The sequence below is a fragment of the Diabrotica virgifera genome, chromosome 9 (assembly GCF_917563875.1).
Source record: "Diabrotica virgifera virgifera chromosome 9, PGI_DIABVI_V3a".
In the NCBI taxonomy this organism is placed as follows: domain Eukaryota; kingdom Metazoa; phylum Arthropoda; class Insecta; order Coleoptera; family Chrysomelidae; genus Diabrotica; species Diabrotica virgifera.
The window spans coordinates 101657936-101730024 of NC_065451.1; the positions used below are offsets into that span (position 1 = coordinate 101657936).

General features: G+C 31.7%; 1 protein-coding gene and 2 long non-coding RNA genes across 4 annotated transcripts; 2 read left to right on the plus strand and 1 right to left on the minus strand.

The window, feature by feature from the left end:
• The first annotated feature begins 1175 nt into the window (after positions 1 to 1175).
• On the plus strand, positions 1176 to 1640 carry LOC126892723 (uncharacterized). The gene is made up of 2 exons (XR_007700981.1): positions 1176 to 1245; positions 1304 to 1640. It is a non-coding gene; the product is annotated as an uncharacterized LOC126892723 (long non-coding RNA).
• Positions 1641 to 3597: 1957 nt separating this feature from the next.
• LOC126892721 (uncharacterized) lies at positions 3598 to 52199 on the minus strand. Of its 2 annotated transcripts, XM_050662359.1 has the most exons (4): positions 51945 to 52199; positions 17908 to 18096; positions 7729 to 8238; positions 3598 to 7263 (listed from the first exon to the last, which is right to left on the minus strand). In XM_050662359.1, the coding sequence occupies exon 4, from the start codon at positions 7134 to 7136 to the stop codon at positions 5232 to 5234; it is 1905 nt and encodes a 634-aa protein (XP_050518316.1). In that variant the 5' UTR covers positions 7137 to 7263; positions 7729 to 8238; positions 17908 to 18096; positions 51945 to 52199; the 3' UTR covers positions 3598 to 5231. The 2 variants fall into 2 exon arrangements, with proteins under 2 accessions (XP_050518316.1, XP_050518315.1); XM_050662358.1 differs by lacking the exon at positions 7729 to 8238.
• Positions 52200 to 52367: 168 nt separating this feature from the next.
• Positions 52368 to 56903, plus strand: LOC126892722 (uncharacterized). The gene is made up of 2 exons (XR_007700980.1): positions 52368 to 52509; positions 52613 to 56903. It is a non-coding gene; the product is annotated as an uncharacterized LOC126892722 (long non-coding RNA).
• The last annotated feature ends 15186 nt before the right edge of the window (positions 56904 to 72089 follow it).

Sequence of the window (72089 nt, forward strand, 5' to 3'; positions counted from 1 at the left end):
CAAAATTTTACAGTTTACAGGTAGTGATGAATGGACAGGCGCCACTGAAGATCTTGGTTTATTTCAATTTTATAAAAACATCAACGAATTGTTGAAACAGAACAAAGAAAACCTGCCACAACCTGTAGACTTAACTAACTTAAATAACCCGATGCTAGAACACAAGCCAGCATTTCCGAAATGACAATTGACAATCCATTATCATACCACAACGACGATCCTAATATTACATTAGAGGTTTTCACTACTCCGAATAAAAATGCTTCGCAAAATCTTCCGTCTACATCAACACATTACTTATCTTCAACCCCTCAAACTGAACACAGAACACCCGAAAAAAACAGCTCACAAAACCTTCAGGAAAGTCTGAGTATAAGTTCAAAGACATTGCCACAGACATCAAGACAATCACCACTAGAAAGCCCTCCAAAGGAACCATCTAATATGTTAATACCTAGTCCCTTTAAAAGGGCTCTATTTTGGCCAACGCCTAAAGAGAATTCAAAAAAACGGAAGAAAGAAAAAGTCCCCTCTGTCATAACTTCTCTCGCATGGCAAAAATACCATGAGAACAAAGAGAAAAAAAAAGACTGAATTAGAAGAAGCGAAAAAGAGACGAGCTGAGGAAAGGGAAAAGAAGAAAAAAGAAACTGAAGAAGCATGAAAACTTAAAGGCCGCGTCTCACCATCAAATAATTTGATCAAACAGTTTGAGCAAACTTGACGTACTTGAGGAAGTACGTCAAAGTGACGTCACAATTGCAGTTTGTTGAAATTCTAAAAATCGGTGTTCTCACGATCAGTCTAGTTTGATCAAATTTTCTGTATTAAGAGTTGTCTAACTTGTTTGAACTTAATCTAATCCACAATGAAAATTGAAAATGAAATGAAAAGGCTGGAGTGAGGAGTGCTGAAGGGAGTTGGGAGTTGTGACTTTACTTTGTTGTCAAGTACTAAGTAGGGCACCTATTACCACTGTTCGGGCATATCAGGCAGAAAAAATAGAAAAGAAAGAATGTAGGCTAGACCTGGACTTTTTCCATGAAATGAAAGCCCTAATAAAAACTAAATTGTGTACAAGAAGACATTGGGAAAAAATACATCTATGAGTGAAAGCATCAACAGTGTGAACAGGTACGAATCAAAGATTGAATTAACAGTATGTATTTATATGTAAACAATATTGTTCTTTACAGATTAATTGTTGCTTTACGCTATGTAGGCACAGGGCTCACATTAAAAAGGGTAAGCTTTTCCACGACAATTGCATATAATTTTTCTAAATTAGCAATAAATTTAATAGCAAATGGCAGTTTTCACATTGTCTAGAAGCTATGGATGGAAACATGGTGAACTTTCAACCTCTCAGAAGGGATACTATAGAAATTATAAAGGAACTGACGGCCATTACTTTTTGCTGTATTATATTATGCAGATGGTCAATTTCTTATTGCAGATATAAGAAGAAATGATCCAAATATATCAGATTTGAATTTCAGATTTTTTAATAGCTATTGGTGCAGTTAGCAACATTCGGCTGTGAATAAGTTTAAAATGTAAATTATTTTAGTGCGTTTTTAGTTAAACCTTATTGTATATTTGAAGATTTACAATTATTATTACACTGATAATTAATATAATTAGTTTTATTAATATTATGAGTGGCCAAAATAAATAAAAATAAAACAAGTGTTTTATTTCGACTAACAAACCAGGAACAATCCTACTACTAGTGCAATGATGTTAAAAAGGGATTTAAAAATGGTGTGCTGTATTTTTAAACTGGATATCAAGTAAATGATATATGTCATATCAACAAAGTTATTTCCTAGTGCTAATGGCACAGCTCAAGATGGACTACCAAGATCAAAATCAACAGATGCCAGGTTTATCCACACAAATGCAATCAATTATCCCACAATATTTATCACAACCAAATCCTTAGCCTTTCAACCCAAACCTAGTAGGTAGTTGGTACATATATATCAAAACCCACAAGCATTCCAACACTTGGACGAATAATAAGCCCCAAACTCTGTCTCTGAATTGTAGAAGGTAGAAAGTAACAAACCAAAAAGCAATCAGAAGTCCTGATGAGAAAAAATCTAGAAAACAAACAAGAGTAACCATTGGCTACAAAAGCTGCTGTACATAAATAACTTGTTTAGTATGCACGCTAAAGAAAGCAAAGAAGGAAATCAAGGAAGGAAAGATCAACAAAATAATTTTAATATGTAGCGAAGCCACCACTGATATACAGTGTCTCACAGCTTAAATGATGCAGTCACTACTCAATAGGGCTTTTCATCAATTGTCATTTGTTTCGAGCTTCTGTCATATGTTGTATAATATTAATATACAGGGATTATTCAACATATGACAGATTCTCGAAACAAATGACTGTGAATGAAAAGCTCTATAAAACTAGCTTGTGTCAGTTGCTCAATATGTATTAGAAAAAAATTACATACTGAAAGTAAGTTAGTATAAGTCTTTTAAAATAGCATAAGCTGTTTTGGGTTTCAAGTATACCATACTTAAATATTAATAAACCTTTGAAATAAATTTAATTATTTAGGATATTACAAAAGAATAATCTACATGAACTGCAAGAAATAAATCTTCTATCAGCCAAAGAAATGGGCATATTACATTATTTGTGTTCACTAGGGAGCATATTAACAGAGATTGTAACTTTTGGAATTCAGTAATATTTGCTGATGAAAATAAACTTGTTTGGGTCCGATAGACTAAAGAACTAAGACTAAAAAAATGAAAGCACGTAGGAGGTGGAGTGATGATGTGGGGGTGTATGTTGTCTGCAGGAGTACGTAACATGCATTTTATTGACAGTAATATGAACCAATACATATATTTGGATATACTAACACATCATCTCACTGCTAGTGCTCAAAAATTATGTATCGATGATAATTACCCATTTTATCAGGTCATTGATCCAAAACATATATGTGAAATTTAATAAAAAATTTTCTTCTTGGTAAAAGGCATATTAGTTTAAAAAGCCCTAAAGGGCTACAAACATGTGAACAAAACGTTTTCGCTCTGTAACAAGAGCATCATCAGTGTTACAAGAACATGGTGAGCCAACCAAAAAAATACGAAGGTCAAAGCCTTTTAAAAAGGATACAAAAGTCTTATATAAATAACTACATTGAAAAATCCAAAGGATGGATAGAAATTCCTAAGGATACGGCCCTAAAGCAACCTATGACTCCCACACGTTGTAAGTGGGTCAAAAGGTAATTAGGTCATTATGTTATAAGAGGTGGCAGGCAACAATATAACATAATGACCTAATTACCTTTTGACCCACTTACAACGTGTGGGAGTCATATGTTGCTTTAGGGCCGTATCCTTAGGAATTTCTATCCATCCGTTGGATTTTTCAAATGTAGTTATTTATATAAGACTTTTGTCTCCTTTTTAAAAGGCTTTGACCTTTGTATTTTTTTTTTTGGTTGGCTCACCATGTTCTTGTAACACTGATGATGCTCTTGTTACAGAGCGAAAACGTTTTGTTCACATGTTTGTAGCCCTTCAGGGCTTTTTAAACTAATATACCATTTACCAAGAAGAAAATTTTTTATATATTTCACTTGTAATTAATGGTATACAGCCAACTACAGGAAGTTCTTCCTTGTGGATTTTCAAAACATATATGTTATATCGGGTTCATATTTGGTTGCTTTATAAGTGCTGAAATGTCATTAAAACACCAGCCCAGTCACCAGATTTGAATGTTATTGAAAATTTGTGACATTAAAAAATAACATAAATAGTACCCCAACTGTAACTGATAATAAAGAAGGACCTATAAAATATTAACAATCATAGTTCACTGCCTTGTGTTTATTTTCTCATTCTTATTTAAAAGTTTGCTTTATCATTTTAGCTGACATCAAAATCATACATAAAATAATTCAAGGTATTTAAGTATGGTATATTTAAAACCCAAAACATATAGCTTGTGCTATGTTAGAAGACGTATAGTAACTTACTTTCAGTATCAGTATGTAATTATTTTCTAATCAATATTGAGCTAGTGACACAAGTAGCGACTGCATCATTTCAGAATTTAAGCTGTGAGTCACTCTAGGTGTTGTAGTAATCAGAATCAGTAATATAATAATATTATTGTTCATAAAATAGGACTTTTTGAATATTAATTTATTTACTAAAAATTAAAATTTCATCATGTTACGTCTAACAGCTGATTGTCATTTGTCGAGTTTGAGCAAACTGACCTTGAATTATGCCTTGAATCAGATGTTCAGGATGTGACGTCACTAACTGTCACTTTGTGTCACTAACTCAAGTTTGAGCAAATTATTTGATGGTGAGACGGGGCCTTAAGACTATTGAAAAATTAACAAAGAGAAACCAAAAGTATTTGAATAAAAAATCTAAGACTGATTATAGCTCAAGTAGTGAAGAAGAGGAATGGGTAGAGTCTGGAAATAGTATGGATGATATATCTAATGAATTTAATGATGCTGAAGAAAATGAGTGCGTAGAGCGAGAGGACTACCAAAATGCAAGTACTGTTAAGCAGGGTGATTACGTAATTGTTAAGTTTCCTGGGAAGAAAAAATTTCACAAATATGTTTGTATAGTCCAGATGGTTACAAAAAAAGACAATATTGAAGTTATGCCGATGAAAGCTTGTGACCAGTCCAAAACCTTATTTAAAGAAAATGATCAGGATATTAGTACCATCAGTATTTCACAAATCATAATGGATCTTGACATACCCGAGATGATTATTATGGGTGATAGAATTAAGTATAAATTTGCAAAATCTTTAGATGTTGATGAGTAATAATTGAAGGGCTGAGTGGATGAAGGAGGTATGTAACAAAAAGTAAGTTTTGAGATATTTGACCCCAAAGTTTTCATTGTAGAACTTTTTTGTAGTTATTGGTTTTCAAATGCTTAAATAATCATACTGTTCTCATGAGTGGTGAAATTAATATGGAAGTTGAGAAAATGTTTAAATATCTGCTAACCAGACAAAAAAAAAGATGTTGTGTACATACCCCGTTCTTCCACAAATATTTTGTATATTTCATCTTTGTCTAAAGGATAAAACAGGTTATATGCATACAATTGAAAATACTGTTGTGTAGATATTCAAAATAATATTTATTTTTAATACGTATACATATTTTAATAACACCAAGGATATCGAAAATTGTCACCCCTTAAGTTTATTCATTATTTTCACGCAAAATAAGCTCATAGAACCACCTGTGTTGTTCTGGAACGAAGGGAAGTTGTTGTGTTAAGTTATCAATTTTCTCTTTTGATAGTGCACCGGTTTTCCTGAAAAGTCTTGGAATGTCAAAATCTTCGGAAAGTGTGGAGGGCTTTTTCAAATTTTTAAAAATATTGACTTTTTTAAAAGGAGTACCATAATCGAAACTTTCCTTGAAGAGGTAGGACCCATAGGTATCTACACGGATCCATTTAATGCCATCACGGAAATATACTTTTTCATTTAGAACATCTTTTTTTCTATTCATCAGTTGCATTTTATTTAGAAGGTTCTCGGTGTCTTTGAAATGATGTTGCATATCAATAACCATATTATTCTTTTTATTGGCAGATGCAATAATTTCACGGTATTGTTGTGGAGTACAAATAGTTTGATGTTTCCTTAATCTTTTTTCAATTCGGCCAAAATCCCGGTCTGAATCCAAGTAGGAATGACCTACTTCAGGAAACTTATGGTCGATTATTTGGAATATTCCTTTTTGTATAAGATACTCATAAACACACACAATTAGGAAATTTTTGTTCTGCCCTGCACACGAATCTGTCCAAATAATTAAATGATTTTTTTGTTTAAGTGCCAGCTCAACTTCAATGGTTCTTAAAAGACAACTAGCGATCTCACTACTACCCCTGCATGCTTGGTCTTCAGTCCATGTACAAAAAATGGTTTTATCAACTTCTTTAGTTATAATATGTATGCCTAAATTATAGAACCACATTTGGCGGAGGTAAAATGCTTTAGAAGTACTGAGTCTAGGCAACGGCATCGTTTGTTGGAGGTCGAATGTCATATATGCAACACCATCTGAATTTTTGGCTAGTTCCCTGTCGATATTCTGAGCCTCAAACGCTGCTTTATAATTTTCAATATGTTCCTCATTTGCAGCACCAGAATCGCAAGTGCTGCAAGTGTCACTTTTCGGGTGTCCAAACGATAAGTTGAATTCATTGTTAAAAATATTGCGGTACGTGCATTCTTTAACTTTAAATCGATTTTGGACTTTGTCTGCATTACATGTATCAATATAAAGTTTATGCATAATAGGAAGCGATAAAAGCGGAGACAGATATTTCTTATGGATATTGCAGTTTCTTGAATAATGAGATAATTCTGAAGGGAAACTTGAAATATGCTGGATTATATAAGCTACAACATCATCTTGAATTTTATTGGGTCTATTTGAGTGTTTTCCTCTTTTGTCTGGTAGAGGAGCAGCTAAACCCATCTTAATTTGCTTTTGGATTAAGTCAACCTTCTTCATGCTAATGTTGTATAACGAAATAAAAGCTCGTTTACATGTAATAGTTTGTTTTGCCCCGTATGTTACGTTATATTGGAATGAGGCGGTCTTGTGTTTTAAAGCTCCAGTTCTTTGTCGGTGTGTGGGGATTATTTTGATACTATTATACAGAAAAGAGTTTTTAGCATTTATATCCAGTTTGTACCACGATGACAAAATTTTTTCCCTGTCTTCAATTGTAAATACCTGGGAACACTGTCGGCGACACTTTTCGGGGCATAAATTAGTACCTTTGACAATATTCTTAGCAGGTTTCAACTCACTTTTATAATTTGTGTAGGCCTCTCCTCTTTGCCTGCAGAGTGTAGCATTTCGTTTCTTCCATTCATCAACATTTCGTTGCCTTTTTCTACTTACTTTTATTTTTGGTTGGAAATGTTTCTTTTTGCGATGGACTGTAGGCAATATATGCTCTTTTTCATTTTGTCCAACAATATTTTCATTAGATTTTGCCTGACTTACTAGTATGTTATTATCCTCCATTAGTATATCATTCTCTTCTTCCATCGGTTCATTATTACTCTGTGCATCTACCATCTCATTATCAATCTCTTGTCTGATGATGAGTTGATGTAATCTTCCGGATCTGGCACGTATTCATCACTAGAGTTGTCCCCGAATAAGGTATCGCAACTTGAATCGTAGTTATTGTCTTCTGCATCATCTGAAAAACAAAAGATATAGTCAATTTACTGAAGTAGTTATAAGGCCCTTAATCTACCCTTAGCACATTATAAGTCGTGTCTTGCTATGACAAATTACATAATAATCATAACAAAACAGTTGACCAAGTCATGACATAAAACTTTTGCCAAATTTGTTAATTTCCATATTCATAATAATAACAGTTGGAAATATTTTGTTAGATTTTTTAATTTTAATTAATGTCAGTTTTTACATAAGGAAAACTGTAGTATTACTTGTAATTTCGAATATCTGTTTGATTAAAAAAACAAAAGATATTAAACTATACATTTGAAGTCAGAGCAGAACTGTTTACCTCCAAGTTAACACTTGGACACATTGTGAAAGTATATGGCACTTTCCCTATAACAATAAAAAATAGGTACCATTGAATATAACAAAATATTCCTACGTGAATTTCATATTTTATAAAAAAGATACTTACATTCTTCTTGGCGAACTTCATTCTTGCCTGTAGAATAGTCACTACTTGTTGATGAAATTGGCATTTGTAGGTTAGAATTCTCATTTTTCATGGTTTGTATTATATTTTTGTCAATACTCTCGCTGGCAGTTAAAATATTATCATTTAAAGCTAACTGTAACATTATCTTTCCCCTTGAAGTCATTTCAATTATCAATGTGAGCAATATTACTTAACACAACTTAAATTCGCAAAACACGTGTTAATCACAACAATCGTTTTTGTCAAATGGTGAACAGCTCATTCACAGCTAGCTGTTACGTGCATGAAGGCGGTATGTTACAGAACTTGATCAGGACACTAGTGGAAGAAGGAGGTATGTGCTATTTATGTTTCATACCTCCTTCATCCACTACAAATATAAGTAGTTGTTGATACATACCTCCTTCTGGACATTAGTATTTCTCTTAATATGGCTCTTAGAGTGCTACTGTTAGTTCCACAAAACATATTAACACATACCTCCTTCATCTACGAGAATAACTAGATTTTTGTAAAAATGTTACATACCTCCTTCATCCACTCAGCCCTTCAATTGTATTAAAAGATATTAAACATTTTTAATTTGTTTTATTCAATGTTTATGTTATATTGAGGTATACCTACTCATATGTTAACTATTAGTAGAGATATTAATAGATAAGTGTCAACTAATGGTAACTGGTGATTTCGATTTTTTAATGTGTCATCTATTGGTTATTAGTAAGTGTCAACTAATGGTGCTTTCAATTTTTTGATGTGTCATCTTTTGGTTACTTAGACAATATTTTAAAAAACACAAATTTTAATTTCATTTTTATCGATTATGAGAGTTTTTGTCCCAAAATAAGAATTTAAAATTATCATCAATGCCCAATTTCTATGGACAATAACGTTAATATCCGGCCATTGTCGACAATGACTAATTCAACAGGCCATTGTCGATATTGACCGATTAACGTTTTTGGCCGGATTTACGTTATTGTCCATAACATATACATATGACTCAATATTGCAGCGTTTGGTAATTTTTTTTCACCCGTCGATATAGAGGTTACATAATTTATGTTTTAAAATATCATACATATACAATGAGAGTTTTGGTATTAATATTCAGAAAATATTTACCATGTCAGATTAATATGTTGAAGTTTATTCCTCATGATTTACTAGAGTACTTACAGGAGAATTTTACTGTCCTCATTGCATGTGGTTGTCTTTTTAAAAACAAAACACATGCTATGATTTCTTTCCAATAAGTATTCTAAGTTAAAGTTGATTTCATATATACGAATGAACTATTTTCCAATAAATCATCCCAGGAAGGCAACTCCAAACATATTGACAATATAATTTTAAAATCAACTAGTTTAAAATGTGTAATACAGTGATAAGCTTGCTAATATCCCGCAAAATAAAGCAAAAGATGGAAAACATAATGTTGTGGAATAAATAAATAGAGATGAAACTAATAGGTGTAAAATTATCGATAGGAACCTATAAATTTATATTACATTACATAGTATCCCACCTTTAGATTTATCGGAGGGGTATGACAACTGTCACTGTGACACGAGAATATTATAAAAATTTTCTGTCACAGATGTCTGAAGGTGGGAAAATATGTAATGTAATGTAAAGGACACCGCACACATCTTATGGAAAATAGAATGTCACTCAAATTAAATGAATGAGTTTTGTAGACTTCAGAAATGCGATTTCGATCAACTTTAAGGTACTAGTACACTTTAGAAGACCAAAAATAAGCACTTTCTCAAGAGTTTTTTCTCAGAAACTTTATTAAAAATGAACATAAAACATTTTACATATTAATATCTAACCCTTAGAGAATACAAAAAATATATCTTTTTTCATTCATGCATGTACACTAATATGGTAGACGGCGCCAAACTCGAGGCCTCGAAAAAAAGTAGTTCTGATGGCGGACAGTTAAGCTCGGGATTGGGATCTCTGAAAAAAACCGGTACGGCATTTGAAAAAGGAAAGTTTCCTTCACCAAAGGGTGACAATTTACCACCGTTAGTGAAAAATTCAACAAAAAAAAGATTTTACGGAAATTTGAAAAAATTTTGTGAAAAAATCGCCCGTTTTGTTTCAGTTTTTCATGGTTAAAAAATATTTATTTTTTATTTCTTGGTCAAATTGTGGTAAATTGTCACGTAAGAAACCTTCATTTATCACATAATGCATTACGATTTTTTTGTTTCAGATATCCCAATCCTGAGATTAACTGCCCGCCATTATTTTTCGATGCCTCGAATTTTGCGCCCTCTACAGTATTAGTGTACGTGCATAAATGAAAAAGATATATTTTTTGTACTCTCTAAGAGTTAGGTATTAATATGTAAAAAGTTTTATGTTAATTTTTAATGAAGGTTCTGAGAAAAAAATTCTTGAAAAAATTATTATTTTTGGTGTTCTAAAGTGTACTAGTACCTTAATTACAAATAACGCCCTAATTAAGTAAAATTCAGAGTTGGCTCAATGGTATGAAATGATTGAACTTTTGAAATGATGAAATGATTCATGTAACTTTTATTTGATTTGAGTGACATTATATTTTCCATAAGATGTGTATGGTGTCCTTTATAGGTTCCTATCGGTCATTTTACACCTTTACTAGTTTCATCATGTATTTCACAACATATATTATGTTTTCCATCTTTTGTGTTATTTTGCCGATTATTAACGCGCTCATCACTGTTTAATGTGAATAATATAATATGAATTGTCAATATATATGAATAAGTCAGATAAAATAAATTATAAGAATTTTTTACCAAGAAACAAAAAAACTGTTTAATATATTAATGTTTAGTGTTTTGAAAATGATTTCTAAAGTGGAAATTGAAACGTCGAAAATTGTGGCTTATTCCCAACAAAACTAGTCCATTCTTTCACGGTTTTTGCTCTAAATTTTAAAGAACCGCTTGGATTGACATGAAATTTGGCATACGTATAGCTTACATGTCAAAGAAAAAAAGTGATATTGTGCCGATGTGTGCTTTTGCCCTGGGGGTGACTTTCACCCCTTCTTTGGGGTGAAAAAATATATGTCCAAAATAAGTCCGGAAATGGGTAAACTGACTAATTTTAAGTAACTTTTGTTCTATAGAGCTTTTTTGCCAAGTCAACACTTTTCGAGTAATTTGCGAGTGAATATGTTCATTTTTCAACAAAATAACCACATTTTTAGACGGTTTTTCGCAAATAACTCAAAAAGTAAGTATTTTGTCGAAAAAACGATCTTACCAAAAATATAGCCTATAAAAAAGTAAAAAAAATGGTGTACGCGTTAGGTCTCTGGATCTCGTAGAACCAGAGTTATAGCCAATGAAAAATAGATTCATATTCACCAAATTTCAAATAGAATATTTCGACGAGAAATATCCAAATTGGGGAAAACCCATTATAACTTTTTTAAAGTGTTTAAAAAAAAGCTTTATTTCTGTTTTTACAAAAAGTTTCTAATATTAAATTTAAGCAAGTTAGGCTCAAAATAAAATTGGTCCCTTTTGTTTTTGCAAAAAAAATCGGGAAGACCACCCCCTAATTAGCAACTTAAATGAAATTAATCGTTACCGCTCCACAAATTATTTTATTTATGTTGTGTTTATATGATCTGTAAGTTTCATCGATTCCAAGTGCTTATTTTTGAAAAAAATTGGTTTCAAAGTAAAATTTTTAAAAATTTAAATTTTGAAAAATATGCTTTTTTTCAAAATAACTTAAAAATTGTTAGAGATACCAAAAATCTCGAAAAACAAAAATAGTCAGATTTGCTTTTTTGAATATCATGTATTTTTTTGTTTTTCTGTTAGACAAAAATTGATTAAGATTTGGTGTTTCTAAATTTGCATACATTAGTGATCAGTGACTCGTTCAACCCTTTTTAAGTACAACCCTTTCAATAATAAGGACTTTGAACCGATGAAACTTACAGATCAAATAAACTTATAAACAATATATACACGAGTCAAGAAACTTGTGAAGTTGTAACGATTAAGTTCATTTAAGATACTAATTAGGGGGTGATTTTCTCGATTTTTTTACCAAAACCAGAAAGGACTAACTTTATTTTGAGCGTAACTTGTTTAATTTTGATGCTAGAATTTTTTTTATAAAACAAAAATGAAGCTTTTTTTAAACACTAATGAGTTTTCCCCGAAATGTGCTTCATTTTTGGTTATTTCACGTTAAAGTATTCCATTTGGAAATTGACATATCGCTGCTTTTCATGAATAACCACACAATCCAAAATAGTTCATTTTCTAGTTAAGCACACAGCGATATCCAAAGCGGTCTCTACTATCTTGTAAATAAATCTCACATTCGTATCTCGAAAACTGGCAACGTGGCGCCACAAAATGTCATTATGTGATTGGTTGATTTTCGGCACCATCTTTCATGAACAATCGACGACTACCAGTTGCTTCAAGTCCTTACAGGCAATAACATTGTTTGTTTGCAGAATAACAACACATCTTGCAATAATCAATTTAAAATTAATGAATACTTTCTGCAATAGTATATCTTTTCGTTTTGTGTGTTTGTTCACGAAAAAACTTAATCTAGTTTTAATATTTGTTTTAAAGAAAAGTGCATCATCTAGTGATATTCTGTTCTTCGTCAAAAAGTAAGTAAAATGACTTCACTTATTCGGACTTACTTGTTTATCCACGAAAACAATAATAAAATATTCACCTATTATAATGAAATGAGATGCTATTCGTTAAAAATTCGCATCAAAAACTTATGACCTTAAACATAATACAGTACTATTCTCAATAATTGATTCTGAATTCTGAGTTTTGTAAAGGTTTTAAAAATCATTCGTTGCGTTTATTCTGTAAAATAAAAAATAGTCTTTATTAATTATTATTGGTTTGACTACATCGATTGTTCAATAAATAAAACTATCACCTCGTCTTGATAATCGTTTTTTGAGATTTTGATGTTGATTGATCATAATAATAAGTTGAGCATCCTTAAAATAAAAAAGTTATTTCGCTATTTCACTATTTTTATTGAAAACTTTTCTTGCAGTGTCGAATTGCCGTACTATTGAAATGTTCCAAAACATGAACATTAAACTGAATATCAACAAAAATGAAAATAGTAAACCGACTGTCTCATCAACTGACAAGCAAGTTACCAAAAGAAAACACCCTACCTTATCCCCCATAATATCTACAAACAACATAGAAAGTTTTGAGGATTTTTGTTCCGATGATAGTGTCAAAGACCCAGATTACGAGTATTCGAATGGTGATGCAAATAACCGTAGAAGTTCAAGCAGCTCAAGTGGTTCGAACAGCTGCTCCTGTAGTTCAAGCAGTTCGTCCAGTTCAGATTCTGAAGCAGATCAAGCTTGTTCAAAAGCAGTTGCGCCATCTAAAATAGAAAATATTCTGAGGTGTTTTTCGTCATCTAGCACCAACGAAGATGAAACTCCACGCGATTGTGTTGCTGAACCAGTAGCTGGAAGGTTTACAAATAACAATTTTAGTAACCCTTCTGATCCCGTAGCTTCACGGTCTACAATTTCTGCAGATATAGCTTCTCCATGTATTGAAGGTAATGAAAATGTTAATTCGAGAAAAGAACGGAAACGAAAAGCTACACCCAATAACTGGTTACGCGCCAAAGCGAAAATTTTGAGAAATTCTGGTAAGTCTTACTTGTCTAATTCAAAAAAAGAAATGACCATAGTCCCTGCAAAGTCTTTAAAAGCACCATGTTCTGAAAAATGCAAACAAAATTGTGTACAAAAGATTACAGAAACACAACGCCAGCAAATTTTTGATAACTATTGGACCATGGGAGACTTGCAGAGACAACGTGAATTTATTCTACGCCATCTTTCAGTGGTTGAACCAAGATATTCGTACAAAATGCATAATAGTAATCGTGGAAAAAATAATGCTTTTTATTTTACTGTTAATAATGAACGAATTAGAGTATGTAAAATATTTTTTAAAGCCACGTTAGATATTACTGATACTACAGTCCGCACCGTACTTAAGAAGAAGAATAACGCATGTGGAATACTAGATCTGGACAATCCAGGCAAACATAGCCAACATTTTACTATTGCTCCTGCTATAAAAGAGGGTATTAGACGTCACATAGACTCCATACCTAAAATTGAAAGCCACTACTGTCGGTCCGACACAAAGAGGCTTTATATTGATGAAGGTAAAACTATAGCAGAGTTGCATAGAGATTATGAACTCGATTGCGATTCAAAAGATCTACCAAGCGGCAATTACTTAATGTATTATAAAATTTTTAACAGCGAATTTAACATTGCCTTTTTCCAACCGAAAAAGGATCAGTGTCAGGATTGCACATCTTTTAGTAATGCCGTAGAAAAAGATAAGGAAGAGTTGAGGAAAATGTATGATACGCACTTAAAAGAAAAGAATCTAGCAAGACAAAATAAAGAAGACGACAAACAGTATACTCCCGATAATTGTATTGTAGCCGTGTATGATCTTCAAGCTGCAATGCCTTGTCCTAGAGGCGATGCGTCAAACTTTTACTACGTATCAAAATTGAATGTGTACAACTTCACGATATATAACTTGAAGTCTAAAGACACTGCTTGTTTTGTCTGGCATGAGGGTGAAGGCAAACGAGGAGCTATAGAAATCGGAACGTGTCTGCTCAAATTTATGATCAGCCTAAAAAACCAATCGGAGGAACTCGCTTCAAAATTAGACTTGATTTTTTACTCTGATAACTGCTGCGGACAGCAGAAAAATCAGTTTATTATAGCGCTTTATGTGTATGCAGTTTACCATCTCGATTTCATCAACTCCATCACTCATAAATACCTAATTAAGGGACACACTCAAAATGAGGGAGACAATGTTCACTCCCTCATCGAAAGAGGAATAAAAAAAGCTCTAAAGTCAGGACCTATATATTCACCTGACCAATATGTTCACATAATTAGAAACTCAAAGAAAACTGGCAAAGCCTATGAAGTAAATGAGTTGATACACGATAATTTTTATGACATAAAAGAGCTGGCAAATTCCATAGGCAAAAATTTTTCCAGGAACATAGAAAAAGAAACAGTAAAGATGGGAGACATAAAAATTTTGGAAGTGGAAAAGAATACTTATATAAGACATCATACGAAGACACGGAATTTAAAATAGTTAAAATAGACAACATTGGGAAAACAAGAAAGACTGCAAATAATAATGTTGTTTTGAAACAAGCATACAGAGAAAAGATACCAGTATGTGAAAAGAAAAAAAAGGGATTGCTTGATTTAATTACAAAGAACATAGTTCCAAGGTTTTATAAACAATTTTTTGAAAATCTTTAAAAATTTCATTTTTGTAGGTACTTAAGGAAATCTGATAATGAGCTCCCATTAATTATTTAATACCTACCTAATAAAAAATTGCCATTCTACTTTAAATTTTTTAGACTAATTTTGTTTTTGACGTTGATTTATAACTATAGTGATTACCTAAGTTTAGTAAATTTTTTTAGAAGAATGTATCAAAATTTAAGTTTTTAGAATTTTTTTTACCTTACAGAAAAGTTTGTTGATTTTCTAGGCGCCTGATATAATTATTGTGTTGACAGGTTGTTATTAATGAAAAAAATAATTGTGTATCTTTAGGTTACGTTTTTGTCTCTTGTTTATTATTAATGCAATATTTATCCAAACATTAGACTATTATTTCTTTGAATTATTGATTAACATAGTGTGTTAATGGAACTCAACACAAAATCATTAGATAAATTCACTGTACTAATCTTAACATAAAACCAGAAAATGTATAATAATAACAAAATATTTTTCATCAATATTGTCTCTACTGCAATTGTGTCACTATTTTAGAAAATTCTTGATATCACTTAAAGTATTATTACCACTTGTGTCATTTTTCAAGACAACCTGAAAATAGCTCGAGTAACGCATTAGGCTTTGTGATGTTATTCAAAATAATTTTGTTGTACTTACTTTGTCATAAGTCGAAGTGCTGTATGTTTTTCATTATTTTGAAGTTCTTGTCATGGCCAAGTAACAAAAAGTTTATATCACAAGGAAATAATGATTAACACCCTACTAATGTTTATATTTAATGTGAAAGGATCTCAATTTAATAAAAAGTTATGAGTATAAATAATTTTGTTTAATTTTTGACGGCCTCTCCTGAAAAATTACGTTTTTTTAAATGTGTGATTATTCATGAAAAGCAGCGATATATGAACTTATTTTTCATTGGCTATAACTCTGCTTCTACTAGGTGTAGAGACGTGATATATACACCATTTTTTTAAATTTTTTACAGGCTATATTTTTGCTAAGAATGTTTTTTCGACAAAATACTTACTATTTGAGTTATTTGCGAAAAACAGTCTAAAAGCGTGGTTATTTTGTTAAAAAAATGAACATATTCACTGCCAAATAACTCGAAAAGTATTGACTTAGTGAAAAAACTCTATAGAACAAAAATTACTTGAAATTAGCCAGTTTATTCATTTCCTGACTTTCTTTGGACGAATATTTTTTCACCCCTAAGAGGGGGTGAAAACCACCCCCAGGCAAAAGCACATATTGGCACAATATCACTTTTTTTCTTTGACTTGCTAGCTATGTCTATGCCAAATTTCATGTCAATCCAAGCGGTTCTTTAAAATTTAGAGGTTTTGCAATATTTTACCGTTAAAGAACGGACTAAACTAGTAAATTGCATTAAGATGTCACAAGAAAATAGCTATAAAACTAGATGAAAATAAGGATGCAAATTGTGATTAAAAAATAGAATTTAAGAACTGATATTAACACATTAAACACCACATTAGTTGTATTTAACTCACACCCTGTTAGGACCAGACATTCTGTGGGTTATAATATATACTCCGTCAATTTACTTACCGTTGCACGTCATCCGCGTCATAGCCCGCGACGTGACATGATACCAACACGAAATATTTAGGCGGTAGGTGTGTTCTATTTTTGAATCATTTTGCCGAACACAGGACACATTTACAGCCACTAGACATATTGTATTATATATGCGTAGAAATACTATTTGAAGATTTCTATTAATGTTAACTAAAAGAAATACACAATAATGTTTCATTTAATTTGTTTAAATGGATTATAAAGCGTTTTTATGAAGCACATTTTGTTCGGAACACACTGTAACTGTAATCGAACAAAGGTGACATTTTGGCATAAATTGGTAACATTTATTTGACAGTTGCGATATTGACACTTCAGATTTGTTTTTATTCTTTACTATAAGTATTTGTTTTATTATATTTATTGTTTTCATTATTTACTTTAACTTAAGATTATAACTTAGTTCTTGTTTTCTATTTCTATTGTTTTTATTTATTTACATTGAATATTAATTTGTTTTGTTGTATAATACACATCGCAATAATTATGTGAACTATTTGATTTAAAATGGATCCAGGATTTTTTTATACTTTGGCAACTATGTCAACTTAGATCTCCGACGTAGATAATGACATGCAACAGTAAGTAAATTAGACGGACTGTACCTAATGGACATCCTAAGTCTTGACGTCACAAAATTGGGAGGAGCTTTTATTTGGCTCCAAACAATTTTGTTTATAATGTTAAACACTCATAAGGCATTTTTAATTTATTGTTTAGGTGGTTTGTGTGACAAATTAAGACTTTTCATGTAGGTATTTAGTTAAAGAAACGTGCCAATTAAGAGATTTTTATTCGTTTTTGCCCAGGTGAGTTAATTTAATGGAATGATTAGAACAGTTTTGAGGTTATGTATATTTTCAATCATTAAGGAATAAAAACCACCTCAGCAAAAACGAATAAAAATCTCTTAATTAACACGTTTCTTTAACGAAATGCCTAAAGGAAGTTTTATTTTGCCACACAAAGCACTTAAATGAAAAATTACTTATTGTCATTTAATTTACAAACAAAATTGTTTGGAGCCAATATAAGCTCCTCCCAATTTTGTGACATTTGTGACGTCAGACATAGGCTGTCCATTCACATTAACATTGAGATTCGTGGATTAATAACATTAACATTGAGAATGTGGAGCCTGATAGTAAAAACAACAAATTTTAATGTGGAGGTAAATGTAAACTCAAAAACCTAATACTTACTACTTTACTCCTCTTGGTTCCATTTGGAACATAGGGCCTCTACAGTCCCCCTCCATTCATCTCTGTTTCTGGCCAGGGTTTTCAAGTCTTTTCATGTTAACCCGTTGTCTTCTAGCTCTCTGGTAATATTTCTTTTCCAGGATGTCATTGGTCTGCCTTATCTTTTTCCAGTTGGTTGGTTCCGAAAACCTAATAACAAATATAAAAAACTCTAAGTATGTGAAAGAAAATAAAATATTATTGTGTTGATGATATAATTTTGAATTATAGAGAGCATACAACCTAACATTCATAACATGCATAAAGCTTCGAATTTTTTTTTTTTTTTTTTTTTTTTTTTGATGAGCCATATTCAATACATGGGAAACAGCAAAGAAAATCATAAGACAGATGCCATTAGGAAAAAGGTCAAATGGAATACCAAGCTTAGATGTATCGAACAAGATTGGAAATAATTGAATGGGTGATTGGAAAAAGGATCATTCCTGACAACCAAATTTTAAGAAAATGAAAAAGAAAACTGTTTTGCGTTGTATCCGCTAAAAGGCAGTCGGCGATGTCATCGTTTTTGTGCTCAGCAGATATCAGATACAAATATTCATACAATGGCTATCTCATTTGACCCAGTTAGATAGCTATTCTATGAGTATTTGTATCTTACTGTAATTCGCCAAATTTTTGGAATGTTATCCTTTTTCCAATCACCCATTCAATTGTAACACAAATTGGAAAATTACCACTGGAAAAATCAAGGGTTGGAAGCTAATTAGGATGATATGTGTGGGTAATTAGCAATACAGTAGAACCCCAATTATCCAGGCTGCGGATTATCCGGGCCGCAGATTATCCATGCTATAATTTTTTATTACTTAAATTTAATTTTTGAGGTTTTATCAAAAAAACATCAATGTAAATCACTGGACGGAAACTCTGTGCACCGAGTGAGAGACTCTTACTGAAAGATTTATTGTTTCTTTATCTTTTCATGGTACATATGTCACAAATTTGAAATTTTACAGGAGAAGCGGTTTAAGTTTATTTTTGTGTTTCTTTATTCACAGGATGTATGTTAATACACATTATGTCACAATCCCTTGCCAATTTATTCTTCAGATTATTAACTTTCAAAATTGTATTATTGAAAACACATATTGTGATACTAAACTTGATTTTTTTTAATAAAAAAAAATTAAAACACAATATGGTGGACATACTGCTGTTTACCTCTACAAGATCTTTTGGGTCAAGGTATTAGATGTTTACTAAAAATGCATTATACAATGTTAAACTTTATTTTTGTATCTCCTTCATGACAAACATTACAGGGTCAGTGTAAAACTTCATATTTGTTTACATTTAACGACAGGGATACAGGGATGTACACAGAGGTATAGGGTTTCATGTCCACATGGTGCCTTTTGCCTCTAAACAAAATGAAGGGAACATGAAGGGATGGTTTAGTACATTCTGTACTAAACCATCAGAAGTCACTATTCTAGTTGTAAAAAATGCAAAATATAGCCTTAGTCCATAGTTATTAACATTTGAAAATATACCGTACCATACAAGGAGATGCCGTTTTCAAGTTAAAAATGAGAATTACTCCAACAACAGGTTTGTGACTTTGACTGTTTTTCCCCGTACCCTTCAAATGTGACATTATACTTTTTATAAAGTGCTTATCTTTGTTATTTTATAAACTAGGGCATAGTGCTTTATACCTCTGTGTGGAGAATAAAAAGTTCATTAGAACTGCAGTATGATCAGAATATTAACAAAAATGGACATAGTGCCCTTTACCTCCGACATGTATCTATATACGAAAATATGTAGTAGGTATATATAAGAAATAAAAGATACCTGTCCAAATTATGGATTATCCGTACTTTTCAATTATCCATGCCACGTCCAGTCCCGAGGAGCATGGATAATCGGGGTTCTACTGTACTCGTAACTCCATTTTTTTTTCAAATATGACTTTACTATACAAAAATTATTCTCCTTCAGTCTAAGAAACTCATGTGTGTCAACTGATTAAGATGTCAACTGATGTTAACTTTATAAGGACTATACCCTCATGGACAAAATATATGCAATACATATTTTGAAACTATGTAAGTGAAATTTTTTTTGATGCTGCAATCCTTAGCCCTCACAGTGTAATTATTTGTGGACAATGCTTGAACCATCTAAGGTACCCTGATGACATCGTATTGATAGACGATAAAAAAGAAGAACTGTTTGAAATGATGAAAGAACTGAATATATAAGCGGAAAAATAGCCCTCAATGTGAATTACAGCAATACCCAAATCATAACAAATACAGATGAGGACCAGACAAGATGAAATAGAACAAATTCACGATTATATTACAGTATGTCCCTGTAAGTTGGAACCATATAAAAAACTTTTTTATTATGGGTCTTACAAAAAAGGTATTTTATATTATATTTATATCTTCATAAAAAGTTCTGCATGGTCTAAAATCCACGATGCTATCATCAGATATCAAATTTTGTCAATAGTATACGAGGGATGTCAAAAAATATGAATTTTTCTCAAGAGTGAAGTTGTACCTTGTATTTGAAAATTGTTATTATGAAAAGTTGTTTGTAATTGAAAATTAATAAAAATTAATATAAAACTTAATACCTAAAAAAATATCGTTATTTTGGAGAGATATTTCACAAAAACTAATCGTTAATATCAGAACAGTTGTCCTCGATGAGAAGTAAACACACAAATTGATTCACAGTCTGCGGCGTAACTAATTTCGGTTTTTTCATACGAAAATGTTAAGTATTTAACACATTGTGTGTGGGTGTCTGATCCTAAAACTTATACTCGTGACTGACAAAAAAATACATATTTAAAAAGTGTATAATCAATGGCATACATGCACGCTTTCAGCACCTATAACCATTATTTACTTATTTATACTGCACATTTACAGCAATGATGCCAATTATAAATGCACAGTTGGTCAATATAAGGTAATAAGAACATACAATAATTTATACAATACAATAAAATAACAATAAATAAGGGTATCACAGTTTATGTAGCATATTGTGTAGCATTGTTAAAACAATAAATAAGGGTATCACAGTTTATGTAGCGTAGTACTCTTTTTCATATTATATAGGTCAAGGTCATCACTCACGATAAAATCGTTCATTGCCATTAAGCAATTTGCCATGGGGGAGTTTGCATATTCTGGAGTTATTTTAAATAAAGTGTGTCTACATCTAAGTCTGTGGTCTGGTACATTAAAATTTATAAATGAAAGAATCGTACGAGAATCTATGATTTGATAAACTATATTAAATATGAAAATGATTTGGGCATTTCTACGTCTTTCGCTCAATAACACAGTGTCAAAAAGCATTCTCTGCAAGTTATAGGAAACCTTAAAAGGATAAATCCCAAATTTCCTCAGATATAATAAAGACCTCAAAAATTTCTTCTGAATCCTCTCTATCATATCGCCATGTGATATGGTGGACGGACTCCATATGGTACAACAATGTTCGAGTTTTGACCTCACATATGCATTAAAAAGCTTAATTGTAGTGTCACCATAAAATTCTTTACTGGATCTTAGGATAAAGCCTAACTGTCTATAGCAATCATTAGTTAGTTTGAGAATGTGCTCATTAAAGGAGAAGTTGCTAGTTCTCCCTAGATCTCTGATTTTTGTTAACCTTTCTTCAAGTTTTACTTCGTTAATAAAATAATCTGTTCTTATGATTTCTCGCTTTCTAGAAAAAGTCAATAGTTTACATTTTGACTCATTAAAGTTCAAATCATTATTTTTACAGAATGTGGATATACCTCGAATATCTTGTAAATTAATACAGTCATGTTTTTTACGTTTACGTTTTTTATTGTAAGAAATAATTTTAAATCGTCTGCAAATAGAAGAAACTTGGCAAATTTTATATAATCGGTGATGTCATTTATGAACATAACAAAAAGTAAAGGCCCAAGGATGGAACCTTGCGGTACACCTGACCTGGTTACAAAACTGTCTGAGTAGCAGTTCCCAAATTTGACTACATTAGTATGTGTTCGAGCCATTTAAATATTTAATTAATTGTTGTCTGGTTTAAAGCACCACCCTGTATTCAAAAATCGTTATAATGTTAGGAGTTTCAAAAACCCTGAATAGACACATTCTTCTGCTCAGACATATACGTTTTGTTTTGATAATATTTATCTACTTCGAAGAAATCACGTCATGCTAAGTTTGCAGATCTTTGACACATATATGTTCGTAACAAGAATTTCAGAATGAGAGCGTCGTAAATAGTTTTCAGTGTTGAAATGTGAATTTATAAGTCAAGACGGTGATCGAGTAGATTTTTCCGAGCCGCGTAATAAAAAACACATTTTAGCATTCAAAGAACGTTTCCGGAAAATCGGGAACCTTTTTAAGATATCGTGTAGTGGTAATAATAGGTTCGACAAGAAATACTGTAATGCACGTTTGACATTCCGGATTATGGTATTTACTAACATTTTAATTATACGCGGTGTGTTAGAACTTATCCATTTTAGAGATATACGGTTAATTTTTCGTCATTCAATAATTTTGCAAGCTGTTAACTCTTAAAGCTGATTATAGAAAGTAAAAGTACAAAGTCTTTTATTTAAACTCGAATCTCGGGGGTTTTGTCTTAAGATCGGGTAGATCATTAGAGGCCCCCACAGTACGGTTGGTAAGATAAGATTCAAAAAATTTTATAAGCTTGTCAGAAAGTGCATATGACCTCAGTTTTTTTAATAGTACTGAATCATTTACTCTATCAAAGGCTTTTGCTAAATCAGTGAAGATAACATCAACTCGAGAATTATTTATGGATGAAGCAATATAGTGACTGAAAATGCACAGATTTGTTTGAGTTGTTTTTTTGTTTATGAAACCATGTTGTTCTTCCATTAAAGTTTTTGAAACATGAGTATACAGTCTACTGTACATAATTTTTTCTAAGATTTTTGAAAGAGAAGGCAATACTGTTATAGGACGATGATTTGATATTAAATTCGTATTTCCAGATTTGTGGATAGGAGATATTCTACCTGTCTTAAGCGCATCCGGAAACATGCTTGTCTCTAAACATTTATTAAATAGCATTTGTAAGGGATGTAACAGAACTTCTGAATACGCCTTAAACAGGTAAGAAGGAATCCCATCCACGCCTATAGCTGCACTACTTTTTAAAGACTTAATTGCAATATTGATTTCTTCTAGAGTTATACAATCAACACATAATTGTTCAAGTCCATATTCCTTGTAGGAGTCTGTTATTATTAAATTAGTGTTAGAATGTATAGACTCAAAATAATATGCAAACGCATTTGCTATATCACTTTCAGATTCGTAACATTCATCTTCATGTTTATATTTATATGCAAGTGTTGAATTTGATCTTTCCTCTTTTAGGTATTGCCAAAACTCTTTAGGACTATTATTTATATTACCTTCAATATTTTGAATATATTATTCTCTATAACAGCGTTTCCCAAATGGTGGGTCGCGACCCGGTACCGGGCCACGAAAGCAAAATGCCGGGTCGTCTCGCTTCGCCGTTTCACATCTTGCGTTTTAAGGCCGCGCTCTGACTAACGCCACTGCTATCTTTGTGAAATTTTTGACTTCAACAATAATTTAAATATGACATTAAAAGATCGCAATTTAACTCTATTTAAAATATAGGAGAAGGTAGAAGCTGCAACAAAAAAACTTAATTTATGGACACGTCGCGCAGTAGCAGGAAATTACAAAGCTAGCAGAACTACAAAATAAAAAGAGTATAACGTGAATTCATTGTCGGATGAGAGTTCAGCTGCGTTCAAGGAACACCTGCTAGGACTGGAGGCAAATCTGAAGGAATATTTTACACCAATAAAGCATGGATAAGGAATCCATTTAAAATGGACGTAGAATCGGACACAGAACATCCTGATTTAGATATTAAGTCAGTAATTGAACTATCGTGTGATAGGGCATTCAAAGACATACATATTTGACAAAATACCACTGATAGATTCTTGGCTGTCTTGCCGCCAGGCGTACCCAGTTCTAGCAGAAAAAGCTATAGTTTCTAATTCCTTTTGTTACAACCTATAAGTGTGAGGTGGGGTTTTCAACACCGGTTTTTCTGAAAAATAAATATAGAAAACGTTTGAAAGTACCTGAGGATAAAATTAACATATTTTCCTCCAAACGTGAAATTTTTAGTTAACCAGAATCAACTGCATACTTCTCATTAATAAAGTATTTGATTTTTATTTTTGTTTTTTACATTTTTGTTTGAGCCAATGAATCTTTATTAAAATATATAAAAGTAAAATAAATGTTTTCTTGCACACACATACCAGGGTATACAAAAATATTAGTGGGTCACTAAGGACAAGCTCAAAAATAACCGGGCCAAGGAAAAATAAGTTTGGGAAACGCTGCTCTATAACATTTTTTAATAAGTTTTTTAACATCTTTCCTAACTTCATAAAACTTTTGTAAACATGGGTTATCTTTTTTTGTTTTCTTAAAAAATTTATTTTTTAATTTAATTTTTTTAATTAATTCTTTTGAATACCAAAAAGGATATTTCCTTGATTGGCTTACCTTCTTATGTGGGATACATTGATCTAGTATATGATAAACAGTATTATAAAATTGATTGACACATATTTCTGGATTATTTGAATTTGAATTGATACATTCTTGCCAATTAGTGTTGTATATCAGATAATGCAGTTGAATATAGTGACCTTTTTTGAAATTATATGTTGGTGGAGGTGCAAAGTTTGTGTCATTTACAATAGTTTGATTTGGCGTTTTGAAACTAATGTCAATTTCTAAAGGAGGATGATAACGATCAATATTCACAAGTGATGTATCTGACTCGATAACATTTGTTTCAGTTAAATTTGTTAAAACTAAATCTAATGTAGAATTCAGATGATTTTTAACATTATTAATTGAGTATAAATCATATTCATTGATTAGTGATTCAATAATTTTACCTTTGGGTGTTGCATTTAAGAAATCAAACGTACTTCCATTGTGGTGTGGTGAAACAAGCTATAAAGCTTTTTAAAAAACGGTTTTTCCACACCTGGTTAACATTGAGCCGTATACTGTGGTGGAGTACCTGGCCTATCAGCCTTGATCAGCATATATGTAATTTGTATTGTTTGTATATTTTAGTGTATTGTTATAGTCCAGAAAGCCACTGCGCATCCGCTAGGAAAAATATTCTAATTCGGATTTTTTGCATAATCTTACTCAAAAAGGATTCCTTTTAACAAATTTGCATGTTGCCAGGACCAAAAGGTGGTCAAAAATTTTTTAAACGTTTTTTTTTTGTTTTTTTCCTAAAATTATTTTTTTTGCATGGAAAAAAGTTTATTTAGGTTTTTTGGATCATTCCAAACAGAAAAGGTCTTTAGTGACTTTTCTCTAAAAATGATGGTTTTTGACATATAAGCGATTACAAATTGAAAAATTGCGAAATCGGCCATTTTTAACCCTCAAAAACTATGTGAAAAACTGAAAATTTGAATGTTGCCAAGGTAGGTAGATATTCTTTAAACATCGATTGATGAAATCCCGAAGAGTTTTTTGCAATATAATATTCAAAACTCCTTTGTTTTTTAATTGCTAATCAAACGTGCGCGACACTATTTTCCACCGACAGTATGGTGCAAATGAAAGGAATAAATTCGATATTTCGTAAGCCGGCGACTTTAAGGAAAAATCCCGAAACAGGTCGATTTTTATTTTTAAGTTATGATATTGTGGCATATATGGTATACTAGTGACGTCATCCGTCTGGACGTGATGACGTAATCGATGATTTTTTTAAATAATAATAGGGGTCGTGTGGTAGCTCATTTGCAAGGTTCTTCAATTCTCTATTCAGTAATGTAAACATTTACATAATTATTTATACAGGGTGTCCTTCTACTTCTTTTTTTTTGTCAAATAATTTAATTTAATAAAAATTTTTGGACACCCTGTATAAATAATTATGTAAATGTTTTTATTACTGAATAGAGAATTGAAGAACCTTTCAAATGAGCTAGCACACGACCCCTATTCTCATTTAAAAAAATCATCGATTACGTCATCACGTCCAGATGGATGACGTCACTACTATACCATATATGCCACAATATCATAACTTAAAAATAAAAATCGACCTGTTTCGGGATTTTTTCTTAAAGTCGCCGGTTTACGAAATAACGAATTTATTCCTTTCATTTGCACCATACTGTCGGTGGAAAATAGTGTCGCGCACGCTTGATGAGCAATTAAATAACAAAGGAGTTTTGAATACTTTATTACAAAAAACTCTTCGGGATTTCGTCAACCAATGTTTAAAGAATATCTACCTACCTTGGCAACATTCAAATTTTCAGTTTTTCACATAGTTTTTGAGGGTTAAAAATGGCCAATTTCGCAATTTTTCAATTTTTAATCGCTTATATGTCAAAAACTCATTTTTAGAGAAAAGTCACTAAAGACCTTTTCTGTTTGGAATGATCCAAAAAACCTAAAAATACTTTTTTCCATGCAAAAAAAATAATTTTAGGAAAAAAACAAAAAAAAAAACGTTTAAAAAATTTTTGACCACCTTTTGGTCCTGGCAACATGCAAATTTGTTAAAAGGAGTCCTTTTTGAGTAAGATTGTGCAAAAAATCCGAATTAGAATATTTTTCCTAGCGGATGCGCAGTGGCTTTCTGGACTATTAATATATCTTTTTAATATGTGATTATTAGTAATATTTTTTAATATGTGATTGTTAGTAGTGTGACGTTATTTGCTCAATTATGTTAAAAATTTATGCAAATAAAAATTTACTCTACTCTACTCTACTCATAAACTGAGATATTAGCCCCTGACCTAATATATACACAGCCCATTGTAAATATCACACTTTTAACAGTAAACTTCACAAAAACCCATTGAAAGTCCAAGTTATTATTACAACCCAACAAGACTGGTCTGTATTTCTTCTTTGCAGCAATGAGAACACCTCCACCTCTTTGGGCCCCTGCTAGTTCGTATTTTTTATCATTTCGAAATAAAACATATCTATCATCCAGTAGCTCTTGGTCATATATACAGTTGTTAAGCCACGTTTCCGTGAGACAAATAATATCAAAATTATTTGACAAAACATTTTCATGTAAAATTTGAGTTTTTGATCGTAGTCCTCGAACGTTTTGATAAAAAATATTTACAGTTTTATTTGATATGATTTCAGAGGTAATGAAGTCATCTCCTACTTCGTCGTTTGATTCATCAAAAAATGTTCTGATCTCTGTTCGGGCGTTTTAGCAAAGTTAAATCTACGAAAAATTACCCCGGGTGGCCAGTAATTTTCATTACTCATCTTGGTGTACAATTGGAAGGGTGCACCAATTTTGAATGATGAATATTTCCCATTATTCAATTTTTCTACAGTGAATGTAAAACCTTTATTATCGTCTTCCAGACATTTCTGATGTTGCATCTTTATTTCGGATTTTGCCAATATAAAACCAAGCGGTTTTAGGAGTTGCTACCCCTGCCAGGAGTCCACTTGACCTATCTGTTTGAGCTGTACTGACTTTTGTAGTTCGATTTTTCCCTCTTTTACGAACATCTGACCAATTTTCTTCATTATTTGTTTGAATAATCGCGTCATTATTATTTTCAGCACCAACGTCCAAATGTTTATTTATTTATTTATTTTCAACGGGCTACTGCCCAATAAGATTACAAGTTTATAAGTCCAATATTTATACAAAGTGTCAATAATAATTAAAATACAATAAAACAGTAATAATAAAACAATAATACAATAAATTATAAATATCACAAACTAAATCACACAAATCAGATTTATATATCACATTAATGACTATCTATCCAACAACTACTCAAACAAACATACGTCTGAGGCCAGAGATGAATTCAGACTTCGGTGCAAAGAAATCTAAATCAGGGTGAATATTTGCCCATCTTAGTGCTCGAGATAAAGTTGTTATATGCATAGTTGGTTCTATGGATAGGAACATAGAATGTTTGATTTAATCGAGTTCTACGGAGAGGTATGTGGAGACCGACCTGCTCAAGTAGCTGAGGACACAAAACTATTGAATTAATTATGCCATAGAGCATCCTTGCATCCTTAATTACTCGTCGGTCATGCAATGAGAGAATACCCAATTGGGTTTCAATTTGATAATAATTTAACTGATTTAACACAAAAGGTATACCCAGTTTATATGCTATGTACCTTAAGAACTTGTGTTGGACTGTCTCGATTTTTGTTATGTTAATATTGTAAGATGGAGACCAAACACAAGAACAATACTCTAGATGAGGTCTAACTAAAGAACAATATAGTAATTTAATTGCTTCAATATTCTGAAAGTCTCTAGTGCATCTTTTTATAAAACCAAGCATTTGTTAAGATTTGGAAATTTTTGACGTATAATGTGATTCAAATAAAAGTTTACAGTCTAAATTAATTCCCAAATCACGAATTTCAGTAACCCAGTCAACAGGAATATTCTGTATATTATAATTATATTCTATTGGGTCTCTCGATCGTCCAAAAGAAATAGCATGACACTTAGATTCATTCAGGGCCATGGCATTCCGCATACACCACTCACTCAACCGATCAAGATCATGTTGAAGATTAATACAATCTTCTGTATTGTTGATAATTGTATAGAACTTTAGATCATCTGCAAAAAGCAGAGGTGAACTGTGTAGGAAGCAGTGGTGTATATCATTGATGAATATGTTAAATAACAGGGGCCCCAAATGTGAACCCTGAGGTACTCCTGAATGAACCTTAATCTCACTGGAAACAAAATCCCTGATACGCACCATCTGAACTCTGTCAATCAAGTATGTTCTCAGCCACTCAAGAAGTGGACCATTAACACCCATTTGTTTAAGTTTAAATATTAAAATATTATGGTTGACCCGATCAAAGGCCTTGGAGAAATCGGTGTATAGTGCATGTACCCTACAACCCCTCTCCAATGCCTTCCTCAGGAAGTCCACAAATACTAGTGTGTTACATTCGGTTGATCTGCTATTCCGAAATCCAAATTGTTGGTCTACTAGTTGTTTTTCAAGTGAAGCTTTAAGATAGTCACATGCAAAACATTCAAATATCTTTGGTATTACACTAATTATACTAATGGGCCTGTAATTATTCACCAATGAATTATCTCCCGCTTTATAAATGGGTGTTAAAAAACTATTTTTCCAACATTCTGGAAATTCACCCTTATTTAAGGATAGATTAAAGATGTGAAAAAGAGGTCTGGATAATATAAAACAACAGTTCTTGAGAAAGCTAGGAGGCAATCCATCAGGACCAGGACCCTTATTCGCATCCAGTTCCGATAATTTTAGATAAATATCAGATATAGTTATGTTGAAACCAGTCAGATTAGTAAGACCAAATGTAGGTGAGTCACTGGGTATGACACATATTTGAGTGGAATATACTGTAGAAAAATATTCTGCAAAAAGATTTACAATATCTGGTCCGTGACCGGATTCAACACCACCATACCTCAACACAGTGGGCATAGAGGGCTTTCCTCTCCGTGAATTCACAAACGACCAAAATCCCTTCAAATTATTTCTTATTGATAATTCTGTTAAGTAAATATGATTTCTGTAGCTTTCAGCTTTTAAAAATTTACAATTAGCCCTCAGCTGTGAAAAAGTCTGATAATCCAGAACTGATTTAGATAAAAGATTCCTTCTTTAACTCGTAAGGAGAACCAAGGAGGGAATCTATGTTTTGAATACCTTTTTAGGGGGGTGAATAATTCTATAGCTAAGTAAACTATATCATAGAAAATATTTACTATTTGATTCAGTGTTTTTCCTAAAAATAAATTATCCCAACAGAACTGTGACAAAAAATCAGTTATTTTCAAATGTTCTATATTTCCATTTGAATTCGGGTTTATTGTTGTGCATCCATCTTGTTTATTTTGTTGGCCTTGAACTGCATTTGACAATTCTTCGTTTTCTTTTAGTTGTTCAAATACATTTTTCTTTAATGGTTGGTTTACAAGTGCGGTTGTTTTCGAGGTTGATGTTTCATCTTGTGCAGTTTGAATATGTTTGGATTGCAGAATGAGGCTGGTCTTGCTGTTTTTATCGTTGTTGTCTATGGTTTTTCTATAATTTTTTTGGGATTTCATATTTGAATTCTCGTTCACTTCACTTTTTTTGGGATTTGATTTATGTTTTTCGTTTTCCATATACCTAATTTCATCCAACAATAACTGATTATTTATTTGTAGTATATTGTTTTTATCTTGGACTTCAACAACAAGTTGTTTCAAATACCTGTTTTCGGTCTCTAATGAGTCTTTTTGTAGCTTAAACACTTCGACATTCAGCACAGACGAGCCATTGCAGCACTTCACTTATTACTTCTAAATTACTTAGTCTTTTTAAACAACTTTTCTGAAATATTCCATAACAGTTGATGCAAACGCTCACTGCCGGATCTTTTGTTATACAACACTTAATTTTTGAACTAATATCAGGCGGACCATATTTAACCCATAATCATATCTAACCCGGACATTAACCCATAATCATATCTATAAAATTTGAAAATTTATTTATTTACTTAATTATTTATTTAAAATACTGGATAACCCCTTTAACAGTTAAATTACAATATCAGTTAGGTTTCAAAACATAAATTACCTATAGTATAAAATCAATAACAAAAAGTTACAAAAATACCAAGTTTTTTGTAAAAGGTATATATTAAAATTTTTTATAAAAAGTTTTGAATGTAACTTTTTTATAAAAAGTTACATTCAAAAATGGCTGTCATCTAAAATCATATTTTTTTTACTTAAGCCTAAGTTCTTACAAAGAGGCATTATATACTCGCATATTACACGAAAAGTATTAACTTTTCGTACACATTGGCACAATATCACTTGTCTTGTTTGACATGTTACCTATGTGTATGCCGAATATCATGTCAATGTAAGTGGTTCTTTAAAATCTATAGGTTTTGCAATATTTTACCATCAGTGAACATAGTCACACTTAACAAGGAAAACCAAACAGCAGAGATCAAAAGACGAGTTAGACTGGCATGGGTGGCATTTAGTAAACTAAACTACATCCTTAAAAACAAAAGATATCCACAACATCTTAAGGCCAAGGTATACAATCAATGCATACTCACTGTTCTCACTTAATGGTTCTCAAACATGGATGTTTACAAAAGCAAACATGGACAAAATCATAAAAACGCAAAGAACAATGGAAAGACAAATCGTCGGTCTAAATCGCAAATTGCCTAAGTCACAAATTGAAAATATTACAGGAGAGGCAAAAAAGTGTGGAGTTTGCCTATGTCCTATGAGTAAAATAACTTTCGTTTAGCGAAATTGCCGAGAAATAAAATAATAATTGCGCTTGTGGGAATTGTCAGGCGGTAGCTTTTACCGTCTACTACTAGATGAAACCAAAAAACAATTTTCGCAAAAAATGGACTTGGCAATTTGCGATTTAAGGGGGGGTATGGTTTGAAATATTTAAATTTTTTTTATTATTTCAAATAAAAGTGCATACTTTCAATAATACTCTCTGAAAATTTCAAAATAATCGGAGTAAAATTACCAGAGATACAGCGTGTTTGAATATTCCTACCTTCGACTCGCTTTGCCGCGACTTCGCGCTAGCACGCGTGAGCGTAGTGAGAAATGTTAAACAACTGTTCGCCTCCTCTTGTGTAAATTACTCCTCGATTCAAAAAATATATTTCATTGTGCATCACTTTACGATTTGGCAGACAAATAAGAAGATGAAGATGCAGTTGTCAAAACTTTAAACGCATTTTTCTCAAAACTACTTCTTCAAATGCGGTGGACATTGTAACTGAAAAACTACTCGGCCGATCTACCTGATATTTTGCACATATTTTCTTGAGACATTTCATGAGGTAACAACGTCGAGATATTTTTCTTTTTTTGCTTATTTTTTGTTCAACAATAATAAATCTGTTGATTTTCACAAAATTTTTACCAAAAATTTCAATTTTTTGATTTCTGAGTGATGCCAAAAATTCAAAAATCATTAAAAATAAAAAAACTCGACGTTGTGACCTCGTAAAACTCATAAGCTAATTAAATCTTTTTGAATTTTTTGTTTCGTATGATCTAGTGACGAGTTCTGATGTCCTCCGCAAAATCCATTTTTTTGTGAGCTGCCTGTCAAAATTTGTCACCAATGGCTTACTTTTCAATATGTTGGATTGAATTTTTTTCTAAATATTCTTTGAGTTGTACTTAATATGTTTATTTAATTTAAAAATAAAATAACTGTACCATAGCTTCGAAAAAAATTCACAAAAATGTGCTTGATATGTTGATTTCAAACCATACCCCCCCCCCCCCCCTTAAACAGACAAAATGTTGCACATAAGATTGGTATAAAAAAAGAAGTTGCAAAATTGAAATGGAGATTTTTAGGACACAATATAAGACAGATGGGACAAAATTCTTATAAATTAGAAACCATGGGAATATAAATGAAGCAGAGGAAGGCCCCAAATGAAATCAAGAAGCATAAGGGCTCTAGGTGGATGACTAGCGACAGTCAGAGAAGAATGGAAAAGGATTGGAGAGGCTGATGTCCAAAGATGGGCCGAAGAAGGTTAATTATATAGAAGGTCCGATAGAGGACAACTTACAGTTTAGGGCAACCAAACATAACCAATTTGTAGTTGACATTTTTGATGCATGCTAAAAATATTGACAGTGTTGCCATATTATAAAACAGTTCTTACCGTAACATCTAAAATTCAAAATCGATAGGAACAGAATATATAATTTAAAAATCAGAAACAAATTAATGTTAGATAGAAATCAGAAAATAAATAGAAACATCGATAATATCATTTAGACACTATATTATAAACATTAAAATTATATAAAAATCAATAGTTAATAGAAACAAGAACACAATATACCTACTTATAATTTAAAAATCAAAAACAGATGTTAGATAGAAATCAGAAAATAAACAGAAACATCTATAATGTCATGTAGACACTATAGTAAAAGCATTAAAATTATATAAAAATCAACAGTTAATACAAACACTAAAAAAATGTAAAGATTTCGAAAATGTAAATAATAAAATACCTAAATAGTAAATAGTAATAAAAAGAAACTACAGTAGAGCGTCGATAATCCGAACCCTGGTAATCCGAACGATCGCTAATCCGAACGCAAAAAAACATTATAAAATTAAAAAATATGACTATATGGGCAAAATATGACCGCGAATTTTTGTTTTGTTTATGTAGTAAAAATTTGATATAAACTCACCGATTGAGATATGCAATTTTATATGCATTCACACTGTTGCCATATCTAAAATCGCTTTTTATGGAGTGAAAATGTAAAAAAAAAATATATTTGAAATAATAATATAAAAAAATGTGAAATAATAATTTATAATCATTTGAAATACCTAATTTTTAAGTTCTCAATATTTTTAGTGACCAAAACATAACCTGACCAAACCTAACCTAGCGTAATCGAAAATAATATAAACAAGCTAATAACTGAAAATTTAAGCGGCATATTATCTTTAAAATATGCTTTAAAATGACTAAAACATAACCTGATCAAACCTAACCTTATCGAAAATAATATAAACAAGTTAATAACTGAAAATTGAAGTGACTTAGTACCATTCAAATATGTATTATTTAGTGACTATAACATAAGCTGACCAAACCCTAATTATTTTTCTAATTTCACGTTAAATTTATGGTCGCCTTTCACCTAGTAGACAAACACCCAAATAATTATAATTAAATTAACACATTTCCATAAGGAATTTTTTTAAATAATTTTTGTTAAAAACGGCAACATTGCAGAATCAAATGCGCTCAACCCTTGTTTAAATCAAATTTAGACCAAATGTGCAACTATCATGGCGTCCATATTTTGAAATTGTGTGAAAATATCACATTTTTAAATGAGTTAAACACAAAAATTAATGCTGAGCGCACTTATTTGTAAATTTTAAATTGATAAAAAAGTAAGGCAGATATCATATACACATTTGTCAGACCCGTGGGATGAGGAGTCAACACCAAATAAATACCGTTTATGCAGAAATACATACAATATATTTGTTTATTATGCAGGTGTTTTATTCCTTGTAACTAAAACGTATGTACCTACGTACTATGTTTATGACCTTTTTATGTATTTTGAACATCTGTTCGATAATCCGAACAATCTGATAATCCGAACTACCCCTGTACCAATTAGTTCGGATTATCGACGCTCTACTGTAACTTAGTTAAATGAATAAACTAACCTATGAAGTAAGACTAAGAATACACTAAATTAAACTGAAATTTAACTAAACTAAATTATAAAAAATAATATTTTAAAGGTCTAAATTAGAAAAAAAAATATCAACACTGTACGCTCCTTGCCCTAAACTGTAAGTTGCCCCAAAAGAATTACACATCAAAAGTGGTCATGCACAAAAGGTATGGCTCAAAGTATTATGTAAATTTTAATAACTAGGTCTAATAGCTAATCCAAAGTCTCTATTAACTACTCCCAAGTAAAATAAATCTAGATTTAACAAATAAAAATTTCAAAAAAAGATGGCGTCAGCTGTGAAACATGCGAAAGACGACGCTCCCGATAAAACGGCATTTAAATGCTGCAAAACGAAAAGTTCTACTGTGGTAATCTGTGTTAAGTGCGGTAGCCTTTTCCACAATTCCTGTGTGAACAGAGATTGGGCCGGAAAAGTAGTTTTCGTCGACAAAAGTCGTATTTACTGTTGTGATGCGGAAGCTCAGAAGACCGAGGTTAAAGAACCGATGTGAAGTTATCCATAGATTCCATCCATAGATTTTTTTTTCAAAATATCGCAAAAATACTGGGACAATAGTACTACCAAGCAAGTATATTATTAAATTAAAGGAAACCAATAGTAAAACTTATACTTAATATAAAATTTTATATTAAAACCAACTTTCCACACTTTGCAGTTCATATTCTCAAAAAGCGAAGAAATACACTTTTTATTTTGGATTTTAATTTTCTTTATGAAATAATGCTTATTAATAAACAACATATCCAAAAATTGAGGAGGAGTGTTTTCACTTAACAGAATAAATAAATTTTAAAGATTGTACGTGTGTGATTCTTATAGACGAGACACATGTCGTAGTTAATCACCTCAAAAACGGAGAAATACACTTTTTATTTTGGATTTTAATTTTTTTTAAGAAAGTATGCTTATTAATAAACAACATATCCAAAAATTGAGGAGGAGTGTTTTCATTTAAGAAAAAAAATAATTTTTAAAGATTGTACGTTTGTTATTCTTATAGACGAGACACATGTCGTAGTTAATCACCTCAAAAACGGAGAAATACACTTTTTATTTTGGATTTTAATTTTTTTTAAGAAATTATGCTTATTAATAAACAACATATCCAAAAATTGAGGAGGAGTGTTTTCACTTAAGAAAAAAAATAATTTTTAAAGATTGTACGTTTGTGATTCTTATGGACGAGACATGTCGTAGTTAATCACCTCAAAAACGGAGAATACACTTTTTATTTTGAATTTTAATTTTTTTTAAGAAAGTATGCTTATTAATAAACAACATATCCAAAAATTGAGGAGGAGTGTTTTCACTTAACAGAAAAAATAAATTTTAAAGATTGTATGTGTGCGATTCTTATGGAGGAAACATGTCTTAGTTAATCACCGCAAAAACGGAGAATACACTTTTTATTTTGGATTTTAATTTTTTTTAAGAAAGTATGCTTATTAGTAAACAACATATCCAAAAAATTGAGGAGTGTTTTCACTTAAGAAAAAAAATAATTTTTAAAGTTTGTACGTGTGTGATTCTTATAGACGAGACACATGTCCTAGTTAATCATCTCAAAAACGGAGAAATACACTTTTTATTTTGGATTTTAATTTTTTTTAAGAAAGTATGCTTATTAATAAACAACATATCCAAAAATTGAGGAGGAGTGTTTTCACTTAAGAAAAAAAATAATTTTTAAAGATTGTACGTTTGTGATTCTTATGGACGAGACATGTCGTAGTTAATCACCTCAAAAACGGAGAATACACTTTTTATTTTGGATTTTAATTTTTTTTAAGAAAGTATGCTTATTAATACATAACATATCCAAAAATTGAGGAGGAGTGTTTTCACTTAACAGAAAAAATAAATTTTAAAGATTGTATGTGTGCGATTCTTATGGAGGAAACATGTCTTTGTTAAACACCGCAAAAACGGAGAATACACTTTTTATTTTGGATTTTAATTTTTTTTAAGAAAGTATGCTTATTAGTAAACAATATATCCAAAAATTGAGGAGGAGTGTTTTCACTTAAGAAAAAAAATAATTTTTAAAGTTTGTACGTGTGTGATTCTTATAGACGAGACACATGTCGTATTCTCCTTTTCATGAACATTTTTCAGTGCGTCACAAATTATAGAAAAAAAGGTAAGTCCGTGATAATACACATTTATGACATTTATTCTAACGTGACATTTTAGTTAAATCTGACAGTTGTCAAATTTTATTTTCAATTTGGAATAAAACCAAATCAATTGTGTCTATTGCATTTATAAAATGGTATTTTCTTTCATTTGTATAGTCTTATAAATTGTACAGATTATATTGATAATATTATTATTTTATTTAATAAATAATTCTTTTTTGATTATGGCGCCATCTATCGACAACTAGAATAATCACCGAACTAGAATAATTACCGAAGTATTCCCAGACGTGCCTTTTTTTCTGTCACATACAATTTAATGCGTTAGAGAGAAATCGAAAAACTGTGACGCACTGAAAGATGATCATGAGAAAAAGAATAGTTAATCACCTCAAAAACGGAGAAATACACTTTTTATTTTGGATTTTAATTTTTTTTAAGAAAGTATGCTTATTAATAAACAACATATCCAAAAATTATTGTTTTAATTAGTGTTAAGGGTTTCCTGTTTAAACGGGGCTGCCAGACGTGAACTGAACCCTTAGTCGCACCCCATTCGATTTTTTAGGAAAAACGAAATTTCAAAGCAAAAACCCAGACCTGTTTTATTTGTAATTTTATACATAGGAGCATGACGATGTTATTTTATTTTGTTGTATACACTGACGGTGAGAAAATCGCTTACATTTTTTGCACTCTTTTTCGCAATTACTTTTTCCACAATGCACACATTTTGTAGTTATATTTTCGGTTGTTGTAATAATAAGGTACTCTAAATATTTTCTGTATAGTTTCGGATTAAAATTTTTATCAACTAAAATTTTTTTTATATTAGTTTCGCAATAATACAGTGTGAACACACCACAATTCCAAGAATCTGTTTGAACTGGATGCATGTTATTAAAACTAAAAGTGAAATCTGCAGCAACATTATCGCCCGTATTTGTACACATTGACATTATTCTATAAAAGTAATATTTTCCTTTTTTACTGTTATTACCACGTGGATCATAAAACTCTGCAGATTTGTTGCAAGTATCGATTTTCATCACCATCCAATGGTTTAGTACAAGTATTGGAAAGAACAAAATCTGACTATGTATTGACCATTTTTCCAGTCCTCTTAGTATTTTCTCAACCGTGTAACTGAAGAAAATTTTTATGTGATTTTTGCTATTTCGAAAAATGTTTAAAACATAATCCACGAGAAAATTGTCCAACCACATGTCTCTACAGTTTTGTTTACTTGCCGCTAGGTAAGAAAAACTGGTATAGAACAATAACTCGTCGTTAAACTTTGTTATTGCGTAATCGCCATTTGCATAACAGGGGTAAATAAAATCATGTGTTTTTATATAGTATTCGTGGTCTGTTTCTTTGATATTTGGAGTTTTTTGACTGTTTACATTTTCTATTATTGCCTTGGTGTTCTCAAAATATTTCTTAATTAATTGTTGTTTAAAATAAGTGTGCATGCTTTTCTTTCTTTTACACCACGTTTCTTCTATTTTATTTTGCTTCTCATTTCCTTTTTTTTAAATTTTAGTACGTAACTTGGAAGCGCATCTAATTCTTTTTATTTTATATTTATGTTCTCTATATTGGCTTAAAACGTAGTGACGTACCTTCCGTACAAAACGTGAACATTTTAAATGTAAATTATTATTTAATATATTATTTTTTAATAACCCAAAGTAGTTTTCTACGGGAGCGTTGCTTGTTCTGCCATGAAAAATTCCACTCCACAATGGTAAGAATGGAATATAGTGCTGGATAAAGTAAGACCCAAATTCTGGGTTATAAAACGGATTTTCTGTTTCAGTCTTATTTAAGTTCTCATGTCCTTCTAGAACCGCGTCAAACATATTTTTAAAGTATATATAAAATAAGTTGTTTGAATAAAAGGCAGAACTTGAAGGCAGCGTATTATTGTTGTAAAAATATGATAAATTGTCATCACTGATTTTACTCTCAGCAATAATTTCTGAGTTAGTAATTTTGTACGATGTTAGTACTGATAGTAATTTATTTGTTATCATCTTAGTTTCTTGGGTAATTTGAGGACTTGCCAAAAGATAGAAAAAACAGTTTAGCACTGTTTCAATGTCATTAAAGGAAATTATATTAAATAAAGTAGCAATAATTTCTTTTATTAAAGATTTTGTATCGGAAGCAGATTTTAAAAAGTATGTGTTGATGTCACGAGAGACTAGTTTTATCATGTGTGCAGAGCAGAGTTTATTAATTATTATTTTACTTAAATCGACTGTTTTATCTGTAACTGACCTATACAATAGTTTACATTAGTCTTGTAACGTTAATAAAATCCAAGCTTCGCAAATTGAATTTAAAATTGCCACACTAAAATCACTGGTTGCTACTTTAAATGCAGGCCAGTGTACATTATTTCTTAAACAATAATGTCTATATTCATTTAACCATGATGAAATGTTTCCAATATCATGGCTATTAGTTACCATTTCCAAAAGAGGTACAATTTTTTTTGTATTTAACTGAGCAACACCGGCATAATATAGTATTCTCTTTGAATCTGCAAAAGGTTTTCTAACGACTGAACCAGTTGCGTCTATATGTATTGAAGATACATTAAACCTATTATTATTTTTAACAAAATATAACTGTTCCCTACTTAATGTGCACACCCTAAATGTATAAGGAATATAATTTTTATTTTCTTTTTGCATTTGAATTATGTCGGTAAGATCATCCCTTAATCTATCATTTCTGGCATTAGCCTCAGATTTAACTTTCCTGTATACTACATCACTCTTAATCATATTTAAATTTTTAGAGTGTTCTACTCCATAGCAGCAGTTATTAATATCATCATTTCTGATGTTGAAAGCTGTGTTTGGCAGTAATCGGTCACCAAGTAATATTCTTTCAACTCCTCGAACTTGGGATGTCAATTGACTACCGTGAAAAAAATTAATAGAATTACTGTATACATGGGCATTTAGGCTTGAACTTATTTTACAAATGATTTTAAATTTTTTACAATCGGGTTGTGAGCAATAACCGTAAATAATAATTTTACCTTTTAGATAATTGCAACCCTTGATGCATAAAATACAAATATTATTTACTTTCTTAAAGTTTTCTCTTATTGTAAAACTGTATAATTTTGGCTTAAATTTTTTTGATTTTTTATCATATATTGTAGAAAACTCTTGCTTATTTAACAAAAATGTTCCTTCAAACACTGAACAAGTAGAGTTAACTATTAATGTGTTGGGATGTATATTTCGTGAACTTACGGGAATTAATAATGCTTCGCGTTGTGTTTGGTGTATGTTATAAAATTTCTTGATCTCTGGATCGATAATATTGTTATCATGAGAAATATTTATTTTATCCATAGTAACAGATTTATCCAAACAAGAAATGTCTGCTATATCAAAATTTGCCAATGGTGTTTGTGACAAATTGTTTGTGTTTGTCTCGGAGGGGGCATTAACGGTAGTTTCAAAAAAGGACATATTGTTAAATACTTCAGGATGTACATCAAACGAATTATTTAAATCGACATTATTAATTAGATCCTCACTAGAAAAAGTTATATTATTATTATTATAAATATCCACTACTTCGTTTTTTTGTTGTTGTATAAGACACGAATATGTTTTGTAAAAGTTTGAATTCGTGTTGGAACATTTTTTAAATATTTTTAGTCTATTCAGAGGGGAATCTGCACCACACAAATTTAAAGCTGCCTCGGCTATTAGACTGTCTGACGTTCTACACCTTAAAAGATTATGCAAAGAAACGTTTTTTTGAGTAAAAATATTCACTTAAGGCAATATCAAAACTGTTATTCATTTTTACAACCCTTGCTTTTAACACACAAGACAGTAAAATAAACTTTGCTCTACCAAGCGATAGAAAACACAACTACAATGTTTAAAAAATAAAAAAAAAACAGTATATTCACTACAAACTTTGTCCGATAAAATGTTCACTACTAAAAAATTAGAATGCCTATGTCTACCAGAATTTATAAATTTACTGACAAACACATATTTTGAAGAAACTCAGTCCCCACTAAACAAAATAAAGGCTTATGCACTTTCTCTTTTTGGGTTTTTCTAAAGTTGATTATTAGTAATTTCATGTACCCTATATACCGGCCTTGAGTTTTCAAATTTTCCGTTTTTACCTGCCCCGATAATAACGACCCAGTCCCAGAAGCATACTTTTGTCTATTGAATCATAGAGTAATTGTCTATTGTATCGTAAAGTAATATTTTAAAAAAGTTTGCTCTTCATAGTTAATTTTAAATCAATTAGTACCTTCATCATTCCTGTCATCTAAGTTTAAAATAATAATAGTAGATATGGGCATTACAATTTTTTATATATCATATAGCATACCTTACCTAAAAAAATGTGCAGGAAAATTTAAAAAGGAATTTGTTTTAATATCAAATTAATGGTAAATAAAGACATTCCAATTTCTTTATTTATCCTATAGCATTTCTTTATCTAAACAAATGTGCAAAAAGATGTTAAAAATAATTTATTTTAATATCAAAATATTGTTCTGAATGTTTTTCTTTGTTCTTATTTTTTTATTTATTAATTTTATTATTATCTTTATTATTTTTCTGAATGTACTCGCTTCGGCGGTACATATACAAATAAAGAATATTTTTCAATTTTATGTGGTATTATTCCCAAAAAACTTTGTATTAATATATATCAAAACTTAAAAAAAAACCTGTCTGCCCGTAATCGGACTTTCGAGCATCTTCAATATATTAAATATAAAAAGAACGGTAGATGTAGGCATTTCAATTTTTTTATGTATGATACCTATAGCATACCTTTATCTAAACAAATGTGGACGAACAGTCATTAAAAATGCAACATTAAACTCGTTCAATCCGTAGTTTTTTTTGTAAATGTTGATCTGAAAGGTAGTTTTAAGGGTCGAAAATTTGAAATGTATCCCAAATCTATATTCGATAAGATAAACAAATAATTATTACACATATTTAAACATGATGTACATCTTTAATAAATAATGCATAAATCTGTAGTTTTTAATCTTCTGTCAGAGAGGGTAGTTGTTATTACCCCTTAAAAGCAAAAAGCACATAATATGTATAGCACATTATATAAGATAATAATTTATAACTTTTGAAGACGAAAGTCAAATAAGCTCCTTGTCGAATTTCATAAAAATCAATGCGGTACTTTAGAAGGCTGCAGTTATAAAAATTTTTACCCTAAAACACTAGACTGACTGGGATGTGAGGTTTAGAGCCAAGTGGAGTATTACCATAGGAAGGAGATCCTAATTCTTTTGATTGGTGTGATCTAGGACGACTTGAACTTTATTTTTCTATAATAAGTCACTTTACACTACACATAAACTAACGTAAATACTAAGTACAGACACTACAGTGACAAAACTGATTATAAAAAAATTGCGAAAGTAAAGAAATAAATTTAATAAGATGGACTAAACGCCCGAGAAAAGCACCTGACTGTCGCGAAGATTCCGTACAACAACAGAGTTTAAAACTAAATAAAAGTATTCTATCAGAGATTTTATAGGTTTTCGAACAATTATTGTTATTAGCAGAAACATGTTAAATCCCTTAATCCTATGGGTTGGAAAGTTACAAAAGTACTGTTCAAAAACTAATCTCTTAAAATAAAGGGTGATTAATAACAAACTACCTGGGCGGTTAAAGCTAGGTGTAGGAATATATTTAATCAGCTACAATATGAATACAATGCCCCTCTAAAAGTAGGATTAGACTATGGCATTTGTCATTTATTTAAATTCATTTCAAAAATGCAGAAAACTAAAATTTGAATAAGTAATAAATAACCAAGATTTTCTTTAAGCTGATCAATACTTTCAAAAGAAATCGGTTTTGTCATTTCTCAAAAATGGTATTATACCGGCAGATTGCATACAAGCTTAGGTAAATTCTTTTATGAGTAATAATAATTATTCAATAAGAGTTTAACAGCTAATGGTACAATGGTTGGGTAAATCATAATTCACAAGAATACTAGTCAAATAAAAATAAAGGGAGTGTTTCCCACACTAAAAATATTATTAATCATCACATTAATATCCAAAAAACCAATAAATAAGTTTTATAAGCTTAAATAGTTAAAAAAAAAATTCAAAAAAAGTTTTATAAAACAATTAAAAAAGTTACTTAGTAATGAGTTAACTCCATTACGACGTCCGTGAAAATTTCAATAAAATCCGTTGAAATCAGAGGTGTTGCACTTTTTATTCAAAGTACTTAGTATATATGCCAACATGCAAATTTTTTAACTATAAACGCTCTTCAATTTTTGAATATCTAATAAATAAAAAAAATAAAACAATCTTTCTCAATTTTTGGATATGTTATTTATTAATGGTTTAATTTCTTTCATAAGAAAAATTAAAATCAAAAATAAAAAGTGTATTCTCCGTTTTTGAGGTGTTTAACTACGACATGTGTCTCGTCTATAAGAATCACACACGTACAAAATTTAAAAATTATTTTTTTTCTTAAGTGAAAACACTCCTCCTCAATTTTTGGATATGTTGTTTATTAATAAGCATACTTTCTTAAAAAAAAATTAAAATCCAAAATAAAAAGTGTATTCTCCGTTTTTGCGGTGTTTAACAAAGACATGTTTCCTCCATAAGAATCGCATACCGTGAAATGGGGTGAGATTGATCAATTTTAACTTTATTTTATTTATATTTTAAACGTTTTTGTTACTGTTCTATATTCAAACACTTCACGTGTTACATTAATATCTAAAGAGTAGTGATTTAACACTAGTTTTGTTTTAATTATTAAGAAAATCCACTTATCTCATAAAAAAAGGGTGATCAATCTTAGACCCGTGACTGGGGTGAGATTGATCATGATGATTTTATAGCATGAAACATTAGTGCTTTTAAATAGAATATGATCAATCTTAACCCTGACTAATTCGGTCAGACAGTTTTTCGAATTTTTACAAAGGGGTGAGATTGATCATGCGGGGTGAGAATGATCACACTATTTTTATTCTACTATTCTTTATTTATACAAAAAAAGACATATTTTAACAACTAAAAATGTAATTCAGAAAAATTTATAAAAAAAAAGGAAATTTGATTTAACATTCTTTTATATTAATTTCTCCGCGAAAATTATATTTTTGTATCCTATCAGAAATCGTCTCAAGTGTTGGATCTGGTAGTAACGCAACTACTTCCTTGAAGGGAACAGTGGATATGCCATTTTCAATTATTTTGAAAATCTTCCTCGATCCTGCTGATTTAAGAGTTTGAACTTCGATTTCTTCTCCTTCTAAAACTCCTTTTACCTGACAGACATAGGTAGATATTCTTCGGTAGATATTTACATAATTTTTTCCGGGATCACCTGAGACGTAGGACTCGTTGTAATTAAAAATATTTTCAACTGGAACATTTTCAATCGTTTGTTGTAAATTGTCAAAGTATTTTTTAATCAGGTCCGGAGATACTTCTGCTCGGCTTTTTTTAATATTAGTTGCTAATCTTTTACCAGCAATACCTCCGTGTCTCTTCAACAAGCTATTTACCCAGTCAATTCCAGGAATATTCTTCTTAAATCTAGATACACTTCTACCAGTTTTGTCCAAAAAACTTTTGACGCACATTCTCAAATCCATTGCACTTAGAGGATATCCCTAATCTGCACACGTTAAAATGGCTACTTCTATAATGGCTACTTCTTCTTCATATTATGTGAATACAGATTGTCCACCTGTTTTCTTAATCTTCCTTCCATGGTACTTGTTATTTAAAGTTCCGTAGGACAAATTGTATTTTTTTGCGGCTTTTCTTAGCGATAATCCATTTTCCAATACATCGTGCAGCGCCTGATTAACTTGTTCTTCATTAAAATTGCCATATGTTCTACTGCCTAATTGTCTTTTGTACGTTCTTCCCATTGTGATTGATATTCTTAAATCTGTGACAAAAATTATAAATTAATTTCTGGAAAATACGTAACTTGGGGTTAGATTGATCACTTGATCAATGTCACCCCATTCAATATTATCCGCCATCTTAAAAAAGCTGGCGTTAGTTAAAATGCTAGATACTTAAAATTATTATTACAGAACCATACAAAATAATTTTATAACACTAGAAATAGCGAGCTTACCTCTGTTCTTTCTCTACCATCAAAAGTACACAAACTATAAAAATAGGCCAAAAATTATGGTTAATTTCAAAGCCACAGAACTTCTTCCCAATGCCAATTGCAAACTAACAACGACGTGAACTGATCATAGTCAAGATCCAAGAAACGAATAGTGCCACGCCCAGAAACAATTTTACATTGTTGCCGGTTGTATCTACATATATGTGATACAACGACAAATGATCAATGTCACCCCGGGAGATCAATCTCACCCCATTTTACGGTACATAGAATCTTTAAAATTTATTTTTTCTGTTAAGTGAAAACACTCCTCCTCAATTTTTGGATATGTTGTTTATTAATAAGCATACTTTCTTAAAAAAAATTAAAATCCAAAATAAAAAGTGTATTCTCCGTTTTTGAGGTGATTAACTACGACATGTGTCTCGTCTATAAGAATCACACACGTACAATCTTTAAAAATTATTTTTTTTCTTAAGTGAAAACACTCCTCAATTTTTGGATATGTTGTTTATTAATAAGCATGCTTTATGAAAAAAAATTAAAATCCAAAATAAAAAGTGTATTTCTCCGTTTTTGAGGTGATTAACTACGACATGTCTCGTCCATAAGAATCACAAACGTACAATCTTTAAAAATTATTTTTTTTCTTAAGTGAAAACACTCCTCCTCAATTTTTGGATATGTTGTTTATTAATAAGCATACTTTCTTAAAAAAAATTAAAATCCAAAATAAAAAGTGTATTCTCCGTTTTTGAGGTGATTAACTACGACATGTGTCTCGTCTATAAGAATCACACACGTACAAACTTTAAAAATTATTTTTTTTCTTAAGTGAAAACACTCCTCCTCAATTTTTGGATATGTTGTTTATTAATAAGCATACTTTCTTAAAAAAAATTAAAATTCAAAATAAAAAGTGTATTTCTCCGTTTTTGAGGTGATTAACTACGACATGTGTCTCGTCTATAAGAATCACACACGTACAATCTTTAAAAATTATTTTTTTTCTTAAGTGAAAACACTCCTCCTCAATTTTTGGATATGTTGTTTATTAATAAGCATGCTTTATGAAAAAAAATTAAAATCCAAAATAAAAAGTGTATTTCTCCGTTTTTGAGGTGATTAACTACGACATGTCTCGTCCATAAGAATCACAAACGTACAATCTTTAAAAATTATTTTTTTTCTTAAGTGAAAACGCTCCTCCTCAATTTTTGGATATGTTGTTTATTAATAAGCATACTTTCTTAAAAAAAATTAAAATCCAAAATAAAAAGTGTATTCTCCGTTTTTGAGGTGATTAACTACGACATGTGTCTCGTCTATAAGAATCACACACGTACAAACTTTAAAAATTATTTTTTTTCTTAAGTGAAAACACTCCTCAATTTTTGGATATGTTGTTTATTAATAAGCATACTTTCTTAAAAAAAATTAAAATCCAAAATAAAAAGTGTATTCTCCGTTTTTGCGGTGTTTAACAAAGACATGTTTCCTCAATAAGAATCGCACACATACAATCTTTAAAATTTATTTTTTCTGTTAAGTGAAAACACTCCTCCTCAATTTTTGGATATGTTATTTATTAATAAGCATACTTTCTTAAAAAAAATTAAAATCCAAAATAAAAAGTGTATTCTCCGTTTTTGAGGTGATTAACTACGACATATCTCGTCCATAAGAATCACAAACGTACAATCTTTAAAAATAATTTTTTTTCTTAAGTGAAAACACTCCTCCTCAATTTTTGGATATGTTGTTTATTAATAAGCATACTTTCTTAAAAAAAATTAAAATTTAAAATAAAAAGTGTATTTCTCCGTTTTTGAGGTGATTAACTACGACATGTGTCTCGTCTATAAGAATCACACACGTACAATCTTTAAAAATTATTTTTTTTCTTAAGTGAAAACACTCCTCCTCAATTTTTGGATATGTTGTTTATTAATAAGCATACTTTCTTAAAAAAAATTAAAATCCAAAATAAAAAGTGTATTCTCCGTTTTTGCGGTGTTTAACAAAGACATGTTTCCTCCATAAGAATCGCACACATAGAATCTTTAAAATTTATTTTTTCTGTTAAGTGAAAACACTCCTCCTCAATTTTTGGATATGTTGTTTATTAATAAGCATACTTTCTTAAAAAAAAATAAAATCCAAAATAAAAAGTGTATTATCCGTTTTTGCGGTGTTTAACAAAGACATGTTTCCTCCATAAGAATCGCACTCATACAATCTTTAAAATTTATTTTTTCTGTTAAGTGAAAACACTCCTCCTCAATTTTTGGATATGTTGTTTATTAATAAGCATTATTTCATAAAGAAAATTAAAATCCAAAATAAAAAGTGTATTTCTTCGCTTTTTGAGAATATGAACTGCAAAGTGTGGAAAATTGGTTTTAATATAAAATTTTATATTAAGTATAAGTTTTACTATTGGTTTCCTTTAATTTAATAATATACTTGCTTGGTAGTACTATTGTCCCAGTATTTTTGCGATATTTTGAAAAAAAAATCTATGGATGGAATCTATGGATAACTTCACATCGGTGGTTAAAGAAGACAAAGATAGCCAAAATGTAACACCAGAGAACATAAAAGATTTGAGAAGGTTAGTGGATGAATTAACTGACAAAAACAAGATTCTACAGGAAAATGCCCATCTGTGGAAGAAAAAGTATGAGAATGCCATAAAAAAACCGGAGACTTCACGCTCAAAGAAAGGTAAACATCCTTCGTCCTCTTCCCCGCACCTTTCGCCTGCCTTCATCATATCCTCTCACGCTGACGATGATGTCTCAGGCGCCGGCGCATTGAAACCGGATCAAACGGAGCAGATGGAAACGAAAATCGAATGCAACGAACAACAGTTGGTAGCAATGGATTTGCCAAAAGTCAAAGTCAATAATGTCAACGTCAACGATATGACAAATAAAACAAAAACAAAACAGATTTCGGATTCGGAAATCAATAATTCTGAGTCCAAAATATCTCAACTTCAAAAACATCAGTTAACAAATACCAATGAGAGTGAAACTACTGAAGGTTGGACCATTGTCCAAAACAGAAAGAGAGCAGCCCCTAAAAATCGTAGACCGGCACCAATCAGAGGCACAGCTGCAAGTGTCACAACACTCAAGGTAGCTGAATCACCATCCCCCAAAACTTGGTTCTTTGTAACCGGCTTCCATCCCTCAGTGGACTCGGCAGCCGTTAAGGCTCATTTAATGGAGAATGGAATGAAAGCAGGGTTTATTTGCCAGAAAATGTACACTAAAAAGGATGATCAAAGAAGTTCCTTCAAGCTAGGAGTTCCCACAGATCAGGCAAATGAAATTGTTGATACGTCCCTTTGGCCAATTGGGATCTCAGTCAACCATTTTATGAATATTCAGAGCCACCAGGGACAAAAGATGAAGAAGATATAAACTCAAGTGAATCTCCAATACCTCTTAGTGTTTTTCATCTCAATATGCAGTCACTGAGAAATAAGATTGGTCTCTTGGAGGCATGCATCAAGGACAAGAATGTTGACATTCTATGCCTTACAGAACACTGGCTGGCAGACGAGGAAATCCAAACAGTCCATATTGAGGGCTACAGATTGGCCAACTACACGGCAAGGTCACAAAATAGAGGAGGGGGTTCTGCGATCTTCGTCAAAAATACTATATGTTTTAATGTTGTTAATAATGACACTTTTATAATTGATTTTTGTATAGAATATTGTTGTATATGTCTAAAATATTTTAACTTGTTAGTTTTAGCAGTATACCATAGCCCCTCTGGCCCGTTTGACATCTTTTTGGACTCTCTTGAAGGAGTTCTAGACACATGAAGCCCAAATAAACAAGTCCTTGTTGCTGGGGACTTCAATGTGGACTTTCTTGTTGACAATGCAAGTGCCCGTAAACTTCAAGGCGTTCTTGAAGGTTTTCACCTAGTCAAGACTATAAATGAATCGACAAGGGGTAATAAGTGTCTTGATAACATTTTCATGGATCCTGGATTGCCCCTGTACTCTGCTGAGGTTTTTGAGACTGGTTTTTCAGATCACAAAGGCCAGATTGTCAAATTTGAGATTCAAAAAAAGGTTACAGGTTTTACTGAGACAACTATGCTTATTAGGCCTATAACTGAAAAAGGTAAGAACATATTTTTCAACAAAGTATCGGAAGTAAACTGGGATTTTATCTATGAAGATAACACTGATGTTGAATTAAAATTCTGTCACTTTATGAATATTCTTGAAAGTTGTTTTTTAGAATCTTTTTCACAAAAAAAATATAGAGTAAGATCAGACCAATCTGAAAAAATCACATGGTTTACAAATGACCTACAGGCAATGCGGGAACATCTAAAATTTTTAGAAGAATTTTATAGGCAACATAAAAATGATAATAACCATCATATACTTAAACAATTCAGAAATCAATATAAAAATGAAATTAAGAAAGCCAAAGTGAGGTCAAATGACCAAATAATATTAAATTCAAAAAATCCACAGAAAACCATGTGGAACATGATAAACAAATATCGAGGAAAATCAGGGTCTTCATTAGAAGATCACAAGATCACGCCAAACCAGTTCAATGATTATTTTTCCCAAATTGCCACTAATATAGTTAAAGACATTTCAAAATTAAATATTGACTTTATTAATAAAATTAATTATGTCAATCATACAAACACCTTTTCATTTCTTGAAATTACCTTTAATCAAACGAGGGATATAATAAACAGCTTAAAGATTAAAAATAGCCATGATATATATGGATTTAATGTTAACCTTATTAAAATGATTAAAAATATTATTATAAGCCCACTCACTAAACTAATAAATCTATGCTTTAAAGAAAATAAATTTCCATCAGTCCTTAAAAAAGCAATTGTTACACCAATTTATAAAAAAGGGGACGTTAAGAATCCAGAAAACTATAGACCTGTTTCGCTGCTTCCAATAATCTCTAAAATTGTTGAAAAAGCTATGGCAGTACAAATAACCACATTTTTTGAAAATAATAACTATTTCTCAGACTCTCAGTTCGGTTTTAGAAAGGACAAATCCACAGTACTTGGCATACTGGACTTGGTCTCACATATTGTAGACTCCTTTCATAGGTTGCAGTTTAATACTGTTCTGTTTTGTGACTTGAGCAAGGCATTTGACTGTGTAGATCATGGAATGCTCTTGCAAAAACTCAAAAAATACAACTTCTGTCCTTACAGTGTAAAACTAGTTCAATCTTACTTAGAAAACAGAAAACACAGGTTGTGAGGGTCTCTGGGGTGTTATCGGGGAAGAGTGTTGTTAATATTGGGGTTCCCCAGGGCTCTGTTCTGGGACCCATTCTCTTTCTAATTTATACTAATAACCTTACGAGCATTAACACAAATGCAAAGTACACACTCTTCGCCGATGACACCACAGTGTCTTTTACAACTGATACACTTGGGGAGTCGCTTGAGGGTTCTATGTCTGCACAGTCAGTGACCAATGAATGGTTTTGCGTAAACCGACTACTGCTCAATGCAGCAAAAACCAACAGAGCTGTTTTTTCTCTCAGAGACACACAGAATGTAAATGATGGTATGAGCAGTGTCAGATTTCTGGGTGTATTATTAGATCCCAAGCTTCAATGGGGTGAACATATCAACAGTCTAAGTAAAAAGCTAGCAAAAAATCTGTTTGTACTCAGGAATCTGGCATCTAATGTTTCACATAAAGTCTTAATAACAGCGTACCATGCAATTTTTCAGTCTCATCTAGCCTATGCCATTTTAGTCTGGGGTCATTCAGCAGAAATGTTGACAGTCTTTGGTTGGCAGCGTAAGGCAGTTAGAGTTCTTGCTGGTCTTTGGTATAGGGATGATTGTAGGCAAGCATATAGGTCCCTAAGAATTCTCACTGTTCCATCTCTATATATACTTGAGAACCTAATGTTTATCAAGAGGGGAGGGGCGCACTTTGAAACCCATGAGAACATGTCAACCGTGTCAAACTGGGCCAGGATACCGGGCTATTAAATTTTTCAACAAACTTCCAGATAGTTTAAAGTGTCTTCCATTAAATCAGTTTAAGAGTACAATTAAAGATATTTTGTTAGAAAATGTTTTTATAGTAATGAGGAATTTCTTGCATTTAAATTTTAGGATTTTATGACTTTAAGCAATGTCCATTGTTAATGTAATCAAGTTTAATGTGATTTTAATGTTAGTATTTAATGTTATTAATACTCTTAGTCGTATTGTGCATCTTTTTAATTTGTATTGCGTCCAAATCTTTGTGTAATTTTATTTGACATATGTGTTAAACACTTGTGTTATTGACATGAATAAACGAATCTGAATCTAAAATAATATGGCGTGGCTTCCACAAAGACAGTTGAGAAATACTGTGCATCATAAATCCTTGATCAGTAGTGTGACCAACTAGCCCGAAAAATCCGGGACATGGCTCGAATTACGAATTCGTGTTCCGGCGTCCCTAACAAGGCTTCCGGGCCATCCGAATTTTCAACGTTTTGGTAAAATTCTGTTTTGAAATTTTGAATACATTTTTCTTCTAAGAATTCACATCAAATTGAATTGGTTGGACGAAAAAAAGTTGACAATTTCTAGAGTGTAATACACGGTAATACTAATACCACATTCAAAACGCATGCATTTTATATCGTGGTACTATAGTTCTACGAAAACTCAAACTCTGGACTTTTTCCCATTTCTGTATTTTAATTATCGTCTTCTGAAAAGAAGATTCAAAAACATGAATATCAAATAATGATAATTATATTTTTATATTAACTTAAGGTTCTATTTACATGGAAATTCAACATCAGTTGATTTACTAATTTGTCCTTTTTGAGAACAATTTCCGTGTTGGAGTCGAAACGTCAAAAATTAACAAAAATGTAATTATCATTACAACCCATCCTATCGTCCTGTTAAAAAAATTTAGTGTTGTTTGAAAATAATAATTATAAAAATGTTAAATAATCAATAAAATGATGCTATCAATAAGTACTATACTTATGTAAATCAAATGGCCCGATTTTCAATGAGAAGTCCCGGATTTTACGTATTTTTTTCAGCATTGTCCCGAAATCGACTGAATTGAAGTTGGTTACACTATTGATCAGCCATAACTTGATTTTTTTATTATGTGGAAATGCATGCAATTAAGAAGAGGATAAATGTTACATAAATACAAAGAAAAATTACGAATAGATGAATAAGTAGTTATGAATTATATAATAAGGTACTTACATTCATTGTTGCCAGCATTTAGTTGGTGAAACAATACATTCAGAAGTTTGTTTAGGGTTTCATACTTTCCATTTCGAGAGAATGTACCAGTTGTAAAAGTTAATTCTCCTGCATGTGCATATTAACATAAAAATAGCATTAACCCACGCCCCACACATATTTATACAAAAAAGCGACAAATTAGATAAATTAATGAGGCACCAGCCAGTGTGCGTCTTGGAAGAGTGTTGCCATCGTATACGCTAAAAGCTGATTGGCTCCGCCATCTTTTGCTCAGATTTCCGGATTAATTTGGAAGGGGTAAACAGATGATGAGTTGTTTATTTTTCGTTTACTCTAGTTTAACCTTAACCTCACTTAACTAGATAGATCGAGAAATATTAAATTACTATTACTATTATTCAGGTTGAAAAATGCCTTCTTCTAAGGTAAAAGGTTGCGAAGTCGATAGGGGAAAAATAATGTGAAAATGAATTCTTTCCCAAAAGAATCTGAACGACGGAAAGTGTGGATTAAAAATATAGGGTTAAAACAAGATCCAAACAAATATGCTGTTGTTTGTGAAGTAAGTTCTTCAAGTAAAATTAATTGAGTATTTGCATTTGATGCATTCTCTTTATAATATTTATATCATTAAAAAATATTGTATTCAATTTTTGAATGTTTAGGAACACTACTTCTGACATGTGGAAAAAAGTTGGCAAGATGGCAGCAGAAAATTAAAATGCAATGCTGTACCAACAATATTTAGAGAAGAAAGCGAAAGTATTTAATTATTTATATTGGTTTTTTGTTTATTCACCAATTTAACACCTATAGATATTTGTATAACAAGAGAGCGAAGTGCACCTTTTCCTCCCAAGAATAAAGTGTACTAGTTTACTACAGTAATCATTCAAGGGAGGAAAAGGCACTTCTCCCATGTTATACATTTTTCCACCTCCCTCAAATAAGTCATTTTTCCATTTTTAAAATATTTATATAACTGTTGATTGAATACATGAATCATAATTGAATACAGGAATTTATGTATTCAATCAACAATAGAACTAACAAAATTTATTAGAGAACTAAAACTAACAAGTAGGTACAGTATAACTATCAAATTATTAATGAAAAATTTTTAAATCAAAATAACAATTTACTGTTTTTACCATTTTGCAACATCTATAAATAAAATTTAAAATGTATGGATACTTACCTAATACAAAATAGAGTAATAGTATAGGGTGTCAATAAGTTATTTCATCTATGCTATGACATAGTATGACGTCAACATCACTTACTTTTACTCCCTAGGGATTAAAAGTACTTTGTTTCCCTAGGGAGAAAAAATATGACTATGCTCCCTACAATGAGGCCAGGAAATGTATACTTTGGATAGAGGTAGGTGGGAAAATCTGTTTTATTCAGTTATTGTGATTTGTTTCTTACAATCAGTTTGTTCTAGCACGAGTTTCAAACGGTCTGAAACCATTAGCGAATAGTGGACCAGCACGAGTAGAGGGGATAGCACTCGTAACTGTATTATGTTCTCTCACTGACCAACTGTTTGCTGACTAGTTCGACTGTTTGCTAGAACAAACCTATTATTCAAACAAAATGTCCTCTACGTCAGACTGATCAGAATTTTAAAAATGTGTCATATCAATCAAATCAAAAAATTTAAAAAATTGTTCCTGTAACCATTTTTAGTGGAAATAATAACAGTACTTATATTGGATCAGAGAGCCACCCAATTCATTGTTAAAGTATGATAAACTAAAAGTTAAACAATTAGGCATGCACTTCATATTATATTTAATGAAATATAACCCACTGGTACTCGTACAAACTTGACGGCAAGCAAATTCAACAATTTTTTCCTCATTTATTAGTTTTTCACTACCGTTAAGTTTGGAAACAAGCGCTGTTGCCAAATAAAAACATATACAGTCGGAAAAATGAAAGAATACCCATGAACGATCACATCAATCACATATTTTGTATTTGCTGTTTTTTTTTTCATAAATAATAAATGAGAGAGATAGATTATTAATAATCTGAATAATATGTGATTGATGTGATCGTTCATGGGTATTCTTTCATTTTTTCGACGGTATGTATTTACCACAGCAACTACAGGTGACACTGTTTCTCTTTGTCTTTAAGAGTGTGAAACAAAGATAACTACAGTGGGAAAAATAAAGAATACCCATGAACGATCACATCGATCACTTATTTTGTGTTTCCTATCTTTTTCTATAACAAACGTTTATTATTATTAGAAAAAGACAACAAACATAAATTAAGTGATTGATGTGATCGTTCATGGGTATAGGGCTTTTCATTCACAGTCATTTGTTTCGAGCTTCTGTCATGTGTCACATAATATTAATATATCTACGTCATACGTTATTGATATAACCAATGATACAAACCAAAGACGTATGACGTAGATATATTAATATTGTGTGACACATGACAGAAGCTCGAAACAAATGACAATCGATGAAAAGCCCTATCCTTTCATTTTTCCAACTGTATCTGTAATATACGCTGAGCTCATAGGTAGAGGGGATAATTAAAAAATCGCGAGAGCCAGTAGTGACAAGTCTGTAAACCTTTACTGGAAATTTGACATAAATGTCAAAGTGAATAATTTAAAATTGAAATTAAAAACATTAATTAGAAAAAATATTAGTTGGTCAAAGCTGTGGTATATATTTTTATCTTAAGTATACTTACGGTTTAAATACTGAATTAAGTTTTTTTAATATTTTGTAATATCTAATTATAATTAGATATAAATCATCTAAGCGCCATCTACACGATAATTGTGAATGTATCTGAAGTAAGAAATTAATATTTCATTAAGAGAATGTTAAAACAGTTAGCAAAATTTTTAAAAAATCGATTACAATTTAATTACTTTTTTGCGTTGTAAATATTAAGCGATAAAATTAAATAATAAATTTAAAAATTACTGGTGAAAGTTGAATTAGTAATCCGCTAGGAGCGACACCAGCGAAGTTCAGAGCGTATAAGTGGGTGCGTTTGGACGACCATAGCGGATGACTGTCAGCAGAAATCGGCTGAGTGGTTGTATCCAGCTTTGATAGGGAAAGCTTAGTAAATCTCTCAGCGGCTGACTTCCAGCGGTGACGTCTGACAGCTACTGCTAGCTCAGCTGTCCAACCGCTGTGGTCATCCGAACGCACCCAGTGTCAGTCATGTTTTCCTATAGTATAGAAGGCTTAGATAGAAGGTTATGTAAGATTTTTGTTTGTTTATTTTTTCTTCTTCTTTTGTGGCCTTTGGAAGCTGTGCCCATTTAGCCAGCAACATTTCTTAAAATTAATGCCTAACTAAACCTACCATACAAGAAAACCATCTATAAATGTAAATAACCCAAAGTTATTTAAAAAATAAACCGTTGTTAAAATATAAACTATACAAATCAAATATAAATTGAAAACAATAATTTGACATTATAAATGTAACCTCCAATATTATGACAGACGTCAGTTACCATGACATCATATATTATACTCGTCACTAATTCTAGCCAATGAAATGCTTGCTGTAATAGGAGTGGCATATCAAAAAAATCTGACTATTCTCTATATATTTTTTCAAATTTAGAATATGGCAACAAGGGGAAAGTTATGTGCATTCCTCATTGTTTGACTTTTCCTATATCTTTAGTATCAGGTCATCATCATAGAGGTATATATTAACATAGAGGGAGCCTACATTCCGCGCTTCCTGACGACAAGATCTCAGGGGACTGGTTTGCTGCATCTCCTTCTAACACATTGTATCGAGAATCTATAATGACATTCAGTGTGAACATAGGCACGGAAGAGGAGGACAACTGTAGCAGCTTTACTATGCGTAAGAGTGAAACAGCACTAATCCAAATAAAAAAGATGGTGTCGTCATTTCGCTCTGAATGACACTCTCTCTATGCTAATATTTAACTCTATGGTCATCATACAATACAAATACTTCCTGCAATGATTGGAAGTAATGCAGAACAAGAATTGAATTTGTAATCGCTGAGAAAAAGGATTGGTGTACAAAATAAGAAAGTATATAAAGGACAACAAACATCTTCCATAAGCAATCAAAATTGTATAACTGAAATTCAGGAAATAGATTCTGCTCCACCTTTAGGTATAAAAAATATTTTGACGTTTTTTTTATTTAATACACAATTTAATTTACCATCTGATCATGAAGCTATAAGTAAATGGTGTGAATGTTGAACACATGAGGTAGAAGCTGCCATGTGGCAACTCTCCTGTATAATATATTTTATATTAGTTCACATAAATAGTTAATTTATTAAGTCTGTTGGCCATGGTTTCTTCAGTCACCGTTCAAATCCAGGAGGGGTATTTAGCAGTCTTGATTCGTTACTTGGATGATCCGTTGTCCATCAAGGAAGTTTCTTGTGATTATTCTAATTTCTTCCTCTACCAAGGATGTGGCAGAGTCATCTTGTATAGGGTTTTGTTCAAGTGTAAACACTTTTTTGCGCCAGTCCAGAGCTGTCTGCCAGCGCTGTCTTGAATAGAAAGGTGGTCTATTTTTCATGCCACTGGCATTCCAGTGAGACTGGCACCAGTTTCTGGATACATGTAAACGTTACTTTATTTTATGTAAATATTATTTTTATTCTAGAATCAAAGGGAGACTCTTTTAACAGGTAAATGACGCTATCATTCTTTTTGTTCTAGAAAAACTGTAAATAGTATTTAAGGCAACGATTGTGAATGAGTGAGAAGTCTAATAAAGCCACGACGAGATACTGTATCAGAGCGTACGATTTGGAGGTATTTTTGATTAGATAAATTTTGTAAAGTACAATATAAATTAGATTTGATAATGTGTAGTATTTCCTAATAAATTAAATACTATTAAGTGTTTATTGTTCGTGTAAGTTAGTGTGGTAAATAAATAATATGAAGTAAGTCTGTGTATTTAAATTAATATAAGTGTTCTTATTTAAAAATAAATAAAGTCAATTCAAAATAAATATTAATGCCTAAAAATCAAATTAGTAAAGTCGCTCACATGTCACTAGCAAAGAAACTTGTCAGCTTTTTGTTTCCGGTTGATTTGGACAGGTTAAGAATTTAAAGTGGTAACACTACATGTTAAATCAATCATTTTAAATTGTTTACAGTTTTACTTACAGTAGGAGATGTAACATACTTTTGTTTACCAGTATGCAAAAATTAAAAATCTTTCATAGATATTGATTCACCACTCAAGAACTAACAAATTGTGAAGAGCACAAATATGCCTGTACTTCGTTATCTGTCCAGGGCCGATATCAATTGATTGATTAATTAACAGTTTTTAGGTTTCCATACTTCTAAAGGAAAAACGGACCCTTATAGGCTCACTATATACTTATACTATGGCCAAAAAGCGGTAGTGAGAATAGAAGACATAACATCAGAAGAAATAGAAATGAAAAAAAAAAGGTGTTCGACAAGGGTGTATACGTTCACCAATATTATTTAATATATAGGTACTTGGAAGACATATTAAGTAAGACAATGGATGAAATAAACATAGGCATTAGAATTAATGGCATGATCATAAATAACCTGAGATACGCTGATGATACAGTTCTTTTAGCCGAATCACATGAAAACCTACAGATACTGCTTACTTAATAAAGTGACCGCAGTAAGTGGAGAATATGGACTATCACTTAACATAAGCTTTATTCCAGCAATGTTCCATTAATTTTATCTGTCTCTTCCACATTAACCAAGAAGAGGTGTTGAAATTTCTGATACACCAGCTATTCGTGATGAATAATGAGTAATACAGACTTAAAAATTCATACAGACCTAGCAGTCATTACTTAGCTTTTGATTAAAATTGACAAATCTAAACGCACAAGTGGTCTATTACTTTTCTGTCCAAAAAACGTTTATATGTTTTTTGTCATTTTGAATTAAACACCTATAAGTTCGTTTATGCTTTATGTTTCTAGCTTGATTCTATTTTTGAAGTTATTAGGTGCGATTGGGAAAAATGTTGTGAGTTTTTTATAAAACTAACAGTATGCACTATTGTGCACACAGACAATATAAAGTTAGTTGCTAAATCTTTCAAGTTACGTATCGGTGGAAATAAAGTGTGAACAAAATATATTGGTGTTTTTAGTAAAAATATGTTTTATAATTTTTTAATTTGTGCTATTCTTTTAATGAAATTTTTTGGAAAGTAGTAAGTATTAAAATTTAATTTAATATTTAAATAAATTACAAATAAACTGTTTGTTTTGAATCTATTTATTTCCTTGAAATAGTTGAAATCATATATACAGTAGACGCTCTCTTAACCAACCATGACGGGAGCTGCCCATAGGTCAGATAATCAAAAAGTTGGTTAAACCGAAAATCTTTAAAACCACCCTCAGAAAGACATTACATATGTAACTCTATTAAAAATATATATATTTTATGATCTATAAACAAAAAAGTAGTATGTACATATAGTCCGTCAGCTATAACTTTTCCCATGGGTCACAATTCATTTTCAAACAAATTAAGTCAAAATATAAAGTGAAACGAATGTTGATATGTATATACATATGTAATTAACAATATCACTCACAAGACAAATTATGAAACTTGTATGACCTCTAATCTAAAAATAGTATCATCCAAAAAGGTGTAGGGTCGGTCGGTTAAGAGGGCGTCTACTGTAAGTATAACTTACATACATAAAAGTACACACACTATTTTTTAATCCATGTTTAAACACTGGTTATGTCACTAGTATTAAAAGAGGCACCTAAACACATTTTGCAAATTAGCACAAAAACTAATCTTGTAAGTAACAGACCAGTTTAGCTCCAGCATCCTCATCTGATCTTCCCCCTTTTCTAGCAACAGTTTATGCCTGGGAGAATCCACCTGCAGAATAACTGATAAATGCTTATACTTTTCATTAACAATAACCATACTAACTCCTTCCACGCTATGTATTCTGCTTTACTATTTTGACCAGCTTCTTATCTTATTCCCAGTATCTTCCACACATCCGAACCTAAATGACAACTCTCACCTTTTCTATAGAATTATCACAATACCGTTTTAGCTTTTTAAGAAGCAAATGATATTTTTACACAACCAATTATTGCAAGCTCCACTGCAGCCCGTCCATAATGAGACCAGAATTTTGTTTACAATGATTTGGTTCAGATTCATTTAGTTTCTGTTCTGTTATGAATTAACGTCTTTTTTCTACGAATCAATATTGCACTATCTATAGGCACTTCAGACTTTCTCAAAACAAGCAGTTCTAATAAAAGAACATAACATTAATTTAATCAAAATATAATTTTGCATTTTTTCATTTTTTGCAATGTTTCTATATAACCTCAATCTTCTTTTTACAACTGACAGTTATGTAAAATTTATATTTTTGTGTGCGACTAGGGCAACCAGTGATCACTGAGGGCGGCCATATTTTGCTCTGGTTTCCGGGCTTGGCTACACTCTCCCTGGGCCCTGATTCTAAATCAAATTTCGACCAAAAACAAGTCGCTTTCAATATGGCGACTGTCGAAATTATTTGACACGGAGATGAATGAATGGCCAAAAGCGAGGTTAGGTTTAGTTTAGATGTGTTTTGTTTATTTCTTGCAAGGAAAACTAAATCAAAAGGTATTATAATATAGCTGGGTTTAATTGAAATTTGCTTGTTTTGAGGAATTAGATAGAATAGTATTAAATTAGAAATATAATAATTGAGAATGTCCACAACATGAATCATCAACTCAATGAAAGATGTGAGGTAATAATCTGGGAAAATTAGTAAAAAACAAGGAAAATTAATTACCAGCTATTTTATTGCTGGACATGCTGAAATCAAATCTTAAGATTTCCTATATTAGTAATATAGCTGTGCAAAGTCCACAGAAAGTGTGCTATTTTGTTTATAAACAAATTAGCGCTCCGAAATCTTTTTTTTTATTATTGCTCTATAACTCCGAAAATTTTAACTTTAAACCAATACACTCACATAAAAATTGACAGTAATTTAATTCTGCACATTGATAATTTATTCCAATTTCCTTCGACGGAAATTTTCTTCGGAAAATTCGGGTTTTCCAAACAAAATCTTTAATTTTCAACTAAAATTTGAGGGAAGTAATTATTTATCAATAATTAAATAATTTGGTGACAGTTACATAAATCTTTTTTGTTATGAGTGTCTTGAAGATATGAAAATTTGTATGTACAAAGAGGACCGGAATTAAAAGGTATCTAATGGTTCAAAGATTAAAATCCTGTTGTTTATAACTCTGTCGCAAATGCCGGTCAAATTTGACCGGTTATACCTGGAATCACTCCTCGCAATTCAATTTGTTTTTCTTCGAAAAGGACACAGAAGCCGTGCTCTTTTCAACAGCGTTAACTTAATTTAATTTAATCTAATATTTTCTGAGGGGTTCTATTTGTTTATAAGCCAAAAAATTGTTTCTTTATAACATTCCTGAGACCGCTCAAATGGTCCAATTTCAATCCTGTAAGGTACGTTGAATAGGTATAGTGCTTTTTTATATGAAAATCATAGTTATTCTGGTGTATCATAATCTTTCTGGTTATTATTTCGACCGAAATTTTTTAATTAACATTTTAATTATTGCTAAACTATTGGTTAGATTGTCGCCGGTCTCCTGATATACAGAGAGGGGCTAAATTATGGAATAAATTCATTTTCTCTAAAATGGACGATTTTAGAGAAAAATCCCGAAACAGGTCGATTTTTATTTTTAAATTAAATTTCTTGGCATATATTTCAAACTAGTGACGTCATCCATCCGAGCGTGATGACGTAATTATTTTTTAAATAGGAATATGGGTTCGTGTTGTAGCTCATTTACAAAGGCGTTCAATTCTCTATTCAGTATTATAAACATTAATATCAATATTTATACAGGGAGGCCAAAAAAAATTTTGAATTAAATTAATTGACGCAAGAAGAAGAATGCATGTAATTTATTTAACTCAAAATACATTCTATTGCTGTCAGAAAATAGAAAAAAATGTTTATTTTGCAAATAAACATTGCTTTTAGCTTAAATTAAAAGTTCAAACTGCCAATAGGTAGGAGGGAGGCTGTTTATGATTTAATTTAAGCGAAAAGAAATGTTTATTGGTGAAATAAACCTTTTTTTCTATTTTCTGACAGCAGTACAATGTATTTTGAGTTAAATAAATTACATACATTCTTCTTTTTGCGCCAATTAATTTAATTCAAAATTTTTTTTGGCAACCCTGTATAAATACCTAATGATATTAATGTTTATATTACTGAATAGAGAATTAAACGCCCTTTCAAATGACCTACCACACGACCCCTATTCCCATTAACAAAATTATCGATTACGTCATCACGCTCAGATGGATGACGTCACTAGTATGAAATATATGCCAAAAATTGTAATTGAAAAATAAAAATCGACCTCTTTCGGGATTTTGCTCCAAAATCGTCCGTTTTAAAGAAATGAATTTATTCCATAATTTAGCCCCTCTGTATAATCTACTATAATAAATCTTTCATGTCTTCAATTATTTAATTATTGGTAAATAATTATTTACTTCCCTAAAATTTTAATTGAAAATGGCAGATTTTTTGGAAAAACTCGGATTTTCTGAGTAAAATTTTTGTTGAAGGAAATCGGAAAAAAAATAATTTTGTGCAGAACTAAATTACGGTGAATTTTTATTTGAGTGTTTTTGGCTCAAAGGAAAAATTATAGGAGTTACAGACCACTAATTGAAAAAAAAAAAGATTTAGGAGTGCTAATTTGTTTATAAATAAAATAACACACTTTCTGCGGACTTGTCATACCCCTTATTACTAATATATGCAATCTTAAGATTCGATTTTAGCAATAAAATAGCTGGTAAATAATTTTTCCCAAAAATGGTATTTTTTTCGATAATTTTCCCAGACTATCAACAAAATCCAAGAAACCGAAGCGCCAACCCAAATTCTGAGCAGTCTCAACATGATAAGGTTAATATCCTTAGTTGCTGTCATGGCGGTGTCGAAATGAAATTGCGACTGTCGAAATGAATTAGAATCAGGCCCCTGGACGCACTCTGGCACCAGCAGGCACGCGCCATCATGGCGTATGGCGTCTTCTTCTCTTCATACTTCATTCTTCATTTGAATGGCCTTAGCTGCCAGGGCTATCCGGCCAGGATCCGTGAATGGACCATGATAGTGTGACGTCAAAATTTTTCCAAACACGTTGTGTCTAGGGTATACGCTACCGTGTACGCAAATAAAAAAGTTAGGTAGAATTAAACGTCATAACAAATATTTTTCTATCAAACAAACACGGACTTAAGTATGAGCTTTCGTAACGTTCGGTTGTGTGACAGTTCAGTGTGGAAGTGATAATTCAAAAAAAAAACGCAGGCGGCAAAAACAAAATAGGAACTACATAATAGAGGTAACTAACAAATTTCGGAGTCAAAAGGCGATAACGTCGGTAATTATAGTTTTTTGAAATTAGCAAAATACATAAATGACAAAAAAATCGAGAATGTACTTAAACTTAGCAAAAAAGGAAAAAACCGAATTAGCGTTGCTTTCAAGAAATGGGAGGATGCTAATAAATTTGTTTTAAATGACGTGGTCAGAAATGATGGATATGAATTGTTTATTCCGGCAAATAACGTAACATGTAGGGGAGTCGTTAATAATGTAGATACTAGTATATCGGATGCAGATCTAATCAAATTTTCGGGATTGGCTTCGGTCAACATTAAAGTACTAGAAATAAGACGATTTAAACGGAAGTCTAAATATGACACGGAGAAATATATTGATACAGAAACAGTCGCATTTACCTTTTCGGGAAAAGTAATCCCGAAGGAAGTGAATATATATGGGATCCCTTTTAGGGTAAAACCATACATGATACCAGTGGTTCAATGTTATCGGTGTTTTCTTTTTGGACACACAAAAAATCTTTGTAGAGGGGGAGAAAAATGTAAAAACTGCGCGGACAAAATACATGAAGGGGATTGTTCGATGAAATGTTTACATTGTAATAGCAGCTTTCATATAAGTACCTATGAGGAGTGTCCAGAGTATGTGAGACAGCGGAATATTAAGGCTGTCATGTCTCTGGACAATCTTTCATACTACGAGGCATGCGAGAGATTTCCTTATCTTTCTACTAGAAAATCGCAAGAGAATAATATATTCAGAATGAGCCAGGAGGAATTCCCAACATTACATAAAACTCAAACAAATAATTTAGAGACAATTCCCATCAATATGCGATGGATAGAAAATGTAAAGAGTAACCCTGAACACCTGTTTAGTAGAAAAATTGAGAATAACTCAAACAAAAATAAAAGAAAGGCTAATGAAACAAATAAGACATACAATAAAGAAGTACACAATCAGTATTTATTATCTCCAAATGGGAGAAGCGAAGAGAGAGCTCGTGCAGTAAACAATGAGACTCCTGGATGTTCCCGTACAGAGCAACTAGAGAGGGACACAGAAAAAACACTGAATGCGATATTAAAAAAACTAGATTGGAAACATAAGGAACATATAATCAATTACTTGAACCAGCTATTTATACATGAAAGCTCATCGAACCAAAAGTTGCTAGATTTAGATGGATATCAAGAATCCACTTATTATCCAATGGAACATAAAAAGTTTAAGCAGTAACTATAACAGTCTAAAATATTTCATAAGCGAACATAGACCCAAATTAATTCTATTAAATGAAACTTGGCTAAAAAATGATCATCACTTCTATCTAAGAGGATATGAAATACATAGGTTGGATCGAGGGGATGGTTATGGTGGCCTAGCTACTGTGGTTCATAATGGTCTGGATCACAAAATAGTATATAGGTATAATAATAATGTTAGTAAAATTCAAATTTTAGCAACAAAAATAATAGATTGGGACATTTTCTTGTATCATTTCTAATGTCGTTTCTGATATGTCAAAAAAATGCATAGTGTCATACACAGATACAAGAAACGATATCAGAAACGATACAAGAATTTGAGTCAGACACAGATTCTTGTACAAGAACTGCGCCAATTTCTGTGCAAAGAGCAAAAACGTAAAACCTGCTGGTAAAAGATCTAAAATGTCATAATTACTTACTCATAATGGCGGCTGAAATGAAAATGGGATCATGTATTGATGAATTTATTTGTGTTTTTGTAGGTATTATTTATAAATCTTATATTGATACTAATATACCGTTTGGTATGGACTACTGTTCTACTAATAACCATATATTTAGCTCCTAGTAAAGTTCAAACTATAAATTTAGGTTTCATGGTGCATAATTTTTTACAAAATACAATAGCTCCTAATTTGGATCAAACTGAAGATAATTCTAATGCAAATATTTTAGCACTAATATCAAAACAAAATAAAAACACAAATAATCAACCTCAAAGAGTCAACGTAAAATTCTAACATTAAAATGTTAATTAAAAGTTTATAAATTTTATAAAATCCTTAAAATCAGCTGTAGGTGTAGATGCAGTACTACCATAACGTGACACGGGGTGACAAACAAAATATCGACCAATCACGTGCCGAATTTCATACAATTTTCGATACAAGAACTTGCATAGTGTCATACAGGGCACAAATGTACGTACAAGAAATGATACAAGAAAATGTATACAAGAAACGATATCAGAAACGATATTAGAAATGATACAAGAAAATGCATAGTGTCATACAGCAAGAGGATGGAAAATTTTTTCTCTCTCAGGAGATACCGCAACGGTAATAAAACTGAAACCAAAACCAAGTGAGAACCAAACACGAGTGTTAGTGGCGTATCGCGTAGGCCAGAAGAAACTATATAAAACTACATAATTAAATAATGTTGCTCGTAGGTTTAGTTCAATTTTCTATTTTTATTAATTACATAATATTATGCATGGCTTACATAGAAAGATTTAGGGCCAGCACATACGGTGAAAGGCAAAAGTAACGAAACTGCAACCCTCAGTTACTTTTGAGTTTCATTTGAGTTTCTGCCATAGATGCGTATGAGAGATCACACATGATGAAACTGTTTTGACCGTTTCAAACGGCCGGTCTGAAACGCATACAGATCAGTTTCATTGATTGGCAGCCACAGACCCACAGACATACAAAATTGATATTCTTCTCAATGTACTATGTAGGGATGTATCTGTTACCGGCCAAACCCGATTTCAGGACAAACTAGTTTGGCCTAGGCCAAACTAGTTTGTCCTAACCGCCTTAGGATAAACTAGTTTGGCCTATGGCATACTAGTTTATCCTATCGCGCGTAGGTCAATCTAGTTTATCCTAGGCCAAACTAGTTTATCCTGATATAAATAAACACACTTCAGGCCAAACTAGTTTATCCTGATATAATAAATATGATAAACTAGTACGGTCTTCTTCTTCTTATAGTGCCTATCCGTTTCGGAGGTTGGCGACCATCATGGCAATCTCTACTTTTCACACTGCTGCTCTGAAAAGACTTGTAGTGGTTGTGTTGAACCACGTACGTAGATTTTTGCTAGGTCTTTTTTAGATGCGTCTGTAAATACGATATGATGATTTTTAAAATAATTTTCTATGTCTGAATTAAACACCATATATCACGCGCGCAAAACTCGCGCATAACACATGCATAACGTGCCTCTAAATCGCGCATTAGGCGGGCATATGGTGAGCAAAGCGCGCGCATATGGAGCGCATAAGGTGCGCATGAAACGCGCAATACGCGCGCATAACACTTGCATAAGCGCGCGCATATGGTGCGCATAAGGCGCGCATATCGTGCGCAAGATGCGCTCATAAATCGCGCAAAACGCGCGCATAACACTTGCATAGACGCTATATGCGCGCATAACACTTGCGCTATATGCGCGCATTTTGCGCGCGAGAAATATGATGTTTAATTCAGACAGAAAATTATTTGAAAAATCATCATATCGTATTTACAGACGCATCTAAAAAAGACCTAGAAAAATCTACGTACGTGGTTCAACACAACCACTACAAGTCTTTTCAGAGCAGCAGTGTGAAAAGTATAGATTGCCATGATGGTCGCCAACATCCGAAACGGATAGGCACTACAAGAAGAAGGCCGTACTAGTTTATCCTGAAGTGTGAATCTTTATCATATCAGGATAAACTAGCTTGGCTTGAAGTGTGCGTCTTTATATCAGGATAAACTAGTTTGGTAACAGTTATCCAAGAACATTCAAAAGTCATCTCTAAGTTAATGGTGACAATGTTATTGTCACTTAGTAATGTTTATGTACATACGTATCCATACCAGTGAAAACTTTACTACATATAATTTGCCGTGTAAAAAAAGAAAAAGTAGAGATAGCCGTAAAATATTTGCGCCTGTGCTCTTAAATAAATTTTTTACATATAAACAAAATAAAAGCAATAAAATGTTTAACAACAAAAAAGTCAATAAAATATACGCTATTAATTCCATTTTCGAAGTTTCCACAATATATTTTATAATTTCATTTATTTCGTACCGTTTCGTATCTACACCACTGATAAAATGGTGATTGTTTATGTTAATTTTAATTTTACATGTAAATTTTTCTCATTTTATAACTTAATCATGTAATTTTAATTATGTAATAAGGTACATTGAAGTGTTAATTTTCAAACTGTTAACCGTTTAAGAGGCAGTATCTAAGAATATAGGAGTATTTATTGAATTTTCATCTACGCACACATAACAGAAATATTTATTTACCTGTGAAATGTAACTCCCACTTTTTTCCTTCTGCTGTCGCTTTTAAGCCGAACACATCACCACTATAAAGAGTTAAAAAAATTGCTAGTTTTGACTCAGAAATCGCACAAAAATCACTAATAAAACAAGTGGTGTCAAATCTCAATGAGAACCAACCGTATTAAAATAAGGCTTCACTTTCGTTCGAAAAATAGATATCCTGTTAGATCTCCAGAGAGGGTAAAAAAATTTTCCATGCTCTAAGGTCTCAGTTGATTATAAATCCTCACCCACTACTTTGTGCCGTGTAATTTGGGTTGCCTATATGAACTTGAATCGGCGAAATGGGCATTATAAATAATAAAGTTCTGCTGTATTGGCTGTGAGTTTCGACGGTAGCTCTCTCTCGCGGTTTGAAACTTAAGACGGATTCTCACCATCAAATAATTTCGGACATCTTGGATATTAGTGCACCCTATGTAACGCACAGCTGAATCTTATGTTTGTGCGTCACAGTGTTGCCATGCCATTTCTTTCATAATAATTTCAATCAATGTTAAATGTACCTACAAGAATAATAGAATAAGAACGTTTACTTCTCCGTCATTATACTAGGTAGAATGACAAATGGGGTGTCAAATGAAAGCTAATAATCCAAGGATAGTACTAAAGGTGAGAAATTAGACCTAGATTGTCTGTCCCTCAAAAAATAAGCGTTATATTGGGGATTTCTAATGTCGACATTAAATGTTGCAATATTTTTTTTTCTATAAAACATTTTGACCTAAAACTTACCAGAATACTTCTTTGTACCCTCTACTTTGAAATAAATGTGATTAAGAAGCTAAATTTTAAACTTCGTCACACAACTTTTGCGATTAAACTTTGCAATGCACAAATCCGCACCTTTTTCTTTGAACAATTCATAACCTTTATCATCATAAGAATAAAAACATGGGGCAGGTACCTTTGTCTTCAGAAATGTTAGAGCTATATACTGTAACAATTTCAGAAAAAAATATTAGAATGGAACAGAGTTGTAGCGAGGTAAACGCAAAAAACGTGATTTCATTTTTCTTTATTTCTAGGTTAAAATTGCGTTTCTGACAATGTTCCCCCACATAAAATTCAAAATAAACCTCATTTTCGTTTTCAGCACCCTCGAAAATATAACTTATGAATAAAATTAGCCATTCGCCTCTCCGTGGTCAGTATCTCGAAAACTAATCGCTTTTTTGAGGGTGTCCCGCTCGTGTATAGTGTCACAAAAAATTGTAACGTGATAGTATGAAAAAATAGAGGATACGGCAACGGTGTTACAAGTGATGGTCGGATCCATAGAGAAATAACAACAAGGAGAGTGCTTGGTTGCATACATTTGATTGTCACACTAGACGCTAGCGACTCGATGAACTACTTAAGGCCGCGTCCCACCATCAAATAATTTGATCAAACTGGTTTGAGCAAACTGAAAGTGACAGTTAGTGACGTCACATCCTGAGTGTTCATTGTGGATAATAATGAAAAATTTTAATTTTAAATAAAGTACAAACAAGTTAGACAACTCAATACAAAAAATTTTATCAAACTAGACTGATAGTGAGAGCACAGATTTTTAGAATTTCAAAAAAACTGCAATTGTGACGTCACTTTGACGTACTTCCGGAGTTTGCTCAAACTGTTTGATCAAATTATTTGATGGTAAGACGCGGCCTTTACTGAACTACACGGCTAAAAGCGGGCGTGGCGGGTTATTTAAAATTGTTCTAGATTTCACTTAGCTATGAAGATCTATTTACAAAAACAAAATAACTGTATTTTTAAGTTTTCTTTCATGTTTTAGTGTAAAAACCTAATTTCTATGAAATAATTTGGAAATTGTAATATTATTTACGGGGAATGGCAACGTTGCGCTGAGTGTGTGAATATTAATTGTATTTTGCTCCTGCATTAAACCCGTTTTTCGCGAAATGCAGAGTAAATCAATTACAGCAAACGCATAAAGTGTGAAGTTAAGTGAGTAATCTTCGCGCTGAACGAAAAATAATAAACTAAATATTGAAATTGTGCTCCAAATTGGCAAAAATCAAAGGTAAGCGTAACACATAAACAAATAAAACGTCAACGATATTACGATATTCGAAGTGGATTCTTGTTTGATTGGAACGCGGTGTTGCCAAGTCGACAGGGAAGTCCTGTAAGTAGGGAGGAGCGAAAAAGTATATACTGCTCAATATAATTTTATCAAAAAAAAAGAAAAAAAGTAAGACGCTACACTGAGAAAGGTTAAGTTTCCGCGGAGATAGTCCGAACGAGACCTTTATCGCAGTAAAACGAACCAGTTGTAATGAGCAGAGAAGATAAAAAATACGAAGAGCTATTATTTCGAACAGAAAGTGACGGTACCACGACAGACGAAAATGAAAAGAAGAGAAAAGAGGAAGAATTGGAACGGGCTTTTAACAAAAGTCGAAAAATAAGCAGATCTCCCTCCTACAGAAAGGAGAAAATGGAGGAGAATATACAAAAAATTATGGAAATGATGGCAGGAGTAAGTCTAAAAATCGAGGAACAATCAAGAGAACTTAGCGAGATGCGTAGAGAGCAGAAAGAATATAGAGATGAAATAAGAGAGCTACGCCAGGAGAATGTAACATTAAGAGAAGAAAACACGAAACTAAAACAGGCAGTTTATCAAACAGAAGAACGGCTTGAAAGTTTAGAAAATCAAAAAAGGCGGAAAAATATAATTATACAGGGATTGAACATAGATACAAATGGGCCAGATATCCTAAAACATGCAATGAAAAATTTTATGCAGACAGAATTAGAAGTAGATGTACAAATAGAGAAGGCTCTGAAGTTAGGAGAAAAAGTTTGTCTGGTTGAGCTTGAAAAGGAAGCAGATAAAAGAAAAATCATGCGAAACAAAACAAAATTGAGAAATCGAGAAGAAGGTCTAGTTTATATCAACGATGACCTATCAAAGAACGACAGAATTGTACAGAAACGTGTCAGACAAAAAGCGCAAGAACTAAGAAAGGAAGGGAGAAAAGTGAAAGTAGGGTATAAGAAAATATATGCCGATCATGAAATATGGCGCTGGGATGGAATGAACCAAACGTTGGTGGTAGAGACCAAAGCAAAAAACTAAGCAATAGCAATGAAAGGAAACAAATGACGACGAAAAATGCAAAGAATAGGATTACGAACTATGGAAATAAAACAAATCAAGACAGCAATAAAAAAGAAAAGCCGAAAAATGACAAGATACAGTTTGCAACAGAGATAAATAAGACGGAAACGACGCAGGCAATGGACAAGGCAATAAGTAAAGATAACAAAAAGAAAACTAAAGTCAACTTGGGTACATGGAATGTAAGAGGCACCTACAAAACAGGAAAACTCAAAGAATTAATTAGAGAAATTAAAAGATATAATGTAGAAATAATAGCTTTACAAGAGACAAAACAATTGGAAACAGAAATAGTAGAAATAGAAGACGTGGTATTTTTTAAAAGCGGGGGAGAAACCAGAAGGTTAGGAACAGGTTTTATAATACAGCGAAAATGGAAGGAAAGAGTAATGGCATTCCAACCAATATCAGATAGAATATGCACAATAAGATTAAAAGGGGACAAACGAAACATAAGTATAATAAATGTACACGCACCGATTGAAGATGCCACAGAAGAAAAAAGATGAATTCTACGAGCAATTGGAAAGAGAATATGATAAATTACCAGTGTTTGACATCAAAATAATAATGGGAGACTGCAACGCCAAAGTAGGAAGAGAGAATATATACGAACACATAATAGGGAAATATAGTAAGCATGAGGTGTCGAACGATAATGGCCAAAGAATAATAGGCTTTGCAACAGAAAGGCAAATGGTGATACGAAGCACACAATTACGCCGAAAAGATATACATAAAGGAACGTGGATTTCCCCTGATAAGAAGACAGTAAATCAGATAGACCATATTTTAATAGAGAAGAAGCATGCAAACAATGTAATAAATGTAAAGAGCATGAGAGGAGCGGACTGTAACTCTGACCACTACCTGGTGAGAGCAGAATATAAAATCGAGCATAACATAAAGCGAAACAATAAAACAACAGAAAAAATGGGAAAACAATTTAACATAGGACTACTAAAAGATAACAACACACAGAAGAAGTATGAACAGGGAATAACCAACAGACTAATCAGGGAACAAGAAACGTCAAGCCCAGACAAACAATGGCAAAATATCAAAGAAGCAATCTTGGACACAAGTAAAGCAATCCTAGCGAAAACCAAAAGAAAACACAAAACAAAAGATTGGTATGATGAAGAATGTCAAGAAGTAGCAGAAGCAATAAGAAAAGTAAGACTCAAAAATCTCACAAATGACGAAGAAAGCACTAGAGAAGAATACAGAGAATTGAGAAAAATCATGAAAAGAAAATGTAGAAGCAAAAAGAGAAAATACAACGAGAACAAACTGAAAGAAATAGAAGAAAAATTTCAAAAAAAAGAAATAAGATCATTCTACCAGGAAGCAAAAAAAATGGAAAGAGGATATCACAAAACAACCCATATATGAGAGATGATAAAGGGATGTTGCTAAATGAGCCTGAAAAAATAATGGAAAACTGGCAAAACTATTTCACAGAACTGCTAAATAAGAGCGAAGTACAAAAGGAAACAAACCATGAAATTGAAGATGATCAGATAGCAATAGAAATACCCACAGAACAAGAAATAAAGAACGAAATAAAGAGCTTGAAAAATAACAAAAGCCCAGGAATAACAGAAATATCGGCCGAAATGATAAAATCAGGAGGGAAAAGACTACAGAAAGAGATATATGACCTGATAAAAAGAATATGGGAAGTAGAAAAAATGCCAGAAGAGTGGACCATAGCAAGAATATGCCCTATACACAAAAAAGGTGATAGAATGCGATGCGAAAACTACAGAGGCATCGCACTATTAGAAATAGTTTACAAAATCTTGGCACAAAGTATAAGAAAAAGGCTAAGTCATTATTCGGAAAAAATACTGGGGGAATACCAGGCAGGTTTTAGAAACAACAGATCAACGACTGACCAAATATTTGCCTTAAAAGAAATACAGACTACCTGTTACGAACATAAAACAGTACTATATGCTTTGTTCATAGACTTTAAGCAGGCTTACGACACAGTAAATAGACAGCAGATGTACGAACTGATGAAAGAATTGGGGATACCAAATAAAATTGTCAGGATGATAAAGATGACGATGGAAAACACAACAAACGAAATAGCTTGGAAAGGGTATACATCCAAAAAGTTTGAAACCAAGGAAGGATTACGACAAGGAGACCCACTATCAACAATGG

Bases quoted from the DNA above. Each gene is read 5' to 3' on its own strand.
- LOC126892721 (XM_050662358.1), bottom strand. From the start codon at position 7,136: ATGGTAGATGCACAGAGTAATAATGAACCGATGGAAGAAGAGAATGAT.